Genomic DNA, 62283 nt, shown 5'->3' with positions numbered 1-62283 from the left:
AAAAAAGTCTTTTTAGGAATTAATTGATATCAAAAGAAATTGAGAAACGCAAAAGCATATCTAAAAGTAATCATAATATATTTTATCATATATTATTGCATGTTGTAAGGAGTGAGAGAGAGAAAGATTTACACAGCCAATTTTATACTAGTTCACTCAACCTTGAGCTACATCCAGTTCCCAGAACAACCACTGGGTTTCACTAGTAATCACTTACAAATTACAACAACACAACCACAAAGAGGTGACCTTGAAAACCACAAGACCCACTCACCCTGTTTGCAACCACACACCTCAAGTCAGAACACCCTTTGACTTTGCAGAATTTCACACACACACACTTACAAGTTTATGAAAGTACAATTACAAGAATCATGAAAGGAATAGAAAACACCTGAGATTACTGAAACCAGGAAGTCTTATGATCAAATCTTGTACCAATGCAAAGCTAAACAACAATCTTGCAAACTTTGAAAAAATTCTTTCAAAAATAATCTCAATCTCACTTTGATTTCAAACTGTGTAAAAACTTGTGTTTTTGTTTTGAAAGCAAAGCTATATTTATAACACTAAAAACTAGCCGTTCTAGGCAACATTTATGAGCCAAAGCAGTTTTGATCACACCCAAAATAAATTAATAGGTTTTCAAAAAACGGTTAGGAAATGTCACAATCAACCGGTTGAAAATTCGTTTTAACCGGTTGAATTGGTTAGGCAGTTACATAACCAAGTCAAAAACAGTTTTAAAACCTTTAAACAAGCGAAGTGACAAACAACTGATTATTTCGATAATTCAACCGATTGTTTTTCTCTTTGCTTAGAAAAACACTTTGCTTTTTAAAATAGATTGGGCAAGCTTTGTGCAAGGGTCAAGAATTGATCTTTACATAGATTCTAAACACTCTAATCTAAACTCAAACCAAAAGCAGCACAACTTCAAGCTTTATCATGGATTTGAAACATCAAAGCTCTCATGCTCTACACATGTTTCTTTATATATTACTTTAAAGTTCAAATAAAGAAGTGCAATCTTCTATACATGGACATTGATCCACTAACAATGCGACATCACTCTTATATATGCAAAGAATCAATTAGTCATGTTATTAAGCATAAAAATATCTTATTTCAAAATATTATGCAAGCAATGATCATATTCCTAAAGACCTATATAAATACAAGGAAATTAGTAGATCAAACATGTGACTGCAATATTCTTTCTATTGATTTTGTTCTGAGTTTCTTTTTTGTATTTTTTTCTTTAGTGGGAGAGTGTTAAACCTTTGTATTCTTTATTTCTTAAATTTACTCACTTGTGAGGATGTCCTTATTTTGTATTCTTTTTGTGAGAGTTAACCTTCCTTTAATTTATCTTATTAGTTATAGCCAAAATTAACAATTAAGAATACTAGAGTTCTCAATCTCAAGTGGAGATTGAGAAGGGATAACCAAGAGCGATAGTGTATTCAATTTTAATCAAAGTTTTATTAATGAAACCATTTAAGAATTTCTTAAAGTATACTTCAGAGTTATAGGTGAACTAGTATAAGTTGTGTTGTTTTGTGAAAGTTTTTTTTATCTGTTTGATTATCTAACTGTTTTGTGAGAAAAGTCTTGTGGTTTGTATTCAACTCCACTTCTAGAGTCTTTTTTCTACTTAAACAAATATGCATTAAACATATACTACAAATGATGGAATCTAAGGACCCCATGATAGAGTTTGGTTGGTACATCATCTACCATCTAGTGATGAACACTTTGTTCAACCTTTTACACCTCCTCTACATCAATTTTTCCATTACTGTAAAAGGATACCTCTAATGTCTCCTACTCGACTTGTTGACTAGAATTTTACATATATACAAGATTTTCTATAAGTTATTCCATCATTTGAACCTCAAGTACACCAAAAAATCGTCAACAAGGGAGATTTCATGGTGAAACAACCATTATTTAGTGTCAAACATATGCACCTCAAGTTTGACTTTAGACTATTGAAGAAGGCTCCGGTTTGTGACATCAACGGGTTAGCGACTACTTGACTCAAGCTTCATTCATATGGATGATTAGTTCAACGAGACATTTTAAATCTTAAGATTATTTAGGAAGCTCATCAAGCTCACTCCTAAAGAAAATGGAAAAACACGTAAGAGGAGGAAGGACAATCTTACCCATCGATCTTGGTGATGGGTTGGACAAAAAACACAAAATTTTGAGGACTTAATGATGTGTGACAATAACTCGGATGTTGCATCACTTAATAGTCAAGCACATGTTGATCTTTGACCTCAACTCAAGTGTCCAAGAATATAATGTGCACCAAAACAACAATATTTTGCACAAGAACCATAATAATAATAATAACAACATCCACGACAATAACTCCAACAAAGTTTGAAAAGGTTAGGGTTTTCCTACAAGTTTCCTTCCACCACAACCAAAAGAGGGTGAGGGATTTTGAAGATAATCAACCTCTCATTAGGAAAAAAATTAGTGTCTCAACATTGTAATCTTACTAAATGAGTCACTAAAGTTGTTCCTTTAGTAGGCTTCAAGCTTTTATTGCATGAACATCTTCATACAAATCACCCAATACCACCACTAAACAAATTAATGATGTTGAGGATGAAGCCATTCAACAACTCTATTGCCTTACACCCTTTATAGACACACCTTTTACCATCCTTTACCACCACCTCAAACAAACACTTACATAAACTACAACAGACGAACCCCTCACCATCAACTACCTTAAAATTTCTATCTTCACCCTAATCTTCTACTTAAGCCTCACATCTACCATCTCTGCGAGCCTATAAAAAGCTCTCAATGTACCATCAAGGTGAACCTCCACTCGTGCTACAACACTCTTCCAACCTTCTCTCCATCCCTATGTTTGTAAGCTCATCCATGGGCTTGAGCCTTGGAAAAAAAGTAGTAGATTATACTCGCACATTGTTTACAAAAGAAGAAAATGAATCAAAAGTCTCTTAATTTATCATTCAAGCCCTCATAAAAAACCATGAGACTATTTATCCTCCTTCCTAAAAAATAATCCCAAACATAACCTTCTGGTGGTATCCAGATCGAATTGTACCGCATCTACCATCATTTTGACCTTTGTCCTCTTAAAACTACCTCCAATGAACCCTTTAATAAAGTCATGTTAGCCCCTTCAAAATCATCCATTAACAACTTATCATATGATTAACATCATGCCTTTGAGGGAACCTTTCATGGGGACACTAATAAATGTTAAATCACGAATCTAGTGGCATTGGTCCATGTATTGCCACTAATTTAAATAGTTAAAATCTAATGGAGTGAGACCTTCTAACTTCAATGAAATGGCCAACACTTTTACTATCACTAAGGATATGTGTTAGAATTAGAGGCCTTAAAACAAGAGGGGGTGAATTGTTTTTGAAAGATTTTTCGCAAATATTGAAGGTAGAGTGAAAAGCTATGAAGAATTAATCAATTAATTTTTTTTCCAGCCAAATAGAAAATTGTTTTAAGTTTGATTCCAGAAAATCAACCAGTTGTTTTCACGAAACAATCGACTATTTATACTAGCAGATTTGAAAAAAAAAAGATAAAACAGTTTAATGAGTGTAGGGATAGAGAGATTCACACAAGATGTTTATACTAATTCACTCTTACCAAGAGCTTCATCCAGACCTCAGCAAACCACTGAGAATTCACAAAGTAATCAAACCTAGATTACAAAACACACACCAAATGATGGATTTGTGCCCTCCTCTTTTCGGTTTTGAAGGTGATTTGCGGAAGCTTCATGAATTGGAGATGGAACAAGGTCCTCCTAGGAGTGGTGGTGACCTTGAAGGTGCATGATAGGTAGGATTTGAGAGTGGTGAGGCCAACTCTACTTGGAAGGTGACGGTTTAGGAAGATCAATAGCCTAACCTAGGAGGTTTTGGGCAAAGAGTGATATTGGCACAATTTTGGCAACAATTCACTCATGTATTAATCTTTTTTTACATGACCTAAGCTCCTATATATATAGCAAGAGTGGGCTGAATATGAAAAGAGAATTGGAGGGTAATTCAAATGTTGGCACATGGGAAGGTGACTCCTAAATTCAGCACATGTGAGGTAGGTTCTAGAATTCTTCCATGTGCTATGAGTTCTAGAACCTTACACTCCACTTAGGCTAAATGTGGGTTGGACCTAAGTTTAATTAGGAGTAGAAAACTCTAATTAAACTTAGGTTAGCATTTTAGGTACCACTTTGCATGTTTCAACAAAAATACAAAAGAATTAAACTATGCTACTTTTGACAAAAATGTAAAAACTATTCTACACTAGAGTTTATGACATGTAGAATGCGTCCTCTTGGCCCATCTTTGACCATAACTCTAGTGGTTGCCTCAATTTCACATTTTGGTGGCCTTTCAATGGATTGGTGTTGGGGCCTCTTCCATCACCAAAAGTCATGATCTTGAACCCCTCAAGAACACACACCACTTTTGGCAAACCATAAAGTTTCCAGAAACACCTTCTGAAACTACACCACACACAGAAATACAATGTTCAAGGAAGAATGGAATAGAATACACCTGGGTAAATCAAAGATTAAAGTTCAGAATTACAAGACTCAATCCTATTCCACACTTGAGATAATCCAAAAGCTCTTTGAAATCTTGAAAATTGTTTTTGATTAATCTCTCTTTCTTAGTTAATGCATAGGAGTGTAAAACAACCTTTTTATACTTCAATCAAATGGTCAAAGCAGTTAAATTAAAAACCAAAAGTTGTTGGAATAATTTAAAACAGATTGGAACCACTTAACAAAATTTTGTTAAGATTTTCAGAAAAAACAACCAGTTGAATTCTCAAAACAACCGGTTGAATCAGTTTGACAACAAATTCAAAACAAAGTCAAGCTTTTCAAACTCATTTTAAAAGCCACTAAGTGTTAAACATTTGGTTGAATCGACATTTCAACAGGTTGAAATTTCACACTCTTTAGAAAACTCATCTTTTCAAAATGATTAAGATTCAATTAACCTTGGATCATCTTAAAGAGTGAATTAACAATTCAAAGACTACTAAACACACACACACACACACACACAACTAGCAACAAGGTTTTCAAGCATTCCTCTTGGATTTGGAGACATCAAAATACCTTGTTCAATAATCTCCCCCTATTTGATAAAGATAAATCTTTGGTTTGCTTGTGTTGTAGTATTTGAATTTGATAGATCCTGCAAAACAGAATTTGTGCATATATAAGGCATACATAACAACATGATAAACCAGACTTAATAGAACACACAGATTTACACATATATAGGCAGAAAACCAGAAAAATAGAGAAAACCAGTGTGTGTGACAACGTGTTAGCAGAATCATAGTGTGAATCAGAGCTATGGCAACAACAGTTCAGAGCTATTGCAGTTGCAGCTCAAAGTAGATTTAGACACACCATAAAGTAGAAGAATTACAACACATAAACCTCCAATTCTCCATGTATTTGTCTTTACAAATAGAATCATGTATTTGTCTTTACAAATAGAATAAGAGAATGGATAAAAACAAAATTAAGAAAGATTTTGATAATAAAGAAGATTATGCCAAGATATGAGCCTTAAACCAAGAAGGTGACAAGTGTCACTTGTGTTTTTTTTGTCCAGCTTGCACCCTACAAAATCAAAATCAGATTAACCAACCAAATGTATAGGAGAGTGAGAGGGATACCATAAACCAACACTGGTTATGCCCTTAAGATATTTTAGAATTCGTTTGCCAACCTTGAAGTGAGATTCTTTTGGATTTGATTGAAATCTAGCACATAGGAAAACTGCAAACATGATGTCGGGCCTGCTAGTAGTGAGATAAAATAAAGAACCAATTAATCCTCTAAATTTGGTTTGATCCACTACTGTTCTAGCCAAATCAACATCCATATAGCATCTTGTTGACATTGGTGTGGATGCCTCTTTGCAGTTTTCCATCTCAAACTTCTTGAGAATCTCCTTGCAGTACTTAGTTTGGCTTAGGAAGATGTCATCCTTTAATCGCTTGACTTGTAACCCTAAAAAGAAGGATAACTCTCCCATCATAGACATTTCAAACACCCCCTGCATAACTGTCACAAATTTCTCACACAGGCAATCATTAGTAGTACCAAATATGATATCATCAACATAAATTTGAACCAAAATGATGGGAGATTTTGACCTTTTAATAAAAAGAGTCTTATTAATTTTGTCTCTCATAGCCATTATACAAGAGAAAATTTTGTCTCTCATAATCACCATGATTTCTGGGACTATTATTATAAACCCCCCATAATTATGTTAGCGAAATAATATTAATTTAGATAAATATATTATGGGAATCAATCTTATGAATGCACTATTAACGTGATTTTAACGCACAATATCCCGACTTCTTTGAATGCTTTGATTTACCTACCCAATGTCCTTGATTATATTGCATAAGTGTTCCAATTATATATTACAGAATACTCCGATTTATATACATGATATGATATATATGATATTCATATTTTATGAAAAGATACTATTATATGACACATTATAACCTGGAAAAACCAGTGTCAAAGATCCAAAGTCATGAAGGCTTATAAATAGATGACTACTCATAGGGAGTATCTCAACTCGAATTGTAGCACTATATTTACTATATAACAGAATTTTATATTCTTACTAACTTGAACATCGAAATATTTTTTATTGGTGGAACCTCCCTCATTCCTTGGAAACTAAATCACTAGAGCTTGAAGGGAGATAACTCAAAACCCACCCGAACTCCAACCGACCTCATCCCAACGGAAAAACACACATATATATATATAATTTACACGCTAAACCACTAATAGTCTTATACATTGATTCTACCATGAAAGCATAAGTAACTCCATTCATCTCATGCTTTATTTCTACCATTTTTACAATGATGCGATTTTTTTATTATAATATTATTTATTATTTTATATGTTCATTTCATTGGTTTGTACGTCTTATGATAATATGCTCATATATGCTTTGATAACATTATAATAGTTAAATTGACCAGATAGATGATACACTTATTTAAGTACCTTTTTTTTTGCGTAAAATAAGTTAAAATTCAGTTAAAAAATTATACCTTTATATTAAACCACACAATTGTTTTAATATTCTCCTCGTACCAAAATAAAAAAGGCCTACGTTGAAGACGATAAACATATTTTGTTATGAAACAACACTAATATTATTTTTCTTAATAGAAAGAGATTGATAGACTTGAACAATATACATTTGAATTTAATATATTCTGAAACAAAATACAAATGAAAAGATGAAAAATAAAACGTTTGATCTTATATACTTTTTTTTGTCATATGCTTATCAACAATCATTCAGAATATTAATTAAGATATATAATCTATAAAACTAATATTCAATAATAATTTAAATACAATTTATAAAGTTTTAATATATGTAATTGATTAAAATTTTAAAGGTTGAAGTTGAGAAAGGTTAACATGGTCTCAAGATTTCGTTTCACAGGGTTTGATAAATTTGTCTAACACATAAATATTACCTTCATACATAATTTGAATTTATTACTATTATTAAAGATATAGTTTATTTTATCTTTTATAATCACATTCACAAAATTTTTATTTAAATAAGTAAATATTATTATTAATTTTAAAATTATTAAAATAATTAAATAATAAGAAAATTTTATATAAAATTATAATTTGATTTAAACAAGTTTTTAACTAATGTTTGATTCAATATTTTTTAAATTAATTATTTTTTATAACTATACTAAGTTTTTTTTAAATCAATTATATATTTTTTCAAATATAAACATTTTATAATTAATTTACATATTTTTTTCATTAAATATATATTCTTTCTATTAATTATATTATTTAGATGTATATATACATATGGATACAAATATGATTTTAGTTATTATATAATATTAATTGATAAACTCATTTAAAATTATATGAATATTTTAACTAATATTTTGTTCAACATTTTACATTTGAATTTATTATTTTTATACTTAAATTATTAAAAATATTTTAGAAAATAAGAGTAATTTTTAAAAATATCTTTAACTAACATGAAATTAAATAATATACATTTAATTTTATTATCCTTTATACTTTAAATAATTTAAAGTGTTGGTTATAAATTTAAAATACTATAAAATAATAATTTATTTTCACTTATAATCATAAAAATATTGAATTATTAGTCCACTTTTATTCAAATATTAAAATAACATTAAATTTAAGAAAACTATTAAATTCAATATAACATTAAATTTAAGAAAAATATTAAATTCAATATAAAATTAAATTTAAGAAAAATATTAAATTCAATATAACATGTTTCCTCATTTTATAACATCTAATAATAATAAAAACGAAATTTAAAATTTATAGTATTTAAAATATTTAAACTTATATTTAGCTGATGTTTGGTGAAACATTTCATATATATAATAAATAAAATTAGTAGATGAAATTTTGATAATATTATTATAATTTATTTATTTATTCTATTTTTTAATTTATTATTTTGAAGATGAAATCTTATATTTTACTCTCTTATGCTTTAAAATAATAATAAAAACCATGATGTCAAAATTTTTTATAACTACATTATTTCTAGGTATGACAATGCGCAACAAGTCGTGCAGGTCAATCTATTTCAACTATCTGATTCACTTAAGTTCATCCCACATAGTGGACTGACCCATATAGTTCGCATATCTTAAAAATTTAAAAATTTCTTTTTACACCCTCATAATGTTTTCCTCCAACATCATATTTTCAAAACTCTAAAATTATCAATTCCAAAATCTACAATATAGAATATAAATTTATATTTTTGATTGTGTAATATGGAATATTGTACAATATAAAACAAAAAATTTAACTTCATGATTCTATAATCCGAGAAGTATTTGAATTTCACATTCTGAAATTAAATGAAAAATGCCAAAAGATAATTTAAGTATTTTTTGAAGTATGAAGTGAAAAAAAGAAAGACATGGAGGTAGAGAAAGAAACTCCCCTCAATTATAGCACCTTCACAAATATTCCATATATTTTTTTTTCATTCTATGTATATTGTTTATCTTTCAATACTAGTGAAACCTTAATTTTTTATAATAAAATTTAAATATAATATTATATTATTATATATTATTTTTATTATTATTCAAATTATAATACTAATCCTGTATTCACATGTATTACCTTAAAAAAAATTATATATTTAACAAAATATTTTATTAATCAATTCATTAATAGGATTAAAATTTAAATTTGATTAAAAATTAGAACATCACAATAATTTCTTTTATACATTTTATTACACAATCAAAATAAAAATAATAATTAATTTAATAAAAAAAAATTTCAAAATTTATATTTAAAAATTTACATTTTATTAATTTTAAAAATAATATTACGAAGATAAATCAATAAAATCAACTCACATTTTTATGATTAAACGGTCCATATTTAAATATATGAATTTATTCATATCTAATAAATTATATGGTTATATATAAAGAGGGAAAATATTTATTTTATATAAATATAAGGTCTCTGGTTATATTAGTGATTAAATTTGATTATGAATTAATTTTTATTATGAATGATGGTTGAGCTGATATCCACACTGTATTGTTACACCTTGTAAGCATCTAACATGAGCCTTAAATGCCTTTTCCAGTACATCTATGTTTTCAGTGTAGAATTGAAAATAAAAGTCCTTTAAAATAGTAAAGTAAAACTATGGAGAAGCAGTGAAAAGAAAACTGTGTAAGGAAGAAAAAGGGAAATAAAATAAAAAAAAATGACTGAATAGGGAGCAGAGAGATAAAAAAGAAAAGGAAGAAAAAGAAAGTTGGTTACAGGAGTGGAGAGAAAAGAGGACACAATATAAGTTGAAATTGCCCCCAAAGTACTGTTTCGCTGTGGAGAATTTGTTCAAGCAATACGAACAAAACAGCACCATCGCAGTGATTGAGGGTGAAGGGGATGATGCATTACAAGTTTTTGCTCCGATTGATTTAGATTCAAAGCTAAATTGGTGATAGTCTTTTATGATGCTTTGTTGTTCTTCCTGTTTGAATTTGCGAGATCGATTACAGCCATGGATTCGTGACTACGATAGGCTCCAGTCCTTCGCTGTCATCCTCATTTACCTACAGGTTCTCATCCACCCTCTCTTATTTCATGCCTTACTTGCGCATTGTTCTCATTAATTGAATTTTTTGGGCATTTTCCAAATGCTAGATTGGGTGCGCGTTAATTGGATCGTTGGGAGCATCCTATAATGGTGTGTCGCTCGTAAATCTGGTAGTTGCGTTGTTTGCTTTGGTCGCAATTGAGAGTAGCAGCCAGAGCCTTGGCCGCACCTACGCCTTTCTTCTCTTCTGTGCCATATTGCTTGACGTTTCTTGGTTTATTCTTTTCGCTCAAGAAATTTGGTGCGTTCAGCGAATATGTTTTATTGCTCAATTTTTTTATTTGATTAATATTACTTGAGACCAAATGGGTTGAATCTTGGTTGATGATTCTTGCTCCTTAGGACGGGGCATTGGTTTAATCTTGGCTGATCATCTATGTTAACCTGTAATGTGCTAACCTTTTAGTGAGGATGAGATATGCTTGCGAGTGATTTTCTTGTTAAAGCTGAGTTTGAAGCCACTTGCATTGTTACTAGAATTATTTATTTCTTAATGCTTCCTAGATTTTACTCCCGATTTTAATTTCCATGTTTATTGAGTTTTTCTATGTTTTCTTGATGTTCTTGATCTTGGAAAGGTTTTACTTCCCATAGTGTACAGGGAATTTCCATTGAACAACTCTCTAATGAAACGTTTTCTTCCTTGTTATGTAAATATTGTGACCAAGCTGATGGTCGTTTCATCTCTTCAAACTCTCCTGCATCCTGTAGTTGTTATTCCATCCACTGTATTCAACAAGCTTATTTTCAGTTTTCATTTGTTTATTTGTAACAAGGTTAAAGCTAAGTAAACTTTAATTTGAGGGGAAATGTTAGAATATATAAATGTTTACTTTATTTTGGAATATCTTAAAATTTCTTGAAAATATATTTGCAACATCTTAGAATATATATGTGGAATCAATTAGTCATCTAATTGAGGAAGCAATCTTCAGAGTTAATTCTGGATTTTATTACATTTCTTGATTTATTTGTGGGTTTCAGCTGGTAAGGCCTAATTATTAGTATAAATAGGAACATTGAATTAATATTGAACACACCATATTAATCTAAACTAGAATATTATTCAGTCTCTCTTTCCCTCCTACTTTACCTAAACAGTAATTTTAACAGCACGCATCCTACATTTAGTATTTTTTGTCAATTTAACAAAACGTACTTGCTGCTATATGCAGTGAAGAGAGATTGACGTGAACTGATTTTCTATATTTGTAAGATTCAGACAAGTGATCATGACTGTGTTTTCCATTCATATATGATGAAGAACGTTATGTGTGTTTGCAGGAACATTTCTACTCGGGATTACACAACATTTTTTATATTTTCAGTGAAAGTTACACTGGTTATGCAAAGTGTTGGTTTTACAGTGAGGCTATCATCCTCGTTGTTATGGATTCAAATTTATAGGTTGGGTGCTTCCTATGTAGACACAGTTTCTCGAGCAGCAGATGCTGATTTGAGGAGTAGTTTTTTGAGTCCTGTAACACCTGCAGTAGCTAGGCAATGCTCAAATTCCAATGAGATACTTGGAGGTTCTATATATGATCCATCATACTACTCATCCCTATTTGAAGATGGTCATGAAAACAAATATCCAAGTGGGGTACGCTAAACTTTGCTAAAACCATACATCATGATTACTTTCAGTTCGTATCAATTTTATCTGCTTCAGTTTTGATCTTACAGATAAGCATTTTTATTCACTAGTCCACTGGGACCCTAACTTGTTAACAACGGTTAAACTATAAGGAAAAAGAGAAACATTGAGCTGAAACCATATGTTTTTTAGACAACATGGATGCTTTATTTATATTGAGAAAAAATAATCAATACATAATAAATATATTGTTATTTCATATTTTGTCATCATACTCTTTTATCTATTAATTCTCTATTTGGGTAAACCTTAGTAGGATTTATATGTCTCATTTCATTTGGTTTTAGATGCTCAATCATGACATTACCCAGAATGAGTCCATGTCATTTGCTGAAGTTTCTCAGAAGTCATCCGCTGGCAGATCTTACCAGGCTGTGGATGTAAGTATCTGCTTAATTAATATGCTCTTTTTTAATCAATTAACCTTTTACAACACTGTCAATTTGTATTAGTTTTTCTATAACCTCATTAAGTTGTTTACTACAGTTTACCATGAATTTTTGGTAAGTGTTATACAGAATGGTGCAGATGGATGAATGTATTTATGGATTTTTATAACTTCAACAATGGTCATTTTTTGGAGTTTTTATTTATTTTGTACAAGTAATTTTTTGGTAAATATTATAAGGTTAGGTCCTAATATGATGCTTTTAGAGGAATAGTTTAACTGCCATCCTGATTTTATGCCTATAAAAGATCCTGCTATGTATACAGGGAAATAATTTATATTTTTAGTTATAATTGTGTCTATTAAGGAGATTTCTAGCTAGTGGGCTCCAGGTTGCATCGTTAAGATTTCTTAGGATCGTTAGTTGGTTTGGGATAAGGTTCGGCGATTGGCTTCTACTTGGTAATGGAGTAATTTTACTTTCATTGATGTTTTGTTTGATTGTAGTTGTTTTTAAGGTTCCATTTTCTTGGAATTTTCATGGACCCAAATAATAAGGAGACTTCAGTTTATATCATGGCATATTTGTCCCATTTATTTGATTATATTGTTATAATTTTTTATTATTCTTTTGAATTGGAGAATTTTGAATCTTTTGGTTTATTTACCAATTAACTTTCTTTTGAACTATTTAAACAGTCTTGTGCGAATTAAAGTGTGTGTCTGCTAATTCTCTGGAAGAGATTATGGTTGAGTTTCCATCTAAGGGGGAGCCTTTTGTTTGGTCCATTCAACATAATTTGATTAAATGAATGATCTATTATTGATAGGAAGACTATGTAAAACTCTGGCTTGTAAAGTGTTGTTGTGATTGATAGGCCGAATGTCCACATTTTATCTGTGATGCTTTTAGTCGGCAATGGCTCTGTTTGTTTTTTTATGTCTATTTTTTTTATAAAAAAGGCAATTACAGACTTGCATTAAGCATGCTATAATTGTACATATTCTGTACAACAATTACAATTAACAAATTGATATTCGGTTATTATTTCTAAGTTCATAAATAATCAGTGCACATTACAGCATCCTCACAGAGAGATTAAAGGCAATTCCTTGTGGATAATTCCATCCATATCTTACTTTCTAGCCTGGTTCCGGCTACTGTTTTACTCTGTTCCTGTAAACCGAAGTTGTCATTATAAAATATTTTATACATTTTTGTATATGAATACAGTCAACGAGTGCTCCAAGTATTTAGCAATTTAGGCGTTACTTAAAATTGTAGCAATGATTGTAATTGGTACCACACCTTGTGTCGTTTGAGTACACAATTCCAATATACTCTCTTTGCTTTCTTGTATGAGAATCAAGTTGGTAGCAGAGTGAATTTCAAGCCATCTCTCTTCTGGCCATAAGTTCCAAGTCCATTGTACCCACTGACCTAGAGGGTCTCTCCCTAAGTTACCTCAGTTCTGGAAGTTGCTTTTCTTACAGTGTCTCAATTTTGGCAAGTCTGCCATATGTGCCTCTATTTTAGCAATGTTTTTTTCCATTTTATTAATTCATAGTTGTATTTGATGTCCCAATTTTTCCAGATTTAAAGATGGTTCCTCATCTATCCACACTACTTTGTTAGATTGAGTGTTGTCCTAAAGGAAAGTGCCTTTTTGTGTCCTTTACTGCTGCTCCCTTCTAATTTATTGAGTTGACTACACAGAGGACTGAGTTGTCTCAATTCTAGTTTTGGATTTCAGTAGTAATATTTATTGTTAAATATTTCTATTAACCTTGGATATTTTTCATCAATAAGTCATTCTTAAGTATTTTTAATCTTAAAAATCATCTGCTGAAATTAGTACTTCATTCTGCATAATTTCCTCTTTTTTACAATGGTAATGTAAAATAATATATTTCTATTCCTTCTTGTGAATTCACGGCCAAATATTGAATCTTAAAACCTAGTCCAAGTACTCCAGAATTCACGGCCAAATATCGAATCTTAAAACCTAGTCCAAGTACTCCAGAACAAAACGAAAGCTAAACATAAAAGATGTCTAGTTTTAACTGTTGCATATGAATGTTACATTTTGTATTTGGGTTGGTTACATTTTGTATTTGGGTTGATTACATTAAATCTTGTTATTTTATTAGCTGAATGCCCTCTAATTCGTTTATTTCATTAGCTGAATGCCCTCTACTGCCATTTGATCCCCCAAAATCTGAGATATTTATTTGATACGTAAATTCCTTATTATAAATATGATCTGGTTATCTTTCAATGTATAGTATATATATATATGTCTTGGTTACGATCGGCCTTTGTCCTTTGCAGGAAGAGAATGGGTTAGTTAAGAGGGAAATTGTTTGAAATAGATCCCCATAAACATTGTTCTCACTGTGGGAGTGGGTCTTGTACCATGTGCAATTTTGTTGGCATGTTTCTGACTGAATGTTGGTGGAAAGGAGAGGTGCACAGATTGGTACATCTTATGACAAATATCATGTTTTCCCTTGAACTAAGGAAGCCGTTATGGTTGTGTCAAAATATTTGGGTTTCATGTTGCTGACATATCTGCAAATGGGCAAGTAAGCAGTTTGTTACACTGCGCTCCAGCTTTGCATGCTACGTCTATAGCTATAGGTGAACAAGAGTCCTGGGGATGTATTATCTTTTTTTCCAGGATTCTATTTTGCTTTTTGTTTTTCATTTTGCAGTGATTGATTAGGGGCCAGTTAGTAAATCAGTAGTTACCAAGGGAATGCTAGCAAAATATATTTTTTGTTCCAATTTTTTCTAAAACTAGACCATTATACACGGTATTAAAGATACTTTGAATGAATTAGTGTTCATATTCATATTGTGATTGAATTAAGCAGCACGTGAGCGGCTGTCGATTCTTCAACGCTTACTGGTCAAGCAAAACATATCATCAACGTGAACTAAAAAAGACAAACCCAGAGTTGTATAATTTAAATTGACCAAAATAAAAATTTTACCTACTATTTGATGGTATGGAATAGTTACTTAAGATTTGTGTCTTTTTTTATTGCTTCAATTACTTAGATCACATGATATTATTGCTTTCAGGTATGAGTATTAAAGTATTATTGTTGTACTCAATCCACATCACATTAATGTTTGAAGACTAAATCAAAATGTTCAAGCAATAAAAACCACCAGGATTATCAATAACAGTTTTGAATAATTTACACAACAGTTTAGGTTTAAATTTCACTACTGTAGTTATTCTACCAAAAACACGATCTCAGAGTAACGCTGCAAAAAGAAAGTCTGGAGGTCATTTCCATGTTATCTCAACATGTTCCTGAGTTTCATAGCATTACTATTGAAAGTTTATTTACGTCTGATCCTATAACATTGATTTGTAAAGAAAAAATTGTAAGTACTTGTATATTTTATTTGAGTTACGTCCTAGATAATGTTGAGATTTCCAATAGATTCCTACACTGAATATGGAACATCTGAAGGGTGAAATTAGAAAATTGCAGCACGATAGAATTAACACACATCATTCATTAAGATAAATACTGATATTGTAGAAAGTAGGATTAGTTGCAAAAATATATATGGTTGAAAGACCAAAAATAAGTTTCCGAAAGATAATTTGAATGCACGTATAAAAAAAAAAGCAAAGTAATTTTTCACCTAATCATACACCATATTCATAAAAAAAATTCAAGCAAGTAATGTCATTCACATTTTGAGAGATAGAGGGTCAGAAAGGACTAAATATAATTGAATAGTATCTGAAATTGTAGTGCGAACTTTTATTTTAGAACGTATAAAAATAGATTTCCCAGACTCCTATATGAAACTAATGTAAAATTATTTCTGAAAATTAAATTTAAAAATATTTGTTTTGCATAATTTCAGAATTTAAATTTTGGCTTATTATTGAAGTTGTTCAAGATATCTTTTTTTTTTTTAACTTCTAGAATCTAAATAACGCCAAACCTTTCTTAAAAATCTTGGGGATGAAACTAAATTTGGATTGTTTCAAGTAAAATCTTAGACTCGAACTTTATTGATAAGAAAATCATGATTAGAAGTAAAATATCTCACTGAAAATAATCCATCAGATTCACCAACAAATACCAGTCACCAATTGGCAAATAGACAAAGAAACTCGAACATTATTGAAACAACAATAAATAAAATTATGGACGGAGTGAATAGAGAAAAGGATGAAAATAATATGTTCTTACCTTTTTTGCCTGTATAATTTCTATTATTTATTTATTTTTATATGAACAATTTACTTTCCAACCCATCGTAATTGAAATGGGTTAACTTTACCAGGTCATTGTTGAAATAAAATACAATAACCTATTCCGCCGGATTTATGAAGATGAGAACCCACTTAGCCAATCAAACAAAGAAAAGGCATAACCTTGTCAATCAAAACAACTTTAGACAGTAAAAATTCAAAATCCAGAAGTCGGCTAGTTTTTTGGTTCACCAAAAGCCTCGTACAAAATCTTACCAAATGAAAACAAGTGGCTACTCGCCACAATGAAAAGGCGAATGAAACAAAGAAACCTTAATATGTGTTATGTGGACAGCAGGAAACCCATCCTAATAAATTGTTTTTTATGTAAGTTTGCACCCAATGTAGATTCGAAATGGTGTGCGAGACTTCTTTGCACCATCTAAAATAATTGCCAAAAAACAGAAAAACTCCTAATGGGGTGATCATTTCACAGTCAAGATCTTGATGACAGATGCAGTGCCCACACGATGCAGTGCCACAATAGAATCCCCGTTATGGCAGAGACCCTTGGACTTGGCATGTTGCATGGCAAATTCTATGGCTTCTTCTGTTGTTTCAGCATGAGAAGCTCTAGCAGACGCTGCACTCAATATTGGAACCAATCCACGGAATATCAGGCTGTGTCTCGCAGGGGCCTCGTCACTGCATGCCCAGTCAAAGGTATCAGTCTTGAGCTCGGGAACAACTACAGAAAGAATTGGCATCCCTGGCCTGTATTTAGCCACCAATTTTGCAGTACTCCCTCCTCTAGTTAAAACCAATATAAGAACCGCTTTAGCCGAGTTGGCTGTTCTCACAGCAGAAGAAGCTAAACTCTCCAATGGGCTCATGGGTACAGGCGAGTGTTCCATAATCCTTTTAAACACATCCCCATAATCAAGGGTGCTTTCTGCTTCAATGCATATTTTAGCCATTGTTCGAACAGCAAGTTCTGGATAAGCTCCAGCAGCTGTTTCACCACTAAGCATCACACAGTCTGTGCCATCAAGAACTGCGTTGGCAACATCAGTAGCTTCAGCCCGGGTTGGCCTGGGAGATTTGATCATTGACTCCAACATCTGGGTTGCAGTAACAACAGGTTTTCCTTGGATATTGCACTTATAAATCATCACTTTCTGAGCGAGAAATATCTTCTCTATTGGAATTTCCATTCCAAGATCACCACGTGCCACCATAAAAGCATCTGAATTTGCAAGGATCTCATCAAAGTTCGCAACCCCTTCTTGGTTTTCAACCTGTCATGTACATTTGAAGTAATGGGCAGAATAAGTGACCAGAAACAAGTAAATACAGAGAAATGATAGCAACATGCTATTTTAAAAATACTCTTTATTATATATAATTGAGAGAAATCCCCGTGAGACCCTATAAATAAAGGAGTGACACCCATTAAATAAGAAGTGACCGCACATCATTTACTAGGACCCACATTGATTTCATTCAATAGTGGCATGCTGAAAAGGAATGAATTAGATAAAGTGTTGTTGGTATTCCTTTTAAATGTAACACTATATTAGAGATAGCAAAAAGTCAGAAACTTATAAAGTTGTTCCTTTAAAGAACATAACAAATTTGATAGATGATATCCTATAGCATACACTAGCAGGGATGTAAAAGGCATCTCAAGGGTATTACAACCAATTCTGAATAATTAACATTTTTTTTATCCAGATCTTGAATCCCTTTCCTTTTCCATAAAAGAGAACACAACAAAACATACCTTAGACATGAGCATGATGTTCTTAGCATGTTGTCCAAGAACTTTCCTGACTTCCACCAGGTCAGAACCTTTTCGAACAAAAGAAAGAGCAATCATGTCAATTTTATTGGGAACTCCCCAGACCAAGATATCTTCCTTGTCTTTCTCTGTCAAAGTTGGGAGATCCACTATCACTCCAGGCAAATTAACATTCTTCCTCTCACCAAGAGTAGCAGAGTTCTCACACCGGCATCGAACCAAACCCAATTTTTTGTCAGATGATAAAACTGTAAATGATATGGTGCCATCCGCACACAGTATGACCATTCCGGGCTTCACATCCTCAGCCAACTTTTTGTAGCTCATACAAATCATTGTTTCATCACCCTTTATGCTATAGTCAGTGGAAACGGTTATTTCATTACCTTGTTTCAGTTGGATAGGCTTACCGTCCTTGAGAAATCCAGTTCGAATCTCAGGCCCCTACAAAAATGTAGATAGTCAGAAAAAATGAAAGAAAACCATGACTATGGACGAAAGTTTCTAAAATATGATTGGCATGGTCCACAAAACAATACCAACACAATATCAATCAAAAGGATTGGATCATTCAATATTCCTCTTGACAAGAATAATGAAATATGTATCAAAAGGGCAAGGGCTACAACTCAGTTAGGTAAAAGCACCTGGTTTACACAAGCACACCAATGTTTTCTTCAGAGAGGTCAATCTTGTAATCATAAGAGCTCATCTTAGTACAAAATTAATGTCTTACTACATTTTACGGATCAACATGAGATAACAATAGCCTGACCAAGGTTTTAGTCATAAAATAGAATCCATCATTGATTTGAGACATTGATAATTGAGTACCGTTTTTGTTCAATGTTAAACATCATGGAGGTATAGGGACCTCAAAAATACTCATTTCTTATTACCTTATGCACTTCAATGTGTATGACGTCTCAGCCGCATCGGTTTTTCCAACTTATACATAATGCGGGTAGCGAACACAATTAAAAGGATTTGGATCCTCTCATATTTACTTTTTAACAGAGATACTATTTAACAAATCCAAATAATTTATTATGTATTTTACTTAATCTACGATTAAAATAAAATCAAAAACCAAAATAAACTCACTGTATTACAAACCCACTAACCTACTAAATCAGACTCACATGTTCCGCGTTATCCTTTCATAGTTATAGATGGTTTTTATTTTAAAGAAAGATTGTAATAAATGGTTACGATTATTGAATCAGACCTCTCCTCTTAACAGTAAACCAGAGAGAATCAAAATCCCAATTCAAATCCTTACGGAAGCATAAAACATATTAGAAACAAGAACATGGGTGGTAGGTCACAAGAGATTATTAGATAATCTCGATTATCCAGCAACCAATCCAAGATTAGATTTGATTCATACAATATTAAGTACTCAAATCTCAATACTAACATTACTCAGACATTTCACTTTCACACACACATACACACAAACACATGCACAGTCAGATTAGACAATAGCAATCGTCACAACCTATTCCCATCCGAATCAGAAAATTAGCAATAATCAAATCAAAAGTCAGATTTAAAAAATATAAAAAAAAAATCGGCGATGAGAATATATAGATAATCATAATTAAAAAAAGGGGGGGACAAAAGGGATCATGAAATACAAATGTCGTGCCTTGGTGTCGAGCATGACGGCGCAGAGAATACCGGTGTTCTCCATGGCGGCTCTTAGGTTATCGAGGGTTTCCTGGTGGTATTCGTGGGACCCATGGGAGAAGTTAAAACGAGCAACGTTCATGCCGGCTCGTAGAAGCTTCTCGACCATCGGAACGGAACGCGATGCGGGTCCGAGCGTGCAGACGATCTTCGTTTTGGGTCTGTTCTCTGCCACAATCGGTGTCGCCATCTCTGCTTGAGTTGCTGTGTCTCGCAAACAACGAAAACCACACTCTTTATTTTTCAACGAAAACTCACGGAAAAAAGTAGACAAGACAAAAAAGGTTGAGATGCGACTCTTGTATTTTATGCTCCCTGCGATCCTTTTTTTTATTCTTTTTTTAAAACACTAAGATTGTGACACTTTTATAGGAATGCCTTCCACATAATCTTCCTCCCCACCAATCTTATTTCTTCATTTACATATGTAAAAATACTATTTTATTATTAAAATGTAATATATTTTTTTTATATATTTTTAATAATTTGGTGATAGATACTAAAGTTGTAACGATCGAACTAACTACATGCCGAAGACAGGGTGGATGTATATATATTTGTCTACCAAACAATTTTCATAAAGTTGATAAGAACAATATAGACAAAATAGGACTAACCTGCTACTCGTTCTAACTTCTTTTATCTACAAATGTTATCTTCATATTATGACATCTTTAATGCATGTATAAAAGTAAAATTTGGGTAAAACTTCTTTCAATTTATAATTATCTAATATTTTAATTTATAAAATATAATATTTTTAATAATGAGTTTTTGTATTTAATACTGCATAGAATCTTATTGCTAACATCTTTAAAAGAACACTTTATTAACTTAGTGTTTAATAAAGAGTGGTGGTGTTTCAAATAGTATTCTATCTTAGCTATAAGTGGTTATGCTTCAACTAATACTTTTTGTTTAGCCAATGGTTGACAGGGTCCAAAGCGTTTTGTATATTGCATGTTAGTTTGTTAATGGAATTTGATTATGTTGATAAAGAATTGGACATAGTCTAGGTTTTCAGATAAACTAGTCTAAAAACAGCTAGTGTAAATATATTTCCACTCTTATCTCTTTGAATTGCATATTATTAACTTGCAATTAAGGAATGAGAGTTTTATTAAAACATGCTTTGTAAAGTATTTTTTTACAATGCGTTTGTTAACTTAAAGTAGCTTCTCACAATATTCACCAGATGTTATTCTTATGACAACTTTTTGACATTATGTCTCTCAAGTTAAAACTTCTTTTGATCATTTTTATCAGACATTGATATGATTTTTTTTTAAGTTTTAATGGGGGCACGAGATCCTAGAGGGTTCACTTGCAATGTTGAAAGTGGTTGCAAGTGTACGGGAAGACGAGTTATGTGATAATGCATAGGAACAAGGTGAATAATTTGTAAATCCTAGAAAGTTCCACTGTTATACGATCCATATTATGTGTCATTTATTTTACCTATGAATTTTTTCTACCACATATCCATCTTGGTCATATATAAGTGAGGTAGGGATGGAAGTGTTGTGTAAGTGTGGTTTACTAGGTAACCACTAAATGGAGTGTTAACGTAAAAGTAAAACACCCCAAGGTTTTAATTAGTACATGTTCCTGCCGATTGACTCGATTATCTTCGCACACCTACGACGATCACACGCCCGTTATCCCTGCTTTCGTTCGTGCCTTTCTTCGATCAAACACCTGAAAATGCAAAGACAAAAGGCGCCCTAAAGGCCGTTTGCACTCTAACGCTCAAGTCAGTGTAGGGTTAGGAAACACCAAAAGTAAGCTGTAAAAAGCTCTCTGTGTAATTTGTGTGTGTATTCGCGTAAATGTTGCATACCTTATTAAGTTTGATACTACCCCTTATATACTCTAGGGTTTCCACTGTTTCCGTTAACCGCAATTAAAGTTACTGAGGGTGTGCCTTAGCGCCGGTATCACCCACTCTTAAGGCAATCTAACGCGTAAGGCTCCCTTACTGGAGTGCAACCTCTAACGGGATGACCACCTGGGTACCAACTTGTGCACCTAATATCTGGGGTCATCCGTCCTAGGAGTGCCCTAGCTGTTCACGTGCCATGCATGCAGTTTACCCCTGGAGCGTGACTCTTATGGGTCATATCTCTTCCAGCGGCTCTTTACTTGTGTTACGCCTGAACGCATCATCCACACCGCACGCATGAACCCTTCGTGATCTAGGCTTCTCCCTAACTGGTGTGTTGTCTGGGATCCATCTCTTATGGCCCAGCTCTACTGTTTTACTTACCAAGGTCCGAGGACACGTCAACATAGAACTGATGACCAATGCCTGACCACTCCTCGACCCTCTGGGCGTACTGTCTACAAGGCACTTCGAACATACCGCTTGTGGGACCCACCTTACATGACCGAGGATTGATCACTCTTTGATGCCCTGGATGTGATGTCTGCGAGGCGCTGGCCCATGCCGCTCGTGGGACCCAGCCTTCGTGGCCCCACGTCCACTAGTGGTCAACTACACCCGAGGACTGGTCGGTACATAAGCCCCCCAATCTCAAGCTGTTAACTTGTTCAGCGAAGAGACTAAGTCCTCGCCCCTAGCAACCTACGTGGCTCTGTGTGACAGGACGTGAACAGTGCACCGAAGTGACATTTCTCTGCGCCCGTTTTAATATGCGCACACGTGTCTTGATCAACGGCTAGGACTTAACGCTGCTTGCGCTTCTTAGTTTACGTTAATTTTTCGAAAACGCGCGCTTCCAATCACTGTTCCATTATCAGAAATCTCTTGCACGCTTCATCTTCTTCTTCTACAAACACTCTCACCTCTCTCTTGCGAAAAACCAGAACTTTCGACTCTCACCAACAAAAGGTATGACTTTGACCCATTGATCGCCCTCGTTCTTTGATTTCGCACTTTGATAACTGCCTGGGTCTGTTTAAATTCCTTGCATTTTAGGCTTTCTTTGATTTTTCCCCGTTCCTTTGTTTTTCTGAGTTTTCTTCGAGTGTGGGGTTTTTCTAGTTTTTTGCTGGGTTATGCCATCACCCTCTTCTAAACCTTCGTTTTCTCCTTTCTTTTTCTTGCCTTTTAGCTTTCTTCGAGATGGCTCGAATGAAAACAACTTTCAACCCTCCTCCCAAAGTAGATTACAGAGCCCTCTACCCCTGGGCCTCTAAGGACCTCCCGGCTGAGACCTCCTCGCTCACCTCTAGTAAGGATGTGATGAAGCATAGGGAGGATGAGGCCGCTCATTTGCTCCGCGTGTTTGGGCGGGAGTGCGACGCATATGTGTCCGTTCAACCCTGCGCGGAGGGTGAGCCCGTGTGCGCTGATGAACGCGCAAACGACGGGGAACCCTTCTTCTTCCTTTACGCCACCATTTTCAAGCGGGTCAAGCTTCGTTTGTCCCTCACGAGGTTCGAGCGGGCTCTACTAACGAAGATTAATGTGGCCCCTGCCCAGCTGCACTCCAACAACTGGGCCTTTGTGAAGGCATTTGCAATCCTCTGCAACCATTTTGGGCACACCCCTTTTGTAGACGTCTTCCTCCATTTCTTCGAGGCCAAGAGTCCAGGGAAAAAGCTTTGGGTAAGCTTTAATGAGGTGGCAGGGAGAGTTCTCCTCACCTTGTTCCAACAATCGTATAAGGGCTTCAAAGGGAAGTTCTTCAAGGTGTGTTGCATCGACTATGACTACACCCTTCTAGATGGATTCCAACTCTACTGGGTGAAGAAACTACAGTTTAAGAAGCCGAGGACTCTTGAAGAATTGACTCCCCATGATCGCGAGCTCTGCCAAGTCTTCGCAAGCCTAGGGGCGGTGTTCAACACTGCCCAACTGATCAAGTACGAGTTCAGCCCTTCCGATCTCAAAGGCTATATCGGTACTCGCTCATCTCTTTCTCACTTTGTTGTGTATACCAGTTATCAACTCTTTATGTTTGAATATTCTGTCTCTTCATACTTGTATGTTTACTCTTGCATCCTATATTGCTTTGCATACCCCTTGCATTCTGACCTTGGTACAGGCATGGTGTTGAACGAGGAAAAATGGGCTAGGCTAGCTGACACCCGAGACCTCTAACGCAAGGGAACGGGTTCGTATCTGACCTCATCTTTGCTCAAAGACGAGGAGGATTTCACTGGTGAACCATCTCGTTCAACCTTGGCGTTCTCACTCGAGGGGGGAGGTGTTCTCTACGGGCCTACCTTTCCCACTCTCGAGACCTCTAACGCAAGAGAATGGGTTCGTATCTGACCTCATCTTCGCTCAAAGGCAAGGAGGATTTCACTGGTGAGCCATCTCGTTCAACCTTGGCGTTCTCACTCGAGGTGGGAGGTTTTCTCTACGAACTTACCTTCCCCGCACCCGAGATCTCTAACGCAAGGGAACGGGTTCGAAACTGACCTCGTCTTCGCTCAAAGGCGAGGAGGATTTCACTGGTGAACTATTTCGTTCAACCTTGGCGTTCTCACTCGAGGGGGCAGGTGTTATCTACGAACCTACCTTTCCCACTATCGAGACCTCTAACACAAGGGAACAGTTCGTATCTGGACTATACAACAATTCGAGAATATACTTCAATCGAAATTTATTGGGTGACCTCATTAAAAAACCATTATAAGGGAAAAAGAGCGTCCCCTAAGAACTATGTACAATGCTACCGTTCAACTGAAATAAAACTTGAGGTTGGTCGCATTCCATGTACGAGGAATCGCGCCTCCCTCCAGCGTCTCAAGCCTGTACGCCCCATTTCCAAGGGCCTCTGTCACTCTGAAAGGACCATGATGAGTTGGAGGTCTTATTGGATATGTTCGTACATTCCTTCAACCTAGAGTTGTCCTCTTGATTGGGCCTACAAAAATAAACAAAAGCCCAATTAGACCCATATTTGTAATTAAATCAATAAACAACCTCTAGGTCTTCATCCTCCTTATTATATGGTTGTATGAGGCTAGACGGTTTCCATCATCAGTGGTTTCTGAGGAATGGATGTAGCTCAGGTGTTGAGTGAACCATTATAAACATTCTGTGTGAATCTATCTATCCTTACACTTTTTAAATTGCTTTAAATCTGTTTTGATAAAAACAACCGATTGATTTTCTGGATCAATCTTAAAATCAGTTTTATATTTGGATGGAAGATTTTCCATTAATTAACCTTTCACTCTACCTTAAGTACTTGCGAAAATCTTTCAAAAACAATTTCCCCCCTCCCTTTCTCTCTCTTGTTTTAGCCCTATAATTCTAATAGAAGTCTCTCTCTCTCTAGGTTTGTCCACCAATACATTGCATTATTTTGAAAGCTTAAGGTTGTCAGGGGTACTTTCCTTTCCTCACTAACAAGGTGGCAAGCAAAAAGTTGTTCTACTTTAAATTTCCCATCTAAGTAGACTCCAACATTTTCCTTTCCATAGAAGTAAGGTAAGTCAACTTTGGTTTCTATTTCAACGCTTTCTCTTCTAGTTCTCCTAGGTGTAGGTTGATAATAGTCATTAATTCTAAGACTCCCTTTTATTAGAATGAGAATCACTAGACCTAGAACTAGATGGAAGGCTCTTTTGGTTTTCACTATATAATTATTTCTTTCTTTAATCATTCTCAACTCCTCCTCTAGAATTGCAAGATGAGAATTTCTTTCTTTCTTTTCTCCATTAATTTGATTCTCATGTTGTAATTGCCTTGGTTGGAGTGACTGGAGATCTTGAGTCATTTGTTTAAAAGAGATTTTGTAGAGCTCGAGTCATTTTCTCTAAGTGAGTAGTTTGTTTAGACATGATTAAAGCTTGTTTTAAGAACAATTCTCAAAGAGAAAAGATAAGCTCAATGCACTAGGTAGTTTCCCAGGAAAGAGAGGTGGATCACTAGGATCACTTAAGTATCAAGCCTTTCCTAGCTAGATATCCCAACACACTTCACAAACTTCTCACTGAGCAAATTCTTAGAAACACAACAAGATGAAAACACTACTAAAACAAGAAATTGAAAGCAATAAAAACAATTAAACTTCTAAAACTAGATGTTTTCTAGGTGAGGCTTTTTGGCACCTTTTTTTTTTATCAGCAAAGAATAAATAAAATAAAATGAGATGCTTCAGGGGTGTCCCAACCATTATACAAAACCCCAAAACCAAGTTTTCTAGTACCCTGCCAACCATGAATCCGACAAACACTACACTACAAATCAAAGATAACATCCCGACAAGGTACAAAAACCCAACAAATACAGTTACCTCACCCCACCAATATGTCACACCCTCAATCAAGAACATACCCCCAACAACTAAATACATCTAACAACTAAAACATAGTCTTTGGCAACAGGTTGAAGTACCATACCCAAGTGTCAAGCACAACAAAACCAATACAAGACATAACATCTAAACAACTAAACCATATCTTCGTAGCAAGCTGAGTTGTACCAAAAAACCAATTACTAACAACAACCACCCAATCCTACGAGGAGGATGCATAAGCCAGAAAAAACCGCAAAAACACTTAACAACTTCCCAATCTGGCCACACCAGTAACCAAAAGAACCACATATCATTTTGCTTCAGCTCAAACATCATAAAAAATCCAACACCAAACCGATAATCATGCATAGAGTCACTTCCTTTAATGCAGTTCCGAACAACACTCCTACCCTGCCAAAAAGAAAAGACCAAGACAACCTGCACAAACATACAAAACCTTCCAAACCTCAGTCCAACCTTGCCAGATAGGATTTACCAATGAGACCTGCACAAACCACACCACAACTACCAAGACAGGAAACAAAACGTTAGTTAAATAATACAAGGAATCAGTCTTTCAAATACCTCATACAATAGAGAGGTTCCAAACACCAATCAGAGTAAGAGAAAACAACCAATTTTTCTTTTACTGTGACCCAAGACCAAGTCTTCCTTTGTACCACGGTAAAAACCTCCACTAGGTCCACCCTTCCGTTCTCAAACACAACCCTATTCCTATGGTTCCAAACTTCACTCACAATACCTACCCAAATGCCCCCCCCCCCCCCCAACACCTGGTAACTACATGTTTCAAGCCTCACTGGAACATGAAGACGCACTCACTGAACTAAAGCATAAGAATTAATCCACTAAATGAAAGTTTAAGCACAATTACAACTCAAAGCAATACAATCAATAGGACAATTTTTTTATACACAAAAATTCTATGTTATGCACTCCAAGGTGTTTTCTTCCTCTTTCTTTGTTGTGTTTTTTTTTTTTTGTGTTGCTTCTCCTTGCTTTGCCTCTTTAGGATATTCAACTTTGATTAGTTTTCACCAAATTACAACTCCAATAATCACCAAGGTATTTAGCTACTCCAAATTAGAGGTCGAGCAATTTTAAAACAACAAAAACACAATTTGAAACAAGTACTACTTCAAGAGGAACTTTATGATTGACATACTCAAATGATTAGACAAGAAAATGACATTCAAGAAAATAAGATTCACAAAGAAAGTCTAGCACACAAATTGAAATCCTAAAGAAAGGATCTAGATTACATAAATAAAATAAAAAATACTACAAAATTAGTAAGAAATATTTATGAATAAAATAAAAAAATACAAAATTAGTAAGAAATTTTTATAAACTTGTTGGATTTATGTTGAATTTTATATTTGGATTCAACCTCTAAATTTTTTATCACCAAAACTTCAATCAATAAACTAAATATTGTCACTAGAATTTTGCAAAACAGTTCACCAAATAATTGCAATAATTTTTTTAAAACTCGCTGCTCAATTCAACTTGCTGGAAACAACTCTCTTGCAAATTGTTGGTAATTGATTTTTCATTTTTTTTTTATTTTAAATTTTGATGTATTTTTTTCCTACTTTTTCTCAACACTTCAAAGTACTCAATTCCAAAGTTTCATACTTGTTTATCAACAACTTAAGTTATAGTAAAACTTCATACTTGGTTACCCCTAATTATGGACTTTAATTATAGAAATAGACCTTCACTTTTTTTTATATAGTTTTCATGACAATAAATACAATGACGCAGTTATCAAAACATAAAAGAAACAAACTACACGTTAAAAAACCAAAAACACTTTGATGTTGGACCCAAAAGCATGTCAATGGACCCACTTTGTCACTCATAAGCATGGGCTTAGATATGGATATAGGTATCGAAACCAAAAAAAAAAAAAAAAAGTTGCACATCCAAAAACTGGGTCAAAATTCTTTAATTTTGTTAAAAATAATCTTGCTTAAAATTTTTGCTAATTTTAAAGTCTTCAATATATATCTATTTATAAAAATTTATTCATGTAATTTTTTACTTGTTTAATTAATTAAATCTTGCACACATACGAAATATAACTAATTTTTTCATTTTTTCTCAAGTTATTTCTTTTAAATTCATTACTTTTTTTCATTTTTATCTCCAAAATGCCCCCCTTCACCTTATTTTAAATTGAAAAACAGATTAAAAAAAACACCTCGTAATTAAGGAATCGAATTCCAGGTGACATTCCAGCAACATTTAACTTAATCACAAGTTGATTGAAAATTGTATATCCGGAGAACGAATTTCTACCTCATGGAGAAACCGTGATACTCATCTAATATAAAAGTGTTTCAGGACAAAGCTTTACAAAAAAAACAGAGAAAAAACTTCAATTGTAATTTTTGAATTTTTCGTCTTAAATTCAATATAAATCGGAATCCATTCATTCATTATAATTCTCTTCGTTTTCTAAATTCTTCGAATGACGTTAAGCTCCTAGAATTAACTACATAAAAATCACAATGTGCTATGTTTAAAAATTAAATGGGAAAACTTGCTCTATCAGTGAAATTTTCCAATATGCTAGCATCTCTTTAAATAGTCCCATATAAGTCATTAATGTCATATCATTATTTAATAAGTTTTTGGTAAAAGAAATAAAAGTCACGTAACTACAATATTTAAAGGATTCAATTCAATTTATATAAACTCGAAAAACAAGAATTCTAGAATTATTATAAGTAAAAAAAAAACAAAAAATACAATTAAGTTAATTACTCATTTCCTGATATTGTGATCTCGAGCATAATATTTAATTAGTTGGTTTTAGAATGACTTTAATAAAACTTTAATGGGAAAACTTTTTATTTACATTTAAATCAAAATAGTAAATTCTCTTGTAAGTAAACTCGATGTAACTTGATGTGAAAGTAATCTCATTTTCTCAATGACAGATAGTATCAATATGCTAGTCTTAGACAAAGTCAAAGTATGGAGTGTATATTTAAAAGTAGTTGGTAAAATCATTTTCAAACGGATCATAAGCCTGGTTTTTATTACAATTGTATCCATTCGAGGCCTCTGCAAGCTTTGGTCCGACATGGAATGACTCAGTAACATGGTTTCCTTTTTGGTATTTAGGAATTAAGAGACTTCTTAACAATGACGAATTGTGTAGAGGAGATCTTCAAAACAAAACCTAAATGACTGAGGAAAAAACTGTATCCCAAAACATATAAAAACTAGCAAATTTCTCAGGGTATCTGTATGAAGGTTGCATATAAACAGACACTGAAATTTAAAATAGGTCGATGATTATTATAATAATACCTAATACAATTTAAAGGTGAAAAGCTAGAGTGCTTACTTCTGTGTTAGTATCAACACAGTCAAAATCATTTAAAAGAAAATGTATGCAATTGGCATTTCATTTTATACAATCATCAGTAGCACAAAAACTTGAATAAACCAAGAACAGGAGGCTTATAAACTGTCAATTAGTAGTAAAATGGTTATAAGTGGGGAATGAGGATCTTGTATTGATTGGTTACATCGAGTTATTGTCCTCTATATCAAACTTATCTAGCAACTCCTGCAATTCTTTTACAGCAACCATATAATGCTCCTGTGACTGTGCCCCTACTTCTAACACTGGAAGAGCACTGTTAAACAAATGGGTATACAAGTGGACAGGGTGGTAGGTATTAATATTACTAGAAGCATGGAGTTGATTAAAGGTTTGCTTGAAATCCCTAGTCCAACGGCGCAGAATGTACCGAGATGGGATTTCCTCAACGCCATTATAATTGAGAACATTCAACGCATGCCTGCACAAATATCCTTTGTAATTGAGCAAACTGCAAATGCATCGAATATCCAATTTTGTAGTCTCATATAAAACTTCAAAACTTTTAACTCCCTTCTCATTCCCCTCAACTTCAACTCTTTCTTTCACAATGTATGTTATTATAGATCCATTGACATTAACCTGTCTTGTGTTGAAGCAAGAATACATGCCCTCAACCTCTGTTTGAAACTTTTTAAAGATTTCTTCTGTGTACACCTTTGAGAGTTGGGCCTCAAAATTACATCTCGTTTTGAATTCAAAGCTTTCTTTTCTAGTCTCCAAATCTGCCATGGCTTCTTTCAAGTGCTTCCTGTGCAGAGCTAAGTCATACTTATCAAGGAATTCCTTAAAGGATGTGTGTTTATGCACATAACCATCAAAAAATGCAGTCAGACCCTCATTTTCTTTAGTTGAGATGAGTCCTACAAAAAAAACATCTTTTAGGTAAACAGGGACCCATAGATGCCTATCCTTATACAGTGTCTGAATCCACTTGTTATCTCCCAGTCCATGACATTTAATCATATCAGTCCAAGAAGATTCGAACTCAACTATCTTTAATGAGTGGTAGACAGCATTATACATCTGTCTTCTGATTGCTTCATATCCTTGCAACCCTCCCAACTTTTCTGGAACTCTTTGCATGATATACTGCAAAGAATAACAATGACGAGCATGAGGGAAAACCTGAGCAACTGCGATTTGCAATGTCTTGCACTGGTCAGTAATAACAACATGTGGAGGACGACCAAGCATACACTTAAGCCATGCCTTGAATATCCATACAAAATAATCCACTGATTCGTGTCCAAGGAAGCCACAACCCAATAATATAGAATGTCCATGATGGTTTACACCAACAAATGATATCAAAGGGATCTCATATTTGTTTGCCAAACAAGTTGTGTCTATTGTAACTGTGTCATTAAAGTAATTATGAGCTATCCTTGACCTGGAATCAGCCCAGAAAACATTTTTTAGGTGCCCATCATCATCAATATCAAACAAGTAAAAGAAATTTGGATCGGTCAACTTCATTCGGCAAAAATAATTGTATATAGCACTGGCATCCCCTTCTCTAAGTTCCAAACATTTAAATTTATCAAAATTGGTGTCACGACTTTCGTCAGAATTTGAGTAACCATTGTAATCAACATCCATGACAGTTGTTCGATACAACTTGATGGTGTGTACTTCTGTTACTGGCTCTGGAGGTGGTTGTGATTTGCTGGCTTCAAGGATCATTTTCTTGTGTGACTTGTAAAATTGTTTGCTCTGAGGACTCACTTGATGGTTGTGTTGAAGCACAACTTCCACTATTCTCCATCTCCTGGACTCAACCATTCTAATCACTATCATTGCAGGACAACCAGTTCTTGTTTCTGGTCTTGGATTATTCGCTTCACTTTTTTTCTTAAAACCAGCACTACTGCAGCTAAGTTTTGCCCTATAGCGCTCTTTTTTCTTTGATCTAAACCAAGAATTGCTAACTCTGATTCCAAAGCCTTGTTCCTTTGCATGGATATTGTAGAAGTTGTAAACTTCCTCAAAGGAATCAAACTCCAGACCTACTGTTGGAACTGGAGGGTTTTTCGGTTGTGAGTTTAAAGATTCAAGTCCGTGTTCTGCTACAGAAGAACCTTCAACATCAGCATCATCGCTTTCATCAAAAAATGGCTCACTATTCAGACAAACTTCTTCCATCTAAAATAAAATAAAAAGAATTTAAGAAAACAGATAATCAATACAATCATACCATGTACAGTCTTTGGGAATAAATACACAATAAATATTTTGTATTGATAAAGAAAATCTATAAACGAATGAAAGAGGAAAAGTACAGATAGGGGAAAATTAAGATATCCTCTTAAAAAGGGAAAAACATAGAATAGGGGAGCCACAAGAAAATTGAATAAAACAAGGTCACCCGTTCTTTCTATCAGAAACAAAAGCATAATCATATCCCAAACATGTTAAAGGGGAAAAAGATACAGTTAGAAATGTAACCCTTCAGCCAGAAAAAATAACTGCATCAACTCCACAAAATTTTAGCTTAATATCATTTACCAGAATTGTGAGCCATTGAAACTACTTTACAACAGGATAGGATGCCCACACTTACAACCAATGCTCACTTAAAACCTTGAAAAGGTTGTTCCGGAGCAAAATGCGCACATAACAAACAGGAATAAAGGGACCTACTGCTTCTGAACGAGACCAATCACACAACAGACACGCCTGTAGAGAGGGAAGTATGAGACTGTGTATGAATATTCAACAAGTCATTTGTGTTAATCCTATTGAGTGTCACTGAACAAATAAAATACTTGATCTTAGAGAAAGCTTTGGGACTTTCCAAAGGGTTTTTCAAAAGTTGAACAAATATGCATACTCATGGATTCAGAAATGAACACTGCTTATCTTCCTAATAAGTTATGTTTCATATACATACATACAAATAACGGGTGGGTGCAAACACTGTCAATTTTAAATCTCTTCTTTCCTTTTTTTTCTGGTTTCTCTTCTCTATGTTTTTTTTTTCTTTTCCTTTAGCTTTTTATTCAGTTTGTCAACATCTTTTTCTTCAGTTTTTTCATCATCGTTTTTTTCATTTTCTCGATCCCTTTTTTTACTTCATCATCTCCTTCTCACTTCTTCTAGGATATCTTTAGTTGTGTGGTGTTTATCTTTTCTCGTTAGTTATATTGAGACCTTGATGCATTTTATTTCATAGAATATTTGCTAACTTTTTTATCTTGATGTGTTATTACTTTCTATAGTTTATTACATTTAGTATTTAGTAGATATTTGTGTGTGTTTTATATATTTCTTTTAATTCAGCTATCATGCTTCCTCTATTTGTCTGCAATGCCATCCACCATATTGTATGGTGGACAAGCTACCGCAATTGACAACATTGATGTATGAACATATCTGTTACACTTTTGACTATCTTAGTATAAAGATTCGACAGGATACAAAGCGTGTAAATTTCATGAAAAATAAATTGTTGTTCCACACCATGTTTACTTAAATATTGGTTCAAAGTACACTACAATTTAATCACTAAAAGGACAGAGAATCAGGTAAGAGCACACCAGTGTAAGCATAAAACATGCATAAAGATTTCTACAGTGGAAGGGCTAAACGCCTTAAAGCCCTCTTCTGCTGGTTAAGTACAAAGTCCAATACAGTACTATCATCAAATTCAAAAATTCTCTAAGATTAGAAGACATATACAGAGCTTTACCATAACAAATTTTGCCACTAAGATTTCAATTAGATAATACAGATAGTAAGAAAATAAGGTAAAGTCCTCAGGATATAGTACAATCAAAGCTCGTGAAGCAATCAGGGATATAAGATGTTATTTATAAAGCACAAAGACAGAGACAAATCAATGTCAACATTGCAACTCTCGACAATCAACAATACATACAGGAGGAAAAGGATGAATTTTGTTTTTGGCAAAAGAAATAAAGAGAACAATACCCCCATTAACTATAAAGGAGACTTGTTAACTACACAAATGTTTGGAGGCTTGGAAAATATGGGGACAGAGTAAGGTTAGTTATATACATCTAAATCTCTCCGACTATACAACGATGGGAACCTCATCCATTGCAATGTATATTGAAAAAAACAAAACACGACCAATTTCATGCCAATTTTACACTGAATTGTCAAACACAACCAATTTCACTGGCAATTCTACACTGAAGAGGCAAATGAGGTTATTTGGTTGCGAACTTGCTTTGACAACTCACCACCGTGGCTATTTTAAGGGTTCAAAAACACACGATCAACAACTTTGACTGTAATTTAATATATCTAGTGTGAGGGCGAGCCCTGACAACTTACCCTTTGTGACCAGGTGGGCTTGAATTCGAAAACAATTTCTTTGCATAAGCAAGGGGAAGGTTGTGTACAATAACCCTCCCCCCTTTGCAAATCCAGGAGTCTCACTCATAGTTAGTTTAGTATATCTGGTGCAGAAAACCTCAAAATCTAAAGTAAAAATGTTTATTATGCCTATGCTTGAGTTTTATCAAAATCTAAAGTCTAAATCGTTTGATTAGGCCACCTTGATCCTAATTTTCCCTGTGTTCAGTAGTCCAGCCATAAGAAACAAAATAGAGAACATCTTGTGGTGAATGAGAAACAACCTTTGAAGACGACGACAACAACAACAACAGCAACTGCTTCCCCTGTAAAAGCAAAGGCAGCTATAACATCAAACAATACTAGAGGAAAACACACTCGGTGATTTTGCAGTGAAGGTGCGAAACGGCCATGCACACATCACATAGAGAAACTTAAACCACGCGCATTGAAATTGAAAACCATGAAGAAAAATTGAGAGTGAGTGAGCACTGAACATTGTGAGGAGTTGAATTAGTTTTTGAATTGAAAAATACCTATTTTTATAGCGGTTGGGTTTTACGGGCATCACACTCCTGTGGCTGTGGCTGTGGCTGTGACGGTGGCAAAATGAGCATGCTCATCACTTCCCACTTCCACCATCTTTTTTTATTTCTAGTCAACTTCATGTTTAAACTCTTTCGGAATCCCAAAACTTCATGTTTAAATATTTTATGTAGTTTAATACTCAAATATGAACTTGACAATAACAAATATTTGTGGTAGATTATGTTTTATTTCAAATTTCTAGTTTTTATCTATTAAAAAAATTAACTTTGGTAAGAGTATAGTGAATTCAACTTTAACTTCCAATAAAATGTCAAATTTTTAACGGATTAATTAGGTTATAAAAGCAAGTTTTAAATCTAGATAACAAGATGCATAATAAAAAACTATGATGATCCAATTAATCACACTATCCAAATTAATTCCCTAGCTTTTAACTTTTTACAAAAGTTAAGGTTTTGAACCCTCCTTAAATAACTTTTGGTCAAACTTTATTGTAATAGCAACCTGATAACCTTAACAAAGCACACGTATAAAACAAAAATTAAAAACAATACAAAAATAAGATTACTTGAAAAAAAAAGTTAAAATCTAAAAAAAAGCAAAATATAAGTGTACCTGTATAGGCGGAGGGGCCCAAATAGTATCTGTGACTGGATGTACAATTGTTGACGTGTCAATGATCTCCAAATTCCTTTAAACCCCCTTCCTTTAATATTGATGCTCAGTCGGTTGGGGGTACCTGCGATTGCACTTCGATGCTCAAGTTAGTGTTATGATTTAGATGTACTCTAGTAGAATATGAAAAATGTACTTTACTTCTTCACAAAAGGCTCTAGTTATAGTGCTTGGTTTATGGGTTTTGACCTATAGGCTAAATTAGTTGTTAACTGACGTGCATGGCGGTTCCTTCATATCTGGGGGTGTATCTTTCAGTTTATTTGGTTTTGTCTATTACATTAGAGATATTTTTCATATATTTTGGAATGTGGGTTGACTCATTCAACGCAATTATGTTGTTGTTGCACATTTATTTATTTTGTTCTTTTATGTTGTTTGACTCGGGTGTTCGGTTACTGAGGTCAAGACAGACTCGTCCGGTACCTACCGATACACTTGCCCCCCAACCTCGAAGAAATGAATTTCTGAAGAGTCGGAGATGACCGTTGCAATTCTCGAGGTGTGATAGGACCGCTAGAGACATTAAATGCGTTGCAAAGATGTGACGTTTGCTTTTTCTAAAAATATTGTCGCTTCACTAAGCATTGTTCAATCAGATGTTTATAACGGTTGGGATGTTGTGTCGCTTCGTATACCGAGTGCTATGAGCCACTGGATGGATGTGGATCTAACGGCTCCGAGCAGATGATACGTTATTCTCTCTCCTCCTGGGCTTCCTATAAATAGGGTGACATTTGAACGAAATAGGGTTTACGCTTGCTTTGCTTTTAAAGATATTTTTGAGTGCTCTAAGCGTCGAGTTCCCCAATTTTCTTTCATTCTTCATACATTTACTAAGGTTAGTGATGTCTTCTTCATCTTTACTCGCACCACATATGGTAGTGCGGGGGAGGTGAGTAGTTCGGACCGCTCAGTCGGCCAGAGGTCGAAAGGTCTGAATTATGAGTGGGTTGACCCTAGTGTCTTAAATATCCCTACTGGCTTCAAGGATTCCAATAGTTTAGATAAATTCTTGTCCAAAGTTGCCTTCATAAAACTCGACTGTTCTTCGGATGCATTGATGACCGATATCTATGGTTATACCGACCGAGTCTGTCATGGTCGGGAAAACGCACCCCATGATTTCTTTTTTGTTTATAATACCTTTTTCGCTTATTTGCATATTACCCTACCTTTTGATGATTTTACCATGGGTGTCCTTCGGATCCTCAACATGGCCCCGACTCAACTACACCCTAACTCGTGGGCGGCCTTTCAGGCATTCCGAGTTCTTTGTGACATTTTCTAGCTTATTCCCTCACCCCAATCATTTTTGTTTTATTATAGTACTGGTTCGAGCACTCTTGAGACTTGGCTATCCCTATCGAGTCGATCGAGAATGTTCGTTTTGCAGCTTTTAGCACCTCATACAAAAACTTCAAAGAAAAATACCTTTTTTAAATATTCGTGAAGCTAGACGACTGAGATTATTTTTACGATACAAATGGGCCAAAAAAATTCTCTTTTCGTTGGATCCAAAATCCAACCCAACTTGGTACCTGGCCGAGGTCATCCATGTCACCGTTGGATCGATCGGTTCTGGTTGTTTTTTATCAACTTCCATATAAGTTACCAACTCGGGAACTGACAACCTTACACGAGTTGTCCAAATCTGGGAAACTTCATGACTAACTTGAGGCGTCAGACGACCAATAGAAAGATTGGCAACTTCGAAGCAATTGAGAAGGATAACCTGGCCATTCCGATTGATGTCGTTCCTCCGAGTACCAACCCTCCCCCGGCGAATCGAAAGAGAGGGCGTCTAGCTAAGACGACCTTACAAAATACGGAGGCGGGGTCATCGTCTCGACAGCCTTCCATGCTCAACCTTCTTCTGCAAGTGGCGTCGGGATGCAAATTTCCATCACCCTGGAGGACGAGAGTGTGTTGAGGGTCGTTTCCACCAACAACTTGATAGCAAAGTGGATGGAGTTACAAAGTTGGACATTGCTGGTTGGCCGAACGCTTGGAGAAGAGCTAGAAAGGACCACGACTGTGGTGGTGCGTAAGTTGAAAACGGAGCTGGCCAAGTCTGCCAATTTCTTGAAAGCGAGCTTGGATGTCATGGAAGCATTCAAATAGAAGGGGCGTCAAGAAAGTATTGCAGTCGGGAACGCCTAGCGAACATTGAAAGTCGAGATAGAGGCACTAAAGGCTGAGCTAGCCAAGGGGAGGGTGAAAGCTGAAGAAAAGGAGAAGATATTATTTGCGGAAGTGGAGAAGTGTTAATACTTTATACTTAGCATAAGTGAGGAGTATTTCCGAAAAGTCTTTTTCAGTCTTCTTCCACGACATTCCTGCCAAAGATTCCAGGTATGATATCGAGAAAGATGTCATGGAAAGGAAGTTGGTGCTGCTCGACAGAGACACTGATGAAGAAATGAAGGAAGCCAACCATGAAGAGAACATAACACCCCACAATGAGTCGGATGCATCCTTTGAAGAAATACTGGAATCGCTTTAAATTGGTTATATCCTAGACCCAAGGTGTGCATGAACAACTTTATGTTTAATTTGAACATACATTTTTATATGCTTAAGTACTTTTTCTTTATGATGGACTAATCAATATGATATATATATATATATATATATATATATTCAATACTGATTTTCATGAGTCTGACTGATCGAGACCGAATTTCTACATTTTAGATCGATAGTAACACATATCCAACTGTCAGGTAGGTAGAAAAATTACTTTGCGCTATACAAATAAAATCTGATCGAATGAACAGTGGAGTATGATAAAACTTACACTTTTACTTTATAATTAAAGAAAATATGTCTTGGGAATACGAGGTAGGGATTTTCAGCTTTACTTAATTATGTTATTTCAATCACTTGACGCGATATTTGTATTTCGATCACACAATGCGATATTTGTATTCCAATCACTCAATGCGATATTTGTATTCCGATCGCTCGACGCGATATTTGTATTCTTATCGCTTGACGCAGTATTTGTATTCTGATCTCTCGACACAATATTTGTTTTATTCTTGATAAATGCAATTGGAGTTGCAATTCCTTAATTCTATTCAGGCCACTATTTGTGGTGTTTTGTTAAGCTGGTTAAAGGGTTTTCCTCAATGGATTTGGTTGGAGTAGGGACTCCATATCATTTCCGACCAGTCGATCGGGCTAGTCATGTGGAAAAAAAGATAATTTTTAAAGTGCCTCGTTCAAACCTTCTCGGTGGAAAACCTTCCTTAAGGATAAAACAACCAAGCGAGGAAATAGTACTCTATTGTATTAAATGTCATCAACTATAATAAAACTTGAGATGCGTGGCATTCCAAATTCTCGGTACATGTTTTCCTGACAAAACTTACAAATAGTAAGATCCATCGGCTGTTGTGTCTGCAATGCGGAACGGTCCTTCCCAGTTACTCGAGAATACTGTCATCCATTCGGGCGTCGCTGTGCATTCGCCAAACCAAGTCTCCCTTTTGGATGTTTCTTGGCTTTACCTTGCCCGCACTTTGCATGCTTCTTCTCTTATCTAGCTCTTGTCTCTGAGTTCGTTAATAAGGTCGAGACCGGCCAAAAAACTTTCTTTATTCAAATCAAAGTCCAGTGTTTGTCGTTGTAGAAAGGGTTCTCCTACTTCGACAAAAATCATAACTTTCGTCCCATAGGTCAAACTGTATGAGGTTTCTTGCAAGGTGGATTGTGGTGTACATCGATAAGCCCATAAGACTTTGAGAAGTTTTTCGGTCCACTTACCTTTGGCTGGGTCGAGCCTCTTTTTTCATTCATTGAGAATAATTTTGTTGGCGGCCTCAGCTTGGTCGTTGGTTTGCGGATGCTCTACCGAGCTTGTAATGTGCTTGATGTCCAGCTTATCGTAAAACTCAGCTAATCCTCGATCGATAAACTGTCGACCGTTGACAGTGATGATGATATGCGGTATTCCAAATCGGCAGACAATGTTTTTCCAAACAAAATTTTGGGCATTTCGTGCATTAATGGTCGCCAAGGGCTCGACCTCTATCCACTTAGTAAAGTAGTTTATACCTACTAAGAGAAATTTGCATTGTCCTTTACCTGGAGTAAAGGGTCTAATGATATCCATCCCCCACTTTACAAACGACCATGGGGAGAGAACGTAATGAAGATTCTTCAGTTTTCAGTGGGATAAGCTACCGACTCCTGACATTTAACACACTTTTGTACAAACTCTGTACAATCATCCTGGATGGTCGGCCAGTAATAACCGGATCGTAGTACTTTAGCTGCCATTGTTTGAGCTCCCGAGTGAGTACCACAAACCCCCTCGTGTATCTCCCGCATGACATAGGTGGCTTGTTCGGGGGTGATACATTTCAGTAGTAGTTAAGTGTAACCTCTTCGATAAAGATCTTGACCGATGAGTAGAAACCGGGCGGCCTGCTGTTTCATCACTTTTTCTCAATGCGCCTCATAATTCCCATGTATTAGAAATTGTTTGATGGGTGTTATCCACCTTCGTTATGCATCGGTCGTCATGCATTCTTCTGAACTAACGTTGACATTGCTTAAGGTCATATAGATGACCGACCAGTGAAGTCCTTTTTTCTTAGCCGTTGCGAGACGGGAAAGCATATCAGCCCAGGTGTTATGTTCCTGGCGGATATGTTGGATTGTCACCTTAGTAAATTTTGCAATCAGACCCTTTACAAAATGATAATAATGTTGTAATAATGTCTCATTGACGTCGAATTCATCGTTAAGCTGGTCGACCACTAGTTAGGAGTCACTTTTATATATAAGCTTTTTACCTCTAAATCAAGGGTGAGGTTAAGATCGGCTATAATAGCTTCATACTCGACTTGATTATTTGATGTCTTAAACTCAAACTTCATAGGTTGTCCAATGAGGACATCATCTGGTCTTTCGAGTACCACTCCCACACCGTAAGATCCGTTGTTAAAGAAATCATCAACGTGCAGAGTCCATTGGGAGTCTTCCTCGGTCGGTCGAAGACTAAGCTTAGCTGTGAAATCAGCCAAAGCTTGTTATTTGATTGCCCCCCTGGGTTGATACTGAATCTGAAATTTCGACAGTTCTACCGCCCATCCTATCATTCGTCCGACCAGGTCAGGTTTTGCCAAAATCTTCATAATGGGGTAATCAGTTATGACTACAATGCGGTGATTTTGGAAATACATTTGCATCCGTCGTGCGGTTATCACTAAGGCCAGAGCGACTTTCTCAATCATTTGGTACCATAAATATATTGGTCGCTCTCCGCTTCCACTTCTTGAGCCAACATCGCGTTGATCACATCTTCTGACACAACAAGATAACAATGATAGGTTCCTTGGCGTTCGACTTTTGGATGATCGGAGGAGACGCCAAGAAAGATTTTAATTGGAGGAATATTCTTTCACATTCGTCCGTCCATTAGAACTCAAAAGCTTTTCGTAGAAGTTGCACAATAGGCTTAGCTTTTTCTACGAGTTTTGCCACAAACCTAGTAAGTGTTGTAAGCCGTCCGATCAACCTCTGAATTTCTTTGACATTCTCAGGGCTTCACATCTCAGTGATTGCCCTGCATTTCTCAAGGTTTGCCTCTACACCACGATGAGTGAGCATAAAACTAAGAACTTCCCTCCTTCTACCCCGAATGCACACATATTGAGGTTAAGCCTCACACTGTGGTGGCGAAGGGCTTGAAAAACTTCTTGTAAATCTTTATTATGTTGTTCGCATTAGTCGAATTTGATGACAATGTCGTCCACGTATACTTCAACATTTCGGTCAAGCATATCCTTAAAGATGTAGTCCATCAATCTCTGATAGGTGGCACCGACAGTTTGAAGGTTGAATAGCACGACCTTGTAATAAAAATTGTTGGAGTTGGTCATGACAGTCGTTTTCTCTTTATCTCTCGGATGCATTTGAATTTGATTGTATCCTGAGGATAGTATGATCGGCTGCTCCGTCAACAAGCCGATCAAGGCTCGGTAGGGGATAAGAATTTTTAGGGCATGCTTTGTTAAGATCAATGTAATCTACGCACATCCTCCACTTGCCATTTGACTTCTTGACCATTATGACATTGACCAACCATGTTGTATAGTGTGATTTTCTGATGAAGCCGACCTTCATTAATTTCTCAGTTTCTTCTCATGCGGTATTACACTTATATTTGCCCATTTTTTGCTTTTTCTATGCTACCAGTATGGCCTCTTTATAAATGGAGAGTCACTGTGTGATGATTTTCTGACTTACTTCGGGCATGCGTGCTAGATTTGTTCCTCCACACTATAAGAAATAGCTCTTGTTGAAGCTCCAACGGCTTCAACAAGGAACATAAAGTGTGGATGATTATTTTAAAGAACTTGAAATAACCTTAACTAAAGTTGACATGCATGAAAGTGAAGAGTCTAAAATGGCTAGGTTTGGAAGTGGCTTGAGAAGGGAAATCCAAGATGTGGTAGAATTATATGAGTACTCATCTTTAGAAAAATTGGTTCACCTTGCAATCAAGGTTGAATCACAAATTTCAAAGAAAACCTCTTTCAAAAATTCTTATAATGATGGCTACTACCACTCCTCTTGGAAAAATAAAAAGAGGTTTTCTTTTAAGAATTTTCCCTCCAATTTTGTAAAGGAGTCCACTTACAACCCTAGGGATTCTAAACCCTCCACCATAACACCTAAATCCCCTACCAAAACCTCAAGTAAAAAGCGTTTTAAATGTTTAGGTTTTGGGCACATAGCGGTCGGTTGTCCAACAAAACGAACCATGATGGTCAAGGGGGAGCAAGTAGTAAGTGAACATAGTGATCAATCTTCTAGGTCTAACTCCCCTTCCCCTTAAAAAAAATACCCTAGTGATAATGAATGTGAGATACCTTGTGAAGGTGACTTATTGGTAATAAGGCGAATGTTGGGGACAATTCCAAAACCTTTGGATGACACCCAAAGAGAAAATATTTTCCACACCCGTTGCCTTATCAACAACAAGTTATGTTCCATGATAATAGATGGGGGTAGTTGTGCTAATGTGGCAAGTACAAGAGTAGTGGAAAAGCTTGGCTTACCCACTATCTCTCATACAAAGCCCTATAAACAACAATGGCTTAGTGTCGAAGGAGAAATCATGGTTAATAAACAAGTCCTCATAACTTTTGCTATATGAAAGTATAAACATGAGGTTTTATGAGATGTTGTGCTAATGGAAGCAACACATATTCTTTTGGGAAGGCCATGACAATATGATAGACAAGTTCTACATGATGGCCTAACCAACAAAATGACTTTAACCTTCCAAGGGCACAAGGTTATCTGAAAACCTCTCTCTCCCAAAGAGGTTCATGAGGACCAATTAAAAATGAAAACAAAAAGACAAAATGAAAAAGAAAAAGGAAGAAAAGATAAACCGAGTCACAACATATCATCTTCCACCAATAAATCAATCATGTTGGCTCGAGTCATGCTACAAATTGCACCTCCAAGGTGTTCTTCTTCCTTATCTTTTAAATTACCAAAGGTTTCTACCTACACACCATCTTTGTTAAAGAATGTTAGGAATGATTTTCAAACACCTCCTAAAGGTTTACACCTTCTGAGACAATTTTCTTCCAAAAGATTTGTCATTCCCAAACAATCTTTTCAAACATGGTCTGTATATAGAGGCCCATCTTTTGAACTCCCTAAGCTTAAGGAACATATGTCTAGTTCACATCCCATTCCTTGCACTATCTTATGTGTGAGCCCATTGACTGTGTTATCTACAGGAGTTCTAAATTCGAGGTCGAATTCTCTCGAACCTGGGGGGCATGATGCAAGCCAAGCTAACAAGAAGATGACCAGGGATGCAAATGACCATCACACTATGAGAAGTCATCCCAAAACTAAGGTTGAACAAATTTTTAATGTGCATGAGGTCCAAGATGACCAAAAGGTAAAATTAGCCTCCGTAGAATTCTTAGAATATGCCATGCAATGGTGGCATAAAATTGTAATGGACATTGATTTAAACAAGAGACCAACCGTGGTCTCTTGGGATGATTTGAAAGAATGCATGCGCACTAGATTTGTGCCTCCACACTATAGGAAAGAACTTTTGTTGAAGCTCCAACGGCTTCATCAAGGTACACAAAGTGTGGATGCTTATTTTAAGGAACTTGAAACAACCTTAACCAAAGTAGACATGCATGAAATGAGGAATCTAAAATGGCTATATTTGTAAGTGGTCTAAGAAGGGACATCCAAGATGTGGTAGAGTTATATGAATATTCTTCTTTAGAAAAGTTGGTTCACCTTGCCATCAAGGTAGAATCCCAAATTTCAAAGAAAAATTATTTTCAAAAATCTCATAATGATGACTTTTACCACTCTTCTTGGAAAAACAAAAAACTTCTTCAACTTTTCCTTCAAATTTTAAAGTGTTCACTTACAAAACTAGAGATTCTAAGCCCTCACCATCCACTCCTAAATCCCCAACTAAAACCTCAAGTAGAAAATGCTTTAAATGCTTAGGTTATGGTCACATGGCTACAAATTGTCCCTCCAAACGTAACATGATGGCGCATTAAGGGGTAGTTTTAAGTGATCATAGTTCCCAATGCTCTAAGTCTCCCAATACCTCTAGATCCTCAAGTGAAAATGAGAGTGAGATTCCTTGTGAAGGCGACTTATTAGTGGTGAGACAAATGCTAGGCCAAGTTTTGAAACCCTTTGATGAAAGTCAAAGAGAAAATATTTTCCATACTAGATATCTCATCAATGATAAGTTGTGTTCTTTAATAGTGGATGGGGTAGTTGTGCAAATGTGGCTAGCACAAGAGTAGTAGATAAACTTGGCTTGTCTACTATCTCTCATGTCAAGCCTTATAAGCTTCAATGGCTAAGTGAATAAGAGGAGATCATAGTAAATAAGCAAGTTCTCATAGCCTTTTCCATTGGCAAATACAAGGATGAGGTCTTGTGTGATGTTGTACCTATGAAAGCTACTCATATTCTTTTAGGTAGGCCATGACAATTTGATAGAAAAACAATTCATTATGGCCTTACAAACAAAATTTCTTTTAACTTTCATAGGCATAAGGTCACACTCAAATCTCGCTCACCAAAGGAAGTCCATGAGGACCAACTTAAAATGAAAGAAAAGAGAGAGATCGAAAAAGAAAACAAGAATTCCAAGAGAAGCCTTCTCATTTTCCACCAAGAGGTCAAAAAGGTAATGTTTTCCCAAAAGAATATGTTTATAGCTATTCCTAGGACCCTTGAGAGTGAGATGGTGTTAGATAGTCCTCATTGTTTGGCAAATTTGGTAAAGGAATTTGTTAAGTTAATGTCCAGTGGGGATTTTCCTTAGACTTCTCACCTTAATTGCTTAAGAATTACCGATCCTAATTCTAAAAAGTGTTACCTAATGAATCAACCTAAAATCAACTCACATCATGTGGTAGCATGAACTATGGTTGTGTTCATCTTTTTTAGTTGATTTGGCACTTTAATTTCAAGCAATTTACATTTCTTGCAATTTTAATTCCTTGTCTTTACATTCTTTACTTTCAAGTACTTTTAATTTCTTTCTCTTACTTTCAAGCAACTTTAAAATCCAGCCATTACTTGTTTTTAATTTTCAGCACCTCTTTTATTCATTAGCACTTCTATTTTCGCTTTTGAATGTTTACTTTGTTGTCCAAATTTTTTTCTCTCTTACTCTTGTGATTATGTCATATGTTCTTAATGTTCTAGGTGTTATTACTTTGCTTCTACTTACTTCTTTTTAATTGTGAAATTTACACTTCAATTAGAAACTTGTTTTAGTAAAAGTTGATGTTAAGTTCCAAACATAGGAATTCAAGTATTCAATTATCTTGAATCCACCAAAATTTCTTGTGAAATTGAATGTTCTTGAAAATGTGCATGATGCAATTAGGATAAAAAAAAGAGACAAAACAACAAGCTATTTTAGTAATTCCAAAACAATACCATACTTTACACACACAAAAAATAGTGAGCATTGACGTGAAAAACAACAACACATTTGTTTGAAAAGGCATCTTGCTTAGCACTTGGTTTAGAATTTCATTTTCACATCTATGGATTCAACTTGATTGAAAAATTGTTTTCTACCTTGTGGAATTTTGTATCCTTTTTCTTTAGCATTTTTCTAGTTGAAAAAGTTTCATAGTTAAAAGTTTAGTAAGGTTCTCTGAGTCTTCTTTTGTGCTTTTCTTGATTGTCTTCTATTCAAAGTTTTGTCATATTTCTTCTACCTTTGGTTTAGCCTTTTCTTGTTTTAAACTTTCTTGTTTGTCTTTTATTCTTTCCTCAAGTTTTGTGATGATATTACTTTGAGCAAGTGTTGTTTGCTTTGGCATCTTTCACTTGAGAGTTATTCAATCCACAAGAGAGACTTTGGCTAAGGAAAGAAAAATTTTCTTTGAGTGATTGATTCATTTTTCTTCATATTGCCGTGAGCAATTTTTACCTCTAACTTGTTTTCTCTAATTATTTGTTTTGTGTTTTGTGTTTGTTTGTTGTTATGGATTATCTTTCAAGTGGTGAATCATCTAAGCCTCATTCTCCTCAAAAAGCTTTTTTAATAGGAGAATTAAAGGAAGCTAAATGAACCATTGCACAAAAAGAGGAAGAAATGAGACAAATGGAGAAAATACTCCAAAGATTGGAAATGCTAAATGAAAGACCCCAAAGACAGAGGCACCATCATAGATATGAATAAAGAAGTTTTCAAAATTATCATGGACATGAAGAAGTCGAATGGAGGATACACAATTATGAAGATAGGCGCCAAAATGTGGCTAAGCCTTATTTACCTTTTGTAAAATTGCCTAGTTTTAGTGGAGAATGTGATCCTAATGTGTATTTAGGTTGGGAGGCTAAAGTAGAACAAATTTTTAATGTACATGAGGTCCAAAATGACCAAAAAGTTAGGTTAGCCTCCTTAGAATTTATGGACTATGTCATGCAATGGTGGCACAAAACTCTCATGGACATTGGTTTAAACAAGAGACCAACCGTGGTCTCTTGGAAGGATTTAAAAGAATGCATGCATGCTAGATTTATGCCTTCACACTATAGGAAAGACCTTTTGTTGAAGCTCTGAAGGCTTCATCAAGGAACACAAAGTGCGAATGCTTATTTTAAAGAACTTGAAACAATTTTAATCATGATTGACATGCATGAAAGTGAAGAATCAAAGATGGCTAGGTTTGTAAGTGGCTTAAGAAGAGATATCCAAGATGTGGTAGAATTGTATGAATATTCTTCTTTAGAAAAAATAGTTCACCTTACCATCAAGGTAGAATCCCAACTTTCAAAGAAAACTTCTTTTCAAAAATCTCACAATGATAGCTTTTACCACTTGATGAGCATATATTTATTCACACTCATTAGCCTTAATAATAGATTATTGGACTATAATAATAAATAAAACCATTGTTTTAATTAATATTCTTATAATTGGGTTTATTTGGGCATTAACTATTATTTTTGGTAATTTTGTGTTTTTAGGGTAAATGATCTGAAGTTGTCTACCTTTGTGAATGGGCCAAATATGCAAAAGTCCAAGTTGCTTCTTTGAATCAAAACAGAAAACAAATTCTGAGGAGAAGAAAGAGAAATAAAAGCTACAAGATCCTAGAAACAGAATTGGAAGCAAATCTTCTACAAAATAAAAAGAATTATGGAAAGTGAAAACTGTGTACAATATCTAAACTGCAATATTTTCCTAAGATCCTTGGAACAAAAAAGGTCTATAAAAGGACACAAGCATCAAGGAGAAAAGGGGGAGCTTCATAGGGTTTTCTTAGTTTATTTTCTTCTTTGTAATTCTTTTGTTTTGCTGCCGCATGGAAGGCTAAACCTTTTTGGTTAATTCTTTTGTAATTCCCCATTGAGTTCTGAGGTTTTGTTCAATAAAAGTTTTGATTTTAATTCTCTATAGCAGTTGTTTTAATAGTCTAATCTCCTGGAAAACTGGTTTTTGTTAGAGGTTGTACTTGAACGCATGATTGAGAGTCTTCCATATCTTAAACTTTGGTTTCTTAGTTAGTTCGCATTGTTCTAATTAATTTCTTGGGCGCATGATTCAAGAGAGAGAAGGTAAGCATTCCCATGGAGTATACGCATGGAACAAAATGGGTATTGATTAAACTAGTAGACGCATGCTTTACTGGTGAGTTTCAGTTGAATCAGATCGGCGCATGTTCAATATGGTTTAGCTCTGTTGGAGGATTGAGAAAGGATTAATCTTTAGAGAACCTATGAAGAATTCAATGGTGGAAGAACATGGGATCAATCGCTTTTTATTTGTTGTTTTAATCTCTTTTATATTTTCTGCACAACTATCTCAAACCCATTTTTATCTTTATTGTTATTGCTAACTTTTATTGCTTGCAGATAGATTCTAAACCCTGATCAACTGATTTTACTATTGGATTCGTTGGGAAATGACTTGGAGAATATCTAGAAAGGGTAGAAAACAACATAAGGATTATAGAATGGAGTATCTAGAAAAACATTCAAAAATCCAGAAAAAGAAAATATGTTTATGAATTATACCATCTAAAATTTGAAATACCATCTCTCTCTCAACATTTTCTGCCTTCAACATTTTCTGCCTTTACTCTTTTATTTTTTTCTTCCACCTCTATAATGCATTACTAAAATAGCTCTATTTATTATTTAAATACATTAAAAACTATTTGTATTACATATTTAGATAAGTTCAACAATCTATTCAAAAATACATCCGAATTCACTATTTTTACAAACTTGTAATTATTGTTTTAAAAACAATTTACACGTTAGATAATTTGAAAAAACGGTTAAAACTATATTCTAGATTAAAGAATCCATAATACTTTGGGATTTCTCTTAATTATACAATTTTAAAATATATTCCAAATCACATAAAATAAAGCCATACTTGTATATATTATGCATCATCTAAATTACAAAATAAAAAAAAATATAGTTTTAAATTACATTATTTAAAATACAGATCTAAATTATACATTCTGAAAAATAATTCTGCAATCCAGATTTATATTCTCACATACACAATCCAAAATCATATTTCAAATTTCACAATTTATAATTATATTTCAGACTAAGTAATCTAAAATGATATTACACTCCATAATTCATAACTATATTTCATAACATAGACATGTCAAGTCATTTATTTTTTTTATCTTATGGAGGTGGAGAAGAAAATTAAAAAAAAAAGTGGAAGAAAATTCATAATAGTAGATCTATATTAACTCTCAAACTATGAGACTCGAACACTTCTCTTAAATAGATGTATCCGTATCGGACACACGTATCAATATCGACACTTGTAAGTGTTCAATTCAAAAAATATTTGTTGGATTTTTGAAACTTCTAACACGGTTCTAACATAATTTTAAAAGGTATAAATACAATAATTTTCTAAAAACTCAAATTTATTGTATAAATTTTTATTATGATTATTAAAATAAGAAACAAATTCTTTTGAACCAGTCATGAAAAATATTTTTTTCTCCCAAAAAGTTTTGAAACATATTTTTGCACATAAATATTTATTTTCAATTTATATAATTCAAAATTATATAATATTTAGATTCGTATCCCCGTATCCTACATTTTAGAAATTATACGTATCTCCGTGTCCGTATCCGTGTTGTGTCCGTATCTATGCTACATAGCTCTCGAGAGGTCACAAACAAAATATGCAAATTTTATGCATCACATCAGTGAATAATGATATGATTGTTGGAAGCACTTGTGAATCTTAAAATCGATAATAAAGGCATACTCATTCTAACAAAATTTGGCTTTAGAAATTCTGACCGTCTAGTATTGCATATAATATAAATATCCACCCTCTGGTAATGGAATGGACAATTTCAAGCCGAGGCAGAGACCATGTCATATTTGAGTTCAACAAAGGAAAAATGTGTAATGGGATTAGTCATATTAGAATGTTGCCAACTTGGACAGCCATAAGGATTTTCCAACCCCAAGTCAAAGATGTTCCTAGCCTCTCCCTAACCCCACCCAATATCAAATTTGGGTAAGCTCTAGCATACAAAACTTAAGGGCTCCACTTCTTCAGTTACACGACGATTATCATACTACCTGTTCAAATGAAATTTGATCAACTTCAGGTCTCAAGAGAAAAAGTCACAGCCTAGTAAAGTTACCTTTTAAAATCCATCCCGATTGTTCACAACTCATCATGGTTTGCTGGTAGTTCCACATTCAATAGGTCTAGTCTGTGCTGTAACTCCTGCAAAGTTCCACGGTTGGACATTAATACCATGGCGAGGTAAGGACATTTGTGATCATGTCATGTTTAGAAAAGTACCTTTAGCCTTTCCTCCTGACAAAGGGCTGGGGTAGATAATAAAGCTACATATCTGCCATGAGGCCAATGAGACAACAATGAGAAAAAGGATAACATCAGAGAAAAATTTGAAAAAAAGAAGAGAATAGTGGTAGTAGCATTGAAAGACAAGACACTAATCCCTACTCGCAACGGCTTGGTTCATCTACATCAGTAATCTCATTTTTCAACCCACATCTTAGCTTCACCTGTTAAAAACACGACAATTAAATCAGATGGTCAACAAATTGGAAACTTTCAGGTTTCCATGTGCAACTACACTATAACTACTATGATGACAAATAATGGTGTACGGAAACGGAAATGGGATCACAATCCTCTGCAGTTGAATACAACTGTAGAGAATCTCCACCACTGAAGAACTATGATTTTATTAAAAAAATAATTTAATTTGAAAAATTCAGCTTTTTTATTTGGACGGGACCTGTTACCGCTGTCCCAAACCCAGAAGGCACTGTTTATTTATTAAAATGCTACTATGGAAAAAAAATTATATTACACTTCTACACCTAGCGAAAGTACACTTCAGCATCCAACCGAAGACAGAAGATTTTATCATTATAGACTGATTACAAAAAAAATGTTGTCAAACAAAACTGTTAGAAATGATTACACATCCACTTAAAATTTTGAAAACATCAAAATATATAACCTTTAAACTCCTATCAGGACCATTCCAGCATTTATCACCGTTAGAAAAGAACATTATTTTGTATGAATCCTCAAATTTGTCCCAGCGCCTGCAAAAAATAAGGAAATTGAATTATTTGTCATTTTTAGATGGAGGAAATAAAACTTTCTTTTCACCATTGATTTTGCCCCTTTTGAACTGAAGAATATCACCCTAACAAAAGTTATCAGCAAGTTACTAAAACCTTACCCCAAACGGGTGGTGGAATAGCCCTCCTCTTGAGAAGCCTGTTTATAGGGGCAGACTTTATAAGTGTACCTGAAGCAAAATTTCCATCATTAGAAAGTGAGCTGAACAGGACTCTCTATATTGCAGATTCAGAAAAAAAAAGTCAAGTAAAGCAGAAATAAACTGGTAGGGAGATATAATGTAACTTGTTCTCCTTGCCCTCAAAGCAATGATCATAGAATGTATAAAACTCCTTCGCTGGGCCTGTAATATTTAAGTTCTATTTCAGTTTATTCACACCAATTTTATAACTTATATTTCTATAACTCAAATATATGACAGTGACAAATGTTACTAGTGGCATACTAACCAAAATCATGTTTTAGCTTTTGCGTCAGACTTGATATTCTAGACTGTATTTTAGACAACTTGGCACTTGATTCATCATATTCCTTGCGTACACGAGCAGCATCTAAGGAACAAGAGAAAGGCTTAACACTCAAGTTATATCTACACAGATAATACAAGCAATAAAGTGCTAAGTGTCTACCTGACTGATTCACCGGAGCCTGGAATAAGTTGACAACCTGAAGAATATTTCGTACAGTTTTCTGTACTTTCTCTAACCAAGAAGGATTATCTGTTGTGGTACCATATGAGTTTATTTAAATTATCTCATCACAACTCTATTTAAATACCAAACTTGGATAAAGATTATGTAATAATGTTAACAAACCTGACAAGTCTGGTTCATTATCAGAATCAGATTTGTAGGAGGAACTAAGGTCATCATGCTCATCCTCTTGATATTCCTCGTCGACATCATCTTCATCGTCATATTTGTGGGTATCATCATCATATCTGTTGCTTTCATCATCAGTTTCAGAAGCATACCCTTCATATTCCTCCTTTTTTGTCTCCTTCGGAAGATCTTCGTGATCTTCATTGTCTAAGTTAGTATCAGTTTCAGCACTCTCCACATCAGTCTTTTCTCCTGTCCAACGTGAAGCAACAAGCCGGCCCAACTCTTCCCTTGATAATCCCTCAGTATTTTCAGTTACGCCATTCCCCTAAAGATATGCCAACAAAGAGAAAAATAACCAGCAGAAAAGAGAAGCAGAAGAAAATTGCAAAATTTAATACATTTCTATAACTATGAAATATATTAGTTTTTTGAGAGAGAAAAGAATCTCATGGAGTAGGATATAGTCAGAGCTAAAGTCTGAAGAATTCAAAAGGGCACATTACATACAGTAGATTGTAGAAAACAGTCACCTTCAAGACTAATAATGACCGTATTCAATGCCGATGACTAAAAATAAGTGCAATGTACTGACACCTAGGATTTCTAAATACCCAGAAAGCCCATGAACTCCAACCATGACAGTTCTCTGGATGTAAAAACACTCCTCCTGACTCCTATAACATTATTCATGAGCTCAAATAGTGAATGAGATGGAGAAACATGTTCAAACTTCAAAGAAGAAGAAAATGCAGTTCAGTTATTAGGTTGGGTTTTGAGATGGTTCATGATTGGGTGACTTATGGAGGATCAAATAAAGTTCTCTAGAAACCATAAAGGTCTTGAGTGCTACACAGGTGGGTTGCTGACTGTCTCTCAACTGCAAGGTTTAATGTGATTGTATATGGTAAGCTAAACTATCAAGTTTCATGAGAAATGGATAGACAGGAAAACAGATCCTTTAATCTCGTTGTTGTTAAGAGGACGGCACATAAAGTGTTTTGTTGCCTGACACCAGCCTTTAAACTAAATTTTAGTGGTTGATATTTCTGTCGAAAATTTTCACATTTAGTTGCTAGGGATCTCAATAAATGCAGTAGATTAAAAATGATGGGAATGAAAAGAGAGGATGGATCTTTGATTGATTGTAACCACTACTTTTTCTAAGAATGTGATAGGTAAGCCTAAGTATTTGGTTTAAAGGCTGGTGTCAGGCACAAAACACTTTATGTGCCGTCCTCTTTACTTTAGTGGCTTATGTTTAACGTTAGATGATCCCAGCAGTGGAGACATGGATCTCATTTAGTATCAGAGTAGGCTCACAAGAGCAACTCCCTTGCAATTGAATTGAGTAGAACATCAATAGATGCCTTAATCATAGCTCCAACCAAGGTTATCAATTGCGGCCTATGGTGTTGAAAAACACCTAGCTATAGCATTATGGTGGCACTATAATGATCATTTAACAACATTGGTTCCAACTCATAAGTTTAAAGGCAAATAAACACAGCTTTAAGATCTCAGCACTTTCATTTCATCCAAATACACAAAAATTTGTTCTAGACTCAGGTGCCACATATCATATTATTGGTAAAAAATATTTTTTCTCTTCTCTATCTACTTCAAGTTATTTACCTTCTGTTACCATGGCCAGTGGCTTTAGGGTCTCATCACATAATGTTGGTACTATTCATCTTCTTCCTTCTTTATCTGTTGGTAATGTTCTTTATGTCCTTATATATCCATTTAAGTTATTATCCATTATTCATCTTACCGTTCCCTTTATTGTATTATTTCTTTTACTGAAGATTCTATTTATTTACAAGACCAGAGTTCGGGGCAGATGATTAGCACCCGATGTGAGTCATGCTCTTTATCACCTATGAACATTTACACATGTTGGCACGGTAATGGACTCTTCATCTCTCATTTATACTCAGTTGTGTCATCCTAGTCTTGCCAAGATCTTGTTCCAAGTTTGCCTTGTGAGTCGTGTCAATTAAGGAAACACAATCGTAGTTTTTTTTCCTAGTAGTGTCTCACAGTGTGTTTTGTCTTCTTTTCCCTTAGTTCACACTGACATTTGGGAACCAAGTCATATTAAGTCCAATTTAGAATTTCTGTATTGTGTTAATTTTATTAATTATTATTCAAGATGTACTTGATTGTTTTTTATGAAAAATCATTCTAAGTTATTTTCTATATTTTAATCTTTTCACAATGAAATTAAAAATCAATTTGAAGTTTTTGTTTGAACATAACGCGATAATAATGCTCGTGAGTATCTTTGTCATTCTTTTAAACAATTTATGGCTTCTCATGACATTCTTCATCTAACCTCGCATGCTTTTACTCCTCAACAAAATGGGTTGGCTAAGTGCAAGAATAAACATCTTGTTGAAACAACTCACAATTTTAATTCATGATGAGGTTCCTCAAACATTTGTTGGGTGTTAGTGCGTGTTATCTCATTAATCATATGTCTTCCTCATTCTATTTTATTTTCTCATAACCTCCATCCCTTACCTCTTAAAGTTTTTGGATCCACATGCTTTGTTCAAAATTTTAGTCCTGATCTTGATAAATTATCTATTAAAACACACAAATGTGTCTTTTTAGGATTCACTAGATTGCAAAAAGGATATAATCCTAAAATTGATATAAATGTTTCTCTCCTCTTAACTGATATTTCATTCCAGCAGATGTCATCTTTACTGAGATTCCCTTTACTTTAGATCTCCTTCTCCTGCGTCTCCATTTGATCAAGTCAATATCCCAATTGTATGTGATCCACCTACTATGTCTAGTGCACCTAAATATCCCCCACCTTCATTAAACCTTCAAGTGTACAGTCATCGATAGACTTCCCATCGTCCACTAGATGACTCTCTTCTAGTTCAAACTCCATCCCCTCCAGCTTCAACAGTTGAACTCGATCTTCCCATTGACATCTGTGAAGGTATATGCTCTACTCGTAATCTCTCTCCTTATTATACTGCTTTGAGTTACCATAGGTTATATCCATTTCAAAATCTGTAGGTGATGCCTTACCCATCCTGGTTAGCGTCAAGCTATGCTTGATGAAATAAGTGTTTTTCAAAATAGTGGAACTTTGGAACTCGTTCCTTTACCTTATGAGAAATTTGTTGTTGGTTGTAGGTGGATTTCTGCTATCAAAGTTGGTCCTGATGGTACTATTGATCACTTCAAAGCTTGCTTTGTGACCAAAAGTTATAAAAAAAAATTGGTTTGGACTATGATGATACTGTCTCTCTAGTGGCAAAGATGGTTTTTGTTCGCTTATTCATAGCCATGACTACTTTTCAATTATGACTTCTTCATCAACTTAATGTCAAAAAATGTTTTTCTTAATAGGGATTTGCATGAAGAAATTTATATGAAGTGACCTCCAGGTTTTGTTGCCCAGGGGAGTCTTTTAGATTAGTATGTCGTCTCTACAAATCTTTATATGGCCTCAAGTAGTCTCCTAGGGTCTGGTTTCGAAAATCTAGCAATGTTGTTCAACAACTTGGTATGACTCGCAGTGAGACAGATCATCATTTTTTTTACTATTACTCGAGTGTTGGGTGTATCTATTTAGTAGTATATGTTAACGACATTGTTCTTACAAGTAGTGATGACCATGCATCTCAAGTGAAGCAACACCTTTGTCACAACTTTCAGACCAAAGATCAAGGCAAACTCATATTTCTTGAGGATTGAGGTAGCTTAATCCAACAACGGTATTGTTATCTCAAAGGATGTATGCATTGGATATTTTAGAGGAAACTGGGTTGATGAATTCAAAATTTGTTGAGACACCCATGGATCCTAATGCCAAACTTCTACCTAATCAAGGGGAGCCTCTTTCAGTACAAAATATTAGTTTGAAAATTGAACTATCTTACTGTTACTCGTCCTGACATTTCCTTTGTAGTTTGTGGTGAGTAAATTTCTTAATTCTCTGTGTGTAGATCATTGGAATGTTGTCATTCGTATATTGAAGTGCATTAAAGGTATTCTTGAAAAATATTTGTTATATGGTCACAATAACTATACTAAAGTTGTTTTTTATTCTGATGTTGATTGGGCAAGATCCACTTCCGGATAATGTGTTTTCATTGGTGATTACTTGATCTCTAGGAAGAGCAAGAAACAAAATGTCGTGGCGAGATCTAGAGCAAAAGCAAAATATAAATTATGGCCTCAGCTACTTGTGAGCTTATTTAGCTTAAACAATTACTTAAATAATTGTAATTTGGAGAGGTCACTCAAATGACACTTACTTGTGACACTTAGGTTGCTCTTCATATTACCTCAAATCTCATCTTTCATGAAAGGATCAAACATGTTGAGATTGATTATCATTTTATTTGAGAAAAGATTATATCTAGAGACATCAAGACTAAGTTTGTTAATTCGAATGATCAATTAGCAGATATTTTCACTAAATCCTTATGAGAACCTAGAATTGATTATATTTGTAACAAGTTTGGTATATACAATTTATATGCACTTGAAGGGAAGCATAAGATGTAACAGGCTTAGCCGATACGGTTTCTATGTTTCTTATCTATAAACACATAACCCTGTGTGTTCATTATACACAAGGGATTAATCATATACCTCTTTTTACTTTATTTTCACAAATTGAAATGTGTGTAACTATGAGATAAATGTAAGATAAGAATAAACTCCAATCATACCATGAGAGATTGAGAGCATGGACTAGAGACATACCTTATTGCCGTTTTCATCTGAAGACTCTTCCTTTTCAACCTTAACATTGGTCTCAGATTTAATAATAGGTTCTTCATTGGCTTCTTTTGCATTCTACATTATGGAAAAAATCAAATTAAAATGATAAAATGTTTGGCAGAAAATGTTGTTTTACATTAACAAAAATTCAGAAGAAAAAAAAATGCAAAATTTACAGTCGCCTCTTCCACTTTATTATGCAAAGATCCTTCACTTCCAGGACTATCGCTTTCTCCATCATCATTATCAAGTACATCTGCTAATTTCTCCCCTGCTTCATCCTGTAAGAAAGCATGGAATGATAAAATAGAAGAATTAAACCACCACCACATAATAGGATAGTTCAAGATCACACACATGCAAATGTGGTGGACATACAAACACACACACACACACAAGTGAAGGAATAATGGATAAGAAAGACGAAGCAATCTGCTTCACAGTGGGATGACGGAAAAGTAAGTCATTATTAGTTGTTTTTCCACCATTGCTTGTAAGTATAGTACAGGTAAACAGATGAATACCAACAAAATTACTTTTTCTTGCAATAACAACATATTTGCTTGTTCTTTAGAGGTAGGGTAGTTCACTGCATAAAGAAGCATGACAGAATTTACTCTTTTTATCATACTCATAGCATAACTAACCTAAGTATAATACATGGTTAATAAGGGATCAGGAAAATCTCTCTCACACGCATATGTACCAGATTAATGAATTCAAAAGTTAAATTAAAACTCCTCGGTATGGAGCATTATAATTGTACAGTCAAATTCTGCAACCTTCATAGAAAATGCAATCAAACCTGATCTGCAGGAGAACCCTCTAGATTTTCTATTTTATCATGATTATTTTCCACATCATTATCTTCTACATCCGAATGCTTTCCAGCTTCATTTCTATTCCCCATATCTTCATCAGTTTTATCTTTTGCTTCATTAGCCTTCTCCTTAAACTCCTTTTTCTGCATCTCTTCCTTTTCTTTCTGTAAACGTTCCTTCTCCTCTGCCTTCTCTATTTGTTCTTTATGATCTGCAATGGAAGCAAAAGGTATTTGTCAAAGAAAGTATTTCATTGATAGAACAAAAAATTTCCCAAAAAAAAATTGCACATTCCTTTTTCTCCCTGATCAAAATTTCATATACTATAAACCTAGCATGAAATGTGTAAACTTACGTCAAATATGCATTATCATGTTTACTTTTCAGAAACTATAAAATGCCATCCCCTCCGCAATTATACATTTTGAGAAATGCCGAAAGAAAATCTTCAAGTTCCCATATGTTAAATAGACTGATAATGATGATCTGATTTCAAACGCAAGTATTTGCTTGTGATCATGTGTGTAATTAAACAAACAATTGGTACATAATATCTTACACGCTTGCTAATTGTACTCAAATTTTACATTCAATAGGTTTTTTACAGTCAATAAATATAACACTTCAAACAGAATGTAACACCAAAAGCATTTCTGTAGCCCTAATTTGTACATAAAAACCAATAAGGCATCCAAGACTTCAAACTGAATACAATCCCTAGCTAGATTTCTCTACAATCACTTGAGTCTCCTACCAATGAGAAATACACCTATTAGTAAAATGATGTTACTAGATATATCAGGATTATAAAGACTCTAGTTTTCGCCCATTGAATAATATGTTAATACTCAAAAAGTTTCTTTTAATTTTTCAGTAGCAGATTTTTAATTAGAGATCTGATTAAGAGTAATTAAATAGTAAAAGACAAAATTTGCAAATTTAAGGGCTATTCTTAAAGGACCAAACGAATTCTTAATTAGAATCATAGGATCTCTTTGAATTTGATTAGTACCTTCTTTTATCCCATTGTAATATTTTCCATCATGGAATGATCATATTTGAAAACAATTAGCAACAAGAACATTTGACACATTGCCTTTATTTTTTTCAATGATCATTATTTTTATGATCAAAATACTTCAACCAAAGTTCCATGTACTTTATATATATTAAGAAAAAATTCAGAAAAGGATAGAACCAAAAAGAGATACCCTTTAGCTGTTTTACAAGCACTTTAAGTACACTTTCTTCCTTTTTTAATTTTGAAAGTTCTGCCTCATCCTTCTCGATAGCCACTTTAGCTTGTTCAATTTCTTGCTTTCGCAATTTGACACCCTCTTTATAAGTTGCAATCTTTTTTTCCAGTCTATCTCGAGCCACTTTCCCAGCCTCCCAGCAGGTATTTGGACACATTGCTTGACCATCATATTCGTCAGTTCCATCACAGCAATCTACAGATTAAGACAGGAGAGTAAAACCAGTTACTTCAGATTAACAAAACACACAACACGAGTGTAATAATCCAAACTACAGATTAGTACTGTATTGGACAACAGCACTTCCAGAAGTTATCTACAAATGCACAATGTTAGTAAAGGATGAAAACGTAAGGTGTGCTCTCCATATTCATCAAGTTTGTCACAGACTCACATCGTAACAGACCTAAAACTCCTTGGAAATTCTAAATGTAGCTAAAATTATATTGAACATACAAAATACAGAAGAAATAACTGCATCAAGTGTCATTTTTACTCCACCAGCATCTCCAATCACTTCGCCACATACTACATCATGAACTCCCTGAATAATACCAGTGACAATAACAAGATAAAAAACCATTCCCATAAGTTCAAAATATATGCACAGGATCCAAAATTATTAGCTTATATATCAAAAGGGATGCTGAAAAGCAATCCATAAATGCATAATCAATGTCAAGACGACCTTCTAAATCTGTACAAATAGGACCTTGCTCATGCACATCTATCCAGTTCGGATACTTTTCTTGTATCAATTTCCCCCTTTTACCCTTGTTTCAATTTTGCAGTTTATGCACTCATTATAACACCACCATATGAATTACACAATACAACTATAAAATTTGAAAGATACACGAATCATGCTCACCGCAAATTCCATCATTCACTCTGGATGAAAACAAGTAAACAGGAGAATGGCCTGCATTCCGACAAAAGAATCTTCCACCCGGACATGCCGATGTACCTGCCCCCAAAAAAAAGAGAAAGAAAAAAAAAACAACGAACATTAAGAACAGCAGATGACCCTATATGAAATAAATAAATCAATCAAATCGCTAAAAAAAATAATACGAACCCGGTTCATCGGTGCCATCAGCGCAATCGCAAAAATCGTCATTGAGCTGCGCCTGGTTGAATTTTCCGGATCCATCTTTACATCTTATAACATCGGAAGCCCTGTAATACTTGTCATCTGTTCAGTAACATAAAGAACCGCAAAGTGTCAAAATAACAAATAAAATTGAAAACGATAGCGATGAGTATTGCGCGGAGCAAGGGGAAGGGACCTTCGGGAGCGATTCCAAGGAACCGGTCCTTGGGCTTCAAAGAGGAGGAAAATGGGGCGCACAACACCAGAGCAATGAGGAGGATTCGCAGCCGCAGCTTCATGTTCTGCGCGAGGAAGAAGGTGAATTGAAAATCGAAAATGCAAACAGAAATAACAATAACAATAATAATGATTAGATCAAGTTGAGTTTGCGAAGTGCTAAATTGTGGTGTAATTAAAAGCTGCTTTGAGTTGTGTGGAGTGGTGAATTGTGATCGGAAAGAAACCTTGCGGGTTCCGACTAGCGACTGCTACTGACACGTGATAAGGAAAATGAGATTCGAACTACTTTTTCTTGGGAATTTTTAATGTGAAATAAATTTTCAAATATCACGTGACTTTTAAATTGGAAAAGATTTAACACCCAAAAAAATAAATAACATACACTTAACAAACCATTATAATAATATTTTTAATTAAATAAATAAATAAATTATAATTAAAATATTAATTTATTGGTATATGAGGTGTATGTATTTTATTGTCTATGGTATTAACATATCAGTACCCTTTTAAATTTATTGGAAAATAAGGTAAGTCTAAATAAAATATATTATAAGATAAGGTTGAGAATATATTATCAAATAAGGTAAGTCTAAATATGATATAAAATATATTATCAGTGTCCCTATGCGACAAGGTCGAGACTAGTAAAATGAACCTCTCCCTTCCCTTTGTAGGACAAGGTTGAGAATAGTAAGGTTCTCGGTAAAGGTGAACCTCTCCCTGACCTTTACAAGCCGAGATCGAGAGTAGCATGGCTCGAAGCAAGACATCTCCCTTGTCCTTATGCGCCAAGGTCGAGAACTGTGAGTAAACCTTTCCCTTATCTTTGTATGACAAAGACAAGGTCAATTAAAGTTCGACCAAACATCACCTTTACCTCAATATGTTAAAGATCGAAAAAGGGGTAAGATCAAGCAAGTTGGTAAAGAAGCGTGCTACTTAGGTACGAACAGTCATTAAAGTGTTGTTGGCAAGACCAATCCAAGACAAGCAAGATAGCTGACAAAGAACACAAAGGCAAATTGAAAGAAAAAAATACTTCATAAATAAAGGTGTTTATACAAATTCGTCAAATGTTTGTCTGGCTACAAAATAGATACAAGGGAAAATCACTGTTAATCGGCATCTACCAGCTGCCCATCCGCGATTCTCTTCGTCAGCCCAGTTTGGGAAAGATCCAGCCCAGGATGCACACAGGCACCTGGGTCATGGCATCCTTAAACCCTGTTGCGTAAGACTCCACGACATCACGGGTGAGTTCATCCTTGGTCCGAAGGAAGTGTTCATTCTTGCAGACCAATTCTTCCTTCAGCTTGGCCAATTGCTCTTCTAGCTGGGCTGATTTCCCTTTCAGTTGAGCTGATTCCTCCTTTAGCTGAGCCACCTCTACATCCCTGCTTCCAACCTTCTCTTCCAAGTCGTCTAACTCAGCTCGAAGATCAGTGTTTCTGGCATAGATCCTCAGAGTCTTTTGGGACTTCTCGAACAAGAGCTTTTTGGTCTCTTAATCAGATTTGCGAAGTTCCGCCAGCTCCAAGATCCTGCCAGTCTCAAAAGTGCAAGACTAAGACAAAACTTGTATGGATTCAAAAAGGAAAATACTCAAACACATGATAGGCAAAAGACATAAAACAGCAAGAAAACTCAAATAAGCCTAAAACAGAACCGTAAATTGCAAGAAATTAAAGAGCTCTTGAAATAAAGTGCAACACAACTCAAAATAAAGGAGGCTTTTATTAATGAAGGAAGAGGACATCCACCCTCACATTTGAAGTTCTTCCTTCTAGTCTTCTCAAAATTAAAAGAAGACATAAAATAAATATGAGGCCCAAGCCCAAAGCCCAAGCCCAAGCCCAAGAAGGCCAAAGCCCAAAGAGCCCAAGTCCATCCCATGAAGGGCAAGGCCAAACTTTGAAATACTCTTGTATAGTTTTAGGAGGTGTGGTTATTAAATAAAGGAGTGTGAAAATATAAAATAAAGTCACATTGTCCATGTGACTTAGGAGAGTGGTGTAGGTGTAGTTTTTAGGAGGTGTCATAGTAGAAAAAGGTCACACCTCCCATGTGACTTGTTTTTTGGTGGGAATTTCAAATGAGTTTATTTGAATTTTCCCACCTATTTTTCAGCACCTCTAGGCTATAAATAAAGGTGCTTAGCTTGTACAATTCAGAATTGAAATTTGATTAGAGAAACTATACTCAATTTTTGAGAGAGCATTGGAGAGCTTTATGCCTTCCTCACTAGTCTTATCTTGAGAGTTCAATGGTTACCTCAAGTGGCGGCTTGCACACTCATCTTGGAGTCTCCATCCTCTAAGTGGCGTGATCATCCAACCATTCCTCCATCTTCATGAGCTTTCTCTTCTCCTTCCTTCCTTCTCTTTTAATTGTTCATGTCTTAGCTTGCTTCTCTTGAATTTCTGTTCGGCATTTTCAATTCTTATGTGTTTTGGTTCGGTTCTTTTGCTTCCTTGCTGTTCTACATTGTTTCTTCTTCATTTCTAGTCTTTATGTTCGGTTCAATTCAATTCTATTCCATTTTGTTCGGTGCATTTGCTTTTCCTTCCATTTTAATCGGTTCAATTTGACAATAATTGGAACTTCCATATGAGTTTGTGTTTTGGTACTAGTTTTGGTGAGTTCTTTCTCATAGAACCTTGATCCAATTCTATGATAAAGTGCCTATCTCATATCCAACTCAAGATGATTCCTAAGAATGTCAAGAATCATTCAAAGTGTGCTATTGGAATCACATCAGGGAGGGTGCTCCCTGTAGGAAGGAGCGCGACCATCTGAGCTCGAGGGCGCAGGAACAGCAACGTCAGCCTTGCGCTTCCTCTTGAAGACGAGGCCTAAGCAGGTGTCCTCATCTTCAGAAGCGGCAACCTCAGT

The 62283-nt window shown here is 34.9% G+C and overlaps 5 protein-coding genes across 7 annotated transcripts; 1 reads left to right on the top strand and 4 right to left on the bottom strand.

Moving 5' to 3' along the window:
- Window positions 1-5687: 5687 nt before the first annotated feature.
- LOC137809184 (uncharacterized mitochondrial protein AtMg00810-like) lies at window positions 5688-6251 on the bottom strand. The gene has a single exon (XM_068610321.1). The coding sequence runs from the start codon at window positions 6249-6251 to the stop codon at window positions 5688-5690; it is 564 nt and encodes a 187-aa protein (XP_068466422.1).
- Window positions 6252-9877: 3626 nt separating this feature from the next.
- Window positions 9878-15163, top strand: LOC137810895 (uncharacterized). 2 transcript variants are annotated; one of them, XM_068612386.1, is made up of 5 exons: window positions 9878-10224; window positions 10310-10503; window positions 11547-11865; window positions 12207-12299; window positions 14640-15163. In XM_068612386.1, the coding sequence occupies exons 1-5, from the start codon at window positions 10117-10119 to the stop codon at window positions 14673-14675; spliced, it is 750 nt and encodes a 249-aa protein (XP_068468487.1). In that variant the 5' UTR covers window positions 9878-10116; the 3' UTR covers window positions 14676-15163. The 2 variants fall into 2 exon arrangements, with proteins under 2 accessions (XP_068468487.1, XP_068468488.1); XM_068612387.1 differs by lacking the exon at window positions 14640-15163 and adding an exon at window positions 13007-13218 and having other exon boundaries at window positions 9920-10224.
- Window positions 15164-16720: 1557 nt separating this feature from the next.
- Window positions 16721-20435, bottom strand: LOC137810893 (pyruvate kinase, cytosolic isozyme). The gene is made up of 3 exons (XM_068612385.1): window positions 19989-20435; window positions 18320-18781; window positions 16721-17834 (listed from the first exon to the last, which is right to left on the bottom strand). Exons 1-3 carry the CDS (start codon window positions 20217-20219, stop codon window positions 17022-17024), a joined length of 1506 nt encoding a protein of 501 aa, XP_068468486.1. The 5' UTR covers window positions 20220-20435; the 3' UTR covers window positions 16721-17021.
- A 9225-nt stretch (window positions 20436-29660) lies between these two features.
- LOC137810892 (protein FAR1-RELATED SEQUENCE 6-like) lies at window positions 29661-34681 on the bottom strand. 2 transcript variants are annotated; one of them, XM_068612383.1, is made up of 3 exons: window positions 34528-34681; window positions 34276-34317; window positions 29661-31813 (listed from the first exon to the last, which is right to left on the bottom strand). In XM_068612383.1, exon 3 carries the CDS (start codon window positions 31811-31813, stop codon window positions 29810-29812), a length of 2004 nt encoding a protein of 667 aa, XP_068468484.1. In that variant the 5' UTR covers window positions 34276-34317; window positions 34528-34681; the 3' UTR covers window positions 29661-29809. The 2 variants fall into 2 exon arrangements, with proteins under 2 accessions (XP_068468484.1, XP_068468485.1); XM_068612384.1 differs by having other exon boundaries at window positions 29661-32347; window positions 34528-34667.
- Window positions 34682-49042: 14361 nt separating this feature from the next.
- On the bottom strand, window positions 49043-59733 carry LOC137810891 (glucosidase 2 subunit beta). The gene is made up of 18 exons (XM_068612382.1): window positions 59613-59733; window positions 59345-59450; window positions 59134-59250; window positions 58927-59022; window positions 58011-58250; window positions 56784-57010; window positions 56155-56259; window positions 55961-56053; window positions 51215-51548; window positions 51029-51118; window positions 50849-50950; window positions 50685-50742; window positions 50500-50568; window positions 50272-50359; window positions 49746-49807; window positions 49581-49632; window positions 49417-49502; window positions 49043-49351 (listed from the first exon to the last, which is right to left on the bottom strand). The coding sequence occupies exons 2-17, from the start codon at window positions 59445-59447 to the stop codon at window positions 49440-49442; spliced, it is 1899 nt and encodes a 632-aa protein (XP_068468483.1). The 5' UTR covers window positions 59448-59450; window positions 59613-59733; the 3' UTR covers window positions 49043-49351; window positions 49417-49439.
- Between the last annotated feature and the right edge of the window lie 2550 nt (window positions 59734-62283).

This window comes from Phaseolus vulgaris, chromosome 2, assembly GCF_000499845.2.
Source record: "Phaseolus vulgaris cultivar G19833 chromosome 2, P. vulgaris v2.0, whole genome shotgun sequence".
In the NCBI taxonomy this organism is placed as follows: Eukaryota; Viridiplantae; Streptophyta; class Magnoliopsida; order Fabales; family Fabaceae; genus Phaseolus; species Phaseolus vulgaris.
The sequence above is the reverse complement of the archived record's forward strand: the minus strand, read 5'-3'. Positions and strand labels throughout refer to the sequence as shown.

Bases quoted from the DNA above. Each gene is read 5' to 3' on its own strand.
- LOC137809184 (XM_068610321.1), bottom strand. From the start codon at position 6,251: ATGGCTATGAGAGACAAAATTAATAAGACTCTTTTTATTAAAAGGTCA.
- LOC137810895 (XM_068612386.1), top strand. From the start codon at position 10,117: ATGATGCTTTGTTGTTCTTCCTGTTTGAATTTGCGAGATCGATTACAG. The intron at 10,504-11,546 runs GTGCGTTCAGCG...GTGTGTTTGCAG, and splicing joins CTTTTCGCTCAAGAAATTTG to GAACATTTCTACTCGGGATT. The intron at 12,300-14,639 runs GTAAGTATCTGC...TGTCCTTTGCAG, and splicing joins GATCTTACCAGGCTGTGGAT to GAAGAGAATGGGTTAGTTAA.
- LOC137810893 (XM_068612385.1), bottom strand. From the start codon at position 20,219: ATGGCGACACCGATTGTGGCAGAGAACAGACCCAAAACGAAGATCGTC. The intron at 18,782-19,988 runs GCACGACATTTG...ACATTTTTGTAG, and splicing joins CCGTCATGCTCGACACCAAG to GGGCCTGAGATTCGAACTGG. The intron at 17,835-18,319 runs GTATGTTTTGTT...TGTACATGACAG, and splicing joins ACATCATGCTCATGTCTAAG to GTTGAAAACCAAGAAGGGGT.
- LOC137810892 (XM_068612383.1), bottom strand. From the start codon at position 31,813: ATGGAAGAAGTTTGTCTGAATAGTGAGCCATTTTTTGATGAAAGCGAT.
- LOC137810891 (XM_068612382.1), bottom strand. From the start codon at position 59,447: ATGAAGCTGCGGCTGCGAATCCTCCTCATTGCTCTGGTGTTGTGCGCC. The intron at 59,251-59,344 runs GTCCCTTCCCCT...GTTACTGAACAG, and splicing joins CCTTGGAATCGCTCCCGAAG to ATGACAAGTATTACAGGGCT. The intron at 49,808-50,271 runs GTTATATATTTT...TGTTTTTAACAG, and splicing joins GTCCTGATAGGAGTTTAAAG to GTGAAGCTAAGATGTGGGTT.